This window comes from Triturus cristatus, chromosome 6 (genome assembly GCF_964204655.1).
Source record: "Triturus cristatus chromosome 6, aTriCri1.1, whole genome shotgun sequence".
NCBI lineage: Eukaryota > Metazoa > Chordata > Amphibia > Caudata > Salamandridae > Triturus > Triturus cristatus.
The window spans coordinates 1,518,701,903-1,518,773,991 of record NC_140589.1 but is presented as its reverse complement, the minus strand read 5'-3'; the positions used below and the strand labels follow the sequence as shown (position 1 = coordinate 1,518,773,991).

The window sequence follows — 72,089 nt, the reverse complement described above, 5'->3', positions numbered from 1 at the left end:
CCGAACGCGTTTGGTGAAGATGCCATGCTGGAAAGGCATTTCTGTGTTGCTGCAGTCTACTAACAAAAGGCTAAATTCACGACATATGAGGCGTTTTCGCCTTTCGGGCACCTTCTTTTGGAATTTGTATCGGCCTGCCCTGGCCGAGAAGACGCCCCACTGCAGAGAGAGCAGATCCTGCGCCCATATATCCCAGGGCACGATGGAACGCCATGGCTGTATTGGTATGACACAAGTTGAGCAGCAGCTGAGTCTCGCCTCTGGCAGCAATCATAAAAGATTAAAAAAAAAAATAAGCACAAAAGGGAACTAACAACAGCACCCACTACGGACATTACAACTTACCTTTCGGGCACCTTCTTTTAGATTATATACATATATATATATATATTATCTACTGGCGGTCGCCAGTAGATAGTTATAGTTAGGACCTATTTTCCATAGGAAATCCGCAACATTCTATGCCCAATAAGTCTGGCGCCGGTTGATGAATCCTCGCGAAATTTTCCAAACTTTTGGCCAGGTCAGCTCCGCTCCTACCCTGAAAGTTTTGCGGTGATCCGTCAAGCGGGGGCCGAGAAAAAAGGGGGGTCCCAAAACGCGTTTTCACCATGCAATTTTCCATAGGATCTGTTGTCGCAGCTACTGCCGGAACCGCTGAACGGATTAACACCAAATTTGGCAAAGAGGTAGTCCTCAGTTCAGACTCGTGCCTTTTGCATAAATGGTGTGAATCCGTTCAGTAGTTCCTGAGAAAATTAGAGTTAAAAGTACATATATATCTATGGCCGGGGAGGATCCGCGCACCCTACCCGCACCGTAAGCGCACCCTCCTCGAACCGAACGCGCACCCTCCCGATCGCGCGCTGAATGCTAATTGGCTTTCGAGTGTCTGTCTACATTCGAAACCAAGAACTGTTGGCGGCCATTTTCTGCTTCGGTAGAAGCGAGGCTGAAGAAGCAAGGGGAATAAGTGTGTAAAACATATAAAGGGGGCAAAGTGGAAATTCTCTGACCCTCTAGAGGTACTGGGGCCCCCCTTTTTAAAAAAAAAAAGGCGAAATGCGCGCACGGTGCCCGCATCCTATCGCGTTGGGTGCACGGATTCTCTCGCGTTGGGTGCGCGGATCCAAGGGAAAAAAATTTGAAAAAAGACAAGAAATCATTGGTTGTATGACAACTTTCTACACTGAAAGGTGGGGTATATATTTCAGTTTTTTAAAGGCATGATTGTTATTGGTTAACAAAAACTGATTGTAAGGAGCATTATATATGATAAGCTGATATGTTGAAAAGTCAAGCACACTTGCTGTCTTGTTTAGCAACATTGTGTGCTGAACTTGTGACCTGTGTACTCAGTGCAGTGTTCCATGACCTGTTTCTATGGTAACAGGCAGAAGGAAGATTGGGGGAAGGGTTTAAATGTTTAACCAATAGAAATGTGTGTTTGCTTTTGAATTTATGTGTGAAGGATTGTGATTTGATGTTTACATGTATATGTTTGGAAAATGAAAGGGAAACTTTTCCATTCTTTGTTTTTGCTGAGAGGTGCACAGTGCAGAGATTCTGTAAAAGAAAATCTGGTCTGCGACTGATAATATTCTTAATCTACAAAACAACTTGAAAGGTGACTTATTTAATTGTGAGGGGATGTATGTAGACTATTTTGATTTTAATCAGACTAATGTATTTCTCCTGCTAAAGTGTAGGGAGTACTTTTTTTCTCTACAATATTATTGACAGTGTGTGTGTGCATGTGGAAACCATTCTGTGATAAGCATTTGTGTTTTTCATGTGTTTGCAGACAGATAACTGAGCTGTTTTTATATTTTGGTGGAATTAGAAACCAGTCATTGTTTATGAATTTGTGAAATGAGTTATGTTTCTATACTAAAATGTAGTACTCCTTCTAGATGAAGAAATGCGTTTTGGTAAGCTGCTAGGGATAGTGTTGCTTGTCTAGAATCACACTGTGAGTCTGTGTGCATTTGGGAACCACCGTGAGAGAACCATTTGGTAACATTGTGTGTTTTCTGGTAGATAACTCTTTTAAAACCTGTCATGTTGTCAAGTTTTAGTAGCATTAGAAGCCAGTCTTTGCTTATGCGTTGATTAAATGAGTCATGCTTTGACACTAATGTGCTGTACTTAAATATGTAGATTGTGTGCAGTACCCTTACCTCTTCTAGACTAGTGAACGAGTTTTGGTGAACTCCTAGGATAGTGTTGCTTGTCTAAAACCACACTGTGAGTCTGTGTGCATTTGGGTAAGGATTGTGATAGAAGCATTTGGTAACATCGTGTATTTTCTGACAGATAACTGTTTTAAAACTGGTCATGTTGTCAAGTTTTAGTAGCTTTAGAAGCTATTCTTTGCTTATGCATTGATAAAATGAGTCAGGGTTTGACACTAAAGTGCAGTACCATGTACTATTCTCTTCACTGTGCCAGAACTGAAAATTTAAAAGTTTTACCCAGGCACCGTCCTAGCAGTAGTCTGATGATTTAGTCAGTTTCCAAGTACTCATGTTGTGAACCATACATTACCACATAGACTGCTTCAAATGTCTATGCAGTATGCATGCAGTCTTCTAACATACTATACACTTGTCTTTCACATCTCCAATTCCCTAGTCAGTATCCATACAGTTCAGCAAACATCCTGTCACTCCCTTTGCACTCCTCTAGTGACCCATTCAGTAACAAGTACTAATCCATTCACTGTGTCAAAAGCCAACCACTTATAAATTCACGCAGGCACTCTCTTTGCTGTACTCTAATCATTCCGTCAGTTCCCAAGTACTCATGCAGTGAGCCAGGCCTTAGCACATAGACTGTTTCAAATGCCTATTCACTATGCATGCAGGCCTCTAACCACATATACAGTTGTCTTTCACGCCTTCAATTCCCCAGTCAGTATTCATACACTTCTAGCAAACACCCTGTTACTCACCCAGTGTGTCTCCTTATCGTAGTGTAATTATTCAGTCAGTTAGCATGTAGTCTTTTAGTGAGGTAGGCTTTAGGGCATGAACTGCTTCGAAGTAGTATGCACTATGCATGTAGTGTTTTAACCATCGTCACACTTGTGGTTCAGGGTTATAGTTTCTTAGTCAGTTTTTATATAAAATGTGTTTGTAAAGTAATGGAATAGTATAAATTTGAAAGTTATTAAAATACATTTATTTGTGATTCTTTTATACAGATACAGAATAGGAGTGTTTCTCATCCGTTTGCACTCTTCTCATGCAAGATTGTTTGGATGAAGGGTCCTTCGGTGTTTCATCATACTTGCCGTGCCGTATAAGTATTTCTTGTTAGGATCCCCTCGCAACAGAACTCTTTTGCAAATCTTGCACGTGACCAAGGTGGCATTGATCTTTGTTTGCACCTCGGGAAAAGTAAAAAATTTCCACAGCACTGAAGAAAAACGTTGTGGGCGTGGTGCCTCCTCCAAAAATTCATCCTTAGATTCGGTGAATATTTTAAAGCGACAACAATTACAGTTTTTGTAAGCTAAACTTATAAAAATTTGTTAGCCGTAAACATTTTATATATCTGTGATTTGTATCTTGCGGTATTTTGACGAGAATAGCATGTTGGTTTTTTTTTAACAATCTTTCTGATTGTTTTTTTTTTGCCCGCTGTTAAGTGATGAGTACGATTGAAATCACAATGTTTTGTGAAATTCAATATATTCTGAGAACAGCAAAAAAGGCAAACAAATTACTTTGTGGAAATTATGCTGTGTTGTAAAAAATTTATTATTATATGTTATAATTAATTTTTCCTTTTCTTTCACAGATCCAAATTTAAAAATAAGCAATTTATATGAATTTAGATTGCAATGAAAATCTGAATAAAATGTATACCATTTTTTATTCCTATTACTGTGAAGGTAAGTTTAACTAAGTCTCAATATGCAGAATGAGGAGGTCTGCAAGAAGCTACAAAGTTGAAACACGTTTCTAAAAACACTCTGTTTATACTTATGTAGTTTTGAAATATGACCATAATCAGATATCATGTGACCTGCAAAAAAAGAGATTTGAGGGGTTCATAATATTTCCCATTGTAGCTGTTGAAGGATCGCAATCATTTCAATCATTCTTCTTTGAATATCTTTGCAGACAAAACTCTGTGCTTCCCTTCTATCATTCGCAAGGAAATTTAAAACTGGAAACATGTCACTTTTTGTAACATAGTTATTGCGCAAGACACTCTTTCATCTTTACAAAGAGAGGAAAAGGCACTCTGTGCACTTTTTATACTCCATGTAAATACAACCTCATTATGCACACCAGTTTGCGTTGAAAGGGTGTTCTATAAGTGTTGTTGTGCATGATTGCACTGAATACTCATAGAACAAGACACATGTCTAGATTTGTCAGAAATTATGAAATTTCGATATGTTTGTGACTGCTGCACCATTCTAAAATTGGTGTAGGAAAGCACAACAAGGAGAATTGTTTTAATTTCTCCACATTTTATTCAATGCATGCTACAATGCTCAGCATACATTGAAGGAGAAAATGCCTTTACTGATTGTTTTTGTGCAGGAAGGTGTGTCTTCCTGCACAAAAACAAACAGCACATGACACAGATATCCTTGCACTATGGTGCAAGGGTGCCTGTGTCACCACATGGCTGCAGTTTAAGCAGCCATGCAGAGAGAAGCATAGATTTGCAACATATTTATGTACATATGTTGCATCCCTGTGCTTCGGAAGTACTACAGCACACTGCAGTTAAAGAGGTTACTGTGTGATGCTGCAGCACTTCCTCATAGTTCTGCACTTATACATTCACCATACGCTACTAATGCATTCATTCAGTCAATTACGTACTACACATACATTCATCTAAACTTTCACACACTAACAAAGAAATGTAGCTCTTTTTTTAAACCAGGAAAGTTAGTTCTTACAAGAACTTTTTTTTCTTCTTTCTTCTTTTACATTTTTTGGGGGGTTTTCTGAACAATTTGTCATTTTTTTTGGTTTTTCTGCAAAAAAAAACAGGAGGAACCAAACAATGAACTTCAGGGAACAATAAAAAAAATTAAAAAAAAAAACTAGCAAATTTGACTTTCTTGATCAGATCGATCGACTGCTCACCGTAGCACAAAGTTGCATTGCACTTAGTGCAGAGCACTTTTAAATATTGAAATTGAGGACGGATGTCCAAATTTTGGGCTGATGGATGCACTCTTGAAGTGCTCGGCTGCGATGAGGTGGAAGGCGCAGGAGCAGGAGTGTTTCTCATCCGTTTGCACTCTTGAAGTGCAAGATTGTTTGGATGAAGAGTCCTTATGTGCTTCATCCTACTAGCCGTGCCTCACGAGTATTTCTTGTTAGGATCCTCTCGCGACAGCACTCTTTTGCAAATCTTGCATGTGACCAAGGTGGCATTGGTCTTATTCTGCCCCTCGGGAAAAGCAAAAAATGTCCACACCACTGAAGAAAAACGTTCTTTGCGTGGTGCCTCCTCCAAAAAATCATCCTCAGATGTATGAGGAGATGCAGGTGATGCCTGCTGCCCTGAAGCCATTTTTAGTTTAAAAAAGTTAGAGCTAAGTGTAAACTTAGTCTAAAAAATCTTCTTCTCTGCAAAGAGACGCTCCTCCAAAGAAGGTCAAAGAAGAATGATTGAATTGGGTGGGGTCTTTCAATAGTTAGAACAGGAAGTGTAATGAACCAATTAAATCTCTGTTTTTGCAGGTCACATGGGATCCGCGCGCCCTGACTTAAGCAGCACGCACCCAGCGCGCATCCGCGAAATTGAACAAAAACAAAATTATAGGATTAGATGTAAAAATATATTTGTTTTAAGACTAGTTTAGAGTTTGTCTTCAATTAATATTCACATGGAATACATATATGTATGTTTTTTTAAATGTTAAATATTTCGCGGGACCCGCGCACCTACCGCGTCAAGATGCAGATGATGCATCACGGAAGCGCGTAAACGTCGCGTTACGTACATCGAACGTGATCGAGAACGGTGCGCATAGGGTGCGTGGATCCAAAAACATTGAAAAAAAATATGTAAAATAAAGTTTTGAACATATAGTTAAAGAAATATTTTTAAAAATATAAAAAAATATGTTTGAAAAACCCAATAAAAACAAATATTTTTTATTTTTTAAAAGAATTAATTAAATAAATACATTTAAAAAATGGTGATAAAAAGAATTTCAAAAAAACATAATTAATGAAAATGATACACTGAAATTGAAAAATATAGGAATCCAATGAAAATCATTAAACATGATATCTTTAGAGATAAGTTATAAATAGGAATTAGCATTTAAAAAACCTTTGAAATTCACTGAAAAAACCATAGGTTTCATGCACGTTATAGTTAGGAATTGGCATTTAAAAAACCTTTGAAATTCACTGAAAAAACCAAAGGTTTCAGGGGCGTTATAGTTAGGAATTGGCATTTAAAAAACCTTAGAAATTCACACAAAAAACCATAGGTTTCAGGGACGTTATAGTTAGCTGGACATTTCCCTCGTACAAAACCCTAGAAATTCCCCTGTTATAGTTAGTTCAGCTAATTATAACTCGCGCCCCCGCAATGCACTTCTGATGACGTCACATATTACATCACTCATGACATGGTCAGTGACATCACTGATGACATCACTGATGACATCTCAAATGACATCACTGATGACATCATCCAGTGAATGTGTGTTTTTCTGAAAAGTTTAAATACGTTTTATTCATTTATAGTGTTTTATTTGTTTATGTTCAAGAAGCAGTACGGCAACTGTCAGATGTCAAATGTTACACACGAATATCTAAAGTAGAGTATGTGGACAGCATCAAACAATATCATGAGCTCATTAAAAAATGGGCGGACAAAAATATGCTTAATGGCTATGAATTAAAATTCTTTGCATGCCCACATCTGGTGACATCTACATTTTACCATCTGCCCAAAATTCATAAAGATGCTTTATCTCCACTGGGCCGCCTGATTGTATCTTCAACGGGCAGCCTAACAGAATCAATGGCACAATATATTGACTACTTTTTTGCAGAGTTTGTAAGGATGTTACCATCATACAGCCGAGATACAACTGATTTTATTAGAAATATTTCAGATATTTGTTGGAAACCAGACATGCTGATGATTGTGCTTGATGTTACAAGTCTGTATACCTGTATTGAACACGATGATGGCCTACAGGCAATACGATATTTTCTAAAGGGAAGATCTTTGAAGTGTGCTGAACAGAATGAAATGTTGATAGAATTTTTGCGGTTCTGCCTAATTAATAAAAATGTTCTGTTTGACAAGCAGCATTATCGTCAGGTACAGGGCACGGCCATGGGCACCTGCTTCACCCCCAGCTATGCGAACTTGTTCATAGGCTGGTGGGAGAAGCAGGTGGCCTGGGCTGACAGGTACAATCATTGGGTGTCATGTATTATAGGATGGTCCAGATACATAGATGATTTATTCATACTATGGAAGGGCTCTCAAAACGAAGCAGATTTGTATATATCAGAACTCAATAATAATTCATTGAAATTACACTTTAGTGGGCATATCAGTACCACAGAGGTGGCCTTTTTATATCTAAATTCCATATTAGAAGCCCACAATAGCCACCCGAAGTAATTGAAAAACAGTATACCGTATGGAGAATAACTGCGCCTGAAAAGGAATTGTACACAAGATAATGATTTTAAAATAAAGGCAGCAGCAGCAATAGAAAGATTTCAGGTACGAGGTTATTCCCTAGACCTTCTGGTTAAAACTCTGTCCAAAGTGGATACAATTCCGAGGCATTACCTTTTAAAGGACAAAGTGAAATCTAATAAGCAAGAGGGTGAAACCTTTAGATTCATTATCACCTTCTCCAACGATGTGGGTACTTTAAGGAAAATACTGTGTCGCAACCGGCATATCTTGCAATCAGACATGATAATAGGAAAAAGCCTGCCTAACTACCCTCAAGTCACATTTAGACGTAGTAGATCCCTGAAAGACACGCTAGTACATAGTCATTATGAATCAATTCATTACAATCCAAGACAAAGAACATTAACAGGCTTTTTTCCATGTGCAAGATGCAAGGCCTGCAGGATAAGTACAAAGACCTTAACATATAAGAAACCCGGCGTAGCAAAACCCAGAATGATCAACAAATTCATGATCCGTAATACACCGTTCAATGTATATTGCTTGGTATGTCCTTGTAATATGCAATATATTGGAAGCACCATACATCCAACGAAACGCAGGATTCTTGAACATACCAGGGCAATAGAGAACAAAGATTTTACTTATCTCGTGTCTAGACATTTTTTTAAATTCCATAAGAGTGATAGGAATTTATTGAAATTCTATTGTCTTGATCACATTCCCCCAAGTGAATGAGGGGGGAACCGGGAACTTAAGCTACGCAGGTTAGAATCAAGGTTGATAATTAATCTTCAAACCACCATGCCCCATGGTTTAAATACAAAAGAAGAACTTGCAATTCATTTAGGATACGTTACTTTTTCTTCTTTTTCAAAGATATGCATTCATTTCATTATTGGGATTCATTGAGAGTCTAATTGTACACAGTTATGTGAATTTCTATCAAGAATATGTGCTGGGTTCAGCCCATACATGGCTTAATGATTTTAGTCGGATGTGCAGTAATTATTGCAGAATTTAATTTGATGCCATCATTAGTTGTTGACTGTCGTTTGCTCATTTGAGAGCCTGATGATATATCAAGATAGTGCAAATTAATATATGATTTAATTATGAATTTAATGAGTTCACATTTATAACAGTTGATGAATTGTCATTAATCATGCACTTATATGAGATCTTTGTAAAAATGGAGCGACAGTCGTTAGTGAGAATACAAAATATAATGTATTATGGAATTTAATTTATTAATAATTAATGAATTTAAGCAAATTGAAACAAGATGAATTATGAGTTAAATGTATATACTTTCTTTCTCCATAATATGCTTAAAGACTTTGCTGTGGAAATGGCAAATCACTTTTTCCGTTTCTATCTCAGAGTGGACGGCACTGTGCTAATCCTATGCTTAAAGACTTTGATAGAAAAGCAGACATTTGAGCTGAGCAAATGTAGAGTGTTGCTGGTGGTGACAGTGCTCTATATAGGAGCTGCTTTACACCTAAGCGTTATAACTACCCAGAGTTCTCTGCTTCTTTTTTTTGCATAATGTATGCATCACTCTATGCTTAAAAGGGTTTTGTTTTGATATATGTATACATAATATATTTCACCTATTTGTGTTCGTCAGTAGGTAGTTATATTTAGGACCAAGTTTCCATGGAAAAGCATTTTTTGACTTGCTTATAACTTTGGTGCAGATTGATGGGTCACAACGATATTTTCCCTCAACAATACCCCACTTTGTCTAGTTGTGCATGAAAAGTTTCAGTGTTATGCATCAAGTGGGGGCTGAGAAAAAAGGGGGAGTCAGAATAAGTGCGTTTCCAATGTTAATTCCAGTAGAGATTTTAGACACGACTTCTACCCAAACTGTTGGACCGAATTACACCAAATTTGGAAAAAAGCTAGCTCTTAATTGAGAAAGAGCCTATTTTGTTATTTGTTGTAAATCCATTCAGTAATTTTTGAGATATTATTGGAGAAAAAAATATAAATATCTAGAGACATGGATCCTTTGCAAATACATCACAGCGCTTTGTGAATCCCCGCACCAATAGCAATACCACTGATGGGTTAGAAAATACCAAAGAATGATTTTCTTTCCGCATGAAAGGGTTTGCAAATCTAACGCAATGCTCAGCACAGTCCCTGTGTACTATTGCAGCATATTCTCAAATTCTATAAAAAAACACACAGATATTCTGTCATACACACTCACATACACACTCATACACCAACTCACAGACACACTCTGCCACTCTTACACCGACTTATGACCCACTCAGACACTCATTCACAATACTATTCAGGCACTTTCACACCTTCTCACAGACCTACTCAGACCTTATCACACCTACTCATAGACCTACTCAGACACTGCCACACCATCTCAGACACTCACATACCCAATCATAGACCCACTCAGACACTGTCACACCCACTCACAGACCCACTCAGATACGCCTGCACCCACTCACATACCCACTCAGACATTCTTACATCCACACACAGACCCTCTCAGATCCTCTCACACTTGCTCACAGACCCACTCAGACACTTATACACACGCTCACTGGCCTAATGAGACAGTCTCACACCCACTCACTAACCCTCTCAGACACTCACACACCCAGTTAGACATTCACAAACACTCATAACCCCACTCAAACTCTCACCCACTCAAACACACACCCACTCAGAGATTTACACATCTACTCACAGACCTACTCAGACACTCACCCACCCACTCAGAGACCCACTCAGATACACACTCATTCATTCACACACCAACTCACATATCCACTCACAGATGTACTCAGACATTCTTGCACCCACTCACATGCCCACTGAGATAGTTTCAAATCCATACACAGACCGACTCACCCACTTACAAACCCATTCACAGACCCACTCAGACACTCAAGCACCTACTCACAGACCCATGCAACCACTCACACACCCATTCACAGACCTATGCAGGCATCGGCACGCAGACTCATAGACCCATGCAGGCACTCATGGAGACACTCATATACCATGCAGGTATTCATACACCTACTCCCAGACCCATGCATCCACTTACAGTCCCACACAGACACTCACACACTCATAAACACATCCAGTTAGACAATAACATACCCACTCACACACCTACTCAGACATGGTCACACCCACTCACAGACCTACACAGACACTCACACTTACTCACATACCCATTCTGGCACTCACACCCACTCACAGCCCCACTCACACACTCAAACATTCACCCAATAAGACACTTATGCACCCACTCACAGACCTACTCAGACACTCATGCACCACTCACATGACCACTAAAACACTTACAAATCTATACACAGGCCCACTCACACACTTACAAACCCACTCAAAGACCTGCTCAGACAATCACACACCTACTCCCAGTTCCACACACACACTCAAATACCCACTCAGACACTCTCACACCCATTCACAGACCCATACAGCCACTCACGGACCTATGCAGTAATTGACACACCCACACAAAGACCCATCCTGGCACTCATGTAGATATTCATATATACATGCAGGTATTGACACACCTACTCACAGGCCCATGCATCCACTTACACACCTACCTGTAGGCCCACACAGGCACTCCCACATCCACTTCGAGAGCTATGCAGGCATACTCACAGAGCCACATAGAAACTCAAACACCAACTTACGCACCTACAAAACTACTCACACACCCATTCACAGACCTAGACAGACACAAACACCCACTAACACACCCACTCAGACATGCACACACACCCTTAGAGATTCACTTACACACCCACTCAAACACCCACACTGACAATCACACAGCCACTCACAAACCCACTCGAGAATTCATGCCCCCACTCACAGATCCACTCATATGCTCACTCACACACACACTCAAACCCTGATGCAGCCACTCACTTATACACCTACTGGTAGACCCACTCAAACTCTCTCACAGAGCCACTGAGACACTCATGTACCCACTCATGTGCCCACTCACACACCTATTCACACCCTTATAGAGACACTCACAGATCCACACAGACACTCACAGACCCACTCACATACAGGCACTCGGGCACCTACTCCCAGACTCACTCAGACACTCTCACACTCACTCTCAAATCACCTACACACCGTTCACAGACCCACGTAGACACTGATGTACCATTTCACAGCCCCACACGGACACTCATACACCTGCTCACTGACCCACACAGACACTCATACACCCACTCACAGACCCACACAGACACTAAGACACCTACTCACAGAACCACTCAGACACTCACATACTCACTCACAGACCCATACAGCCACTCATAGACCTTTATAGCCCCAGACGCACCAACTCATTGACCCACATATCCACTCACTCAACAATACAGCCACTCACACACCCACTCCCTGACTCACAAATCGACTCACACCCATTCAACACCCTCAAAACCATTCAGTCACCAACTCACAGACCCATACAGTCGCTCACACACCTGCTCACAAACTCACAAATTTACTCACACCCTCAAAACATCTCAAACATATACTCGCAGATCCATACAGCCACTCAGACACCCACTCACAGACCCACTCAAACACTTTACCACTCACTTTCAGATCACTCACACACCACTCACATAAAATTTAAAAGACGTTCAAAATTCACTGAAAATACCAAAGATTACAGGGGCTTTACAGTTTGGAAATAACATTAAAAAAAATAGAAATGCACTGAAAAAACAAGGGTTACAGGGATTTTGTAGTTAGGCTCAGATTTCATATGCGCAAAACTGAAGAAATTCAGCAGTTATAGTTACCTGATCTAACTATAATGAACAACCTGACAATGCACTGCTTATGGCCTCACATATTAAATCACTGATGACATGGTCAGTGACATCTCTCATGACATCATTTATAACATCTAAAATGACATTACTGGTGATATCACTGATGACATCATCCACAGAACCACTTACACATCTACTCACACACCCACACAACCAGTTATTCACCTACTCATACACCCATACAGCCACTCACACACCCACTCACTCATCTATAGAGACACTCACATACGCATTCGCTCAATTATACAGCCACTCTCAGAGCCACTCAATTACCCATGCACTTACTGGCATAGCCGCTCACTCACCCAGTCACTCAAACAGTCACTCATTCACCCATACAACTACTCACACACCCACCTATTTAACCATACAGCTGCACATACACTCACTCACCCATACAACCCTCCCACAGAGCCACTCATTTACCCATACACCCACTCACACACCCACACAACCATTTACATACCCATTCATAGAAGTACTCAAACGTATACCCACTCACCCATACAGCCACTTTCACAGAGTCACTCACTCACCTATACACCCACTCACATACCCACACAACCACTTACATACCCTTTCATGCATCCATAGAAGTACTCACACATCTACTCACTCACCCATACAGCCACTCTCACAGAGCCACTCACCCACCCATAAAGCCGCTCGCACAGCCACTCAGTCACCTAAGGGTCTGTGAATGGGTGTGTGAGTACCTTCATGGGTCTGTGAGCGCCTGTGCTGGTCTATGAATTGTTCTACCAGTGCCTGTATGGGTATATGAGGGGATGTGCCAGTGGCTGTGTGGTTCTGTGAGTGTGTGTGTGAGTGCCTGTGTAAGTCTGTGAATGGGTGTGTGAGTGGCTGTATGGGTCCGTGAGTACATGGATGTGAGTGCCTACATGGGTCTATGCAAGTGTGTGTCAGTGGCTGTGTGTGTCTGTCAGTAGGTGTGCTAATGCCTGAGTGAGTCTGTGATTTGCTGTTTGAGTGCCCGCATGGGTCTGTGAGTGGGTATATGAGTGGCTGCATGGGTCTATGAGTAGGTGTGTGACTGCCTATGTGAGTCTCTGAGTGGGCATCAACATGCCAGTATAGAACTATGATTGGGTGTATGAGTGCCTCTGTGGGTCTGTGAGAAGGTGTGTGAGTGCCTACTTGGGTATGTGAGTGGGTCTGTGAGAGCATGCATGGGTCTATGAGTAGGCGTGTCAATGCCTGCATAGGTCTATGAGTGGGTATGTGAGTGCCTTTGTGGGTCTATGAGTGGGACTGAGAGTGCATGCATGGCTCTGTGAATCGGTGTGTGAATGCCTGTGTAAATCTGTGAGTGGGTGCGTGATTGCCTGTGCGGGTCTGTAAATGGGTGTGAAGGTACCTATGCCGGTGTCTGAGTGGGTCTGAAAGTGTGGTTTTTTTCAAAGTGTGTCAAGATTTGTAGATCTGTCTTGGATTTACACATGAGCTGTGCTGATCCTCACGGGGGCCCGCCGATTTCTGGAGAGGAAAACAAGTTATATAACTTCATTTCATACCCTCTAATACTCCTCTAACACATCTATGGGGTCTAGGTACCTCTACCCTAACCCCTTTAATCATTTAGCAGACACATTTTAAGATCCCAGGACCATTCCCTGATACCTAAAATGGTGGCCGCAACCTCCAGGTCAGCCAATCATGGCGTAGCTGGTGGCGCAGGGGATCAACAGAGGGTCTGTGCCCCTAGATATATAATTTTGTTTTTCCTTTAATAATTCCGCAACTACTGGACAGGTGTACACCAAATCACAAAAAAATGACTCTTTTTGGACCAAGAGCTACCTCTCTGCTAAATGTGGTGTCATTCTGTCCAGCAGTTCTGGCTGAAGTCATGTTTAATATCCCCAGGGGATATTGGATGGGAAACGGACATTTTTTTAACCCCCCGCAACCCAGTCAGAGCAAGAGCTATGGTCCAAGACTGTACCAAAGTGCCACAAAGGAAATCTCTTTAGGAAAAGATAGCCATGAAATCTGCTCTTTAAATTGTTTACAATCACATTACACATTATTTAGTTACACTTCTACTGAAAATATGAAACATTTCTGATTAGCTTGCTGAATGCTGTATTTAGAAAATGACTGATTATACTGTTGTTAAAAATTAAGGGGCCGATTAGGAAAGCCCGCCCGCAACCCTAGCGGTGCTGGGACCGGCCGCCAGAGGTGCGGCGGTCCCGCACCTGCAATTAGGATGCCACTGCCACCCTGGCATCCTCCATTCCCAGCATCGTGGCGGGCGGTGCTCACAGCACTGCCCGCCGCAATGCTGGGAATGCACTGTGTGCATTGCCATGCACAAGGTGACAGGCACCGCGCGGTGCCTGCCACCTTGTCCGTGACAATGCCATGTGCATCCCCCATTACCCTGGGGGCCCACAACAGGCCCCCTTATGCAAAATCTGCATGCCTTTCTGTGGCGGCAACGCCCCCACGGAAAGGTTGCTTCCCTCTGCCTTCCTAATATGGATGGCAGTGTCTAGCAGACACTGCCACCATATCAGGCCCCTTTTCCGCCCAGTCACCTGTGTGACCGGCAGAAAACCGGCACACGGTCTTTCCATCCGCCGGGGTCCCCGCCACCATACTAATATGGTGGGGGAAATGGGTGGCAGGCGGGTGTGTTGTAGGGCGGATCGCCACCGCCATGTGGGCGGTGGCGATCCGCCCTACATCCTAATCTACCCCCATAGTGTTGTGCGAGGTGTACAATGAAGGTCAAGCTGTATCCAGTGTCCTCTCTCCTCTGATCTCCCCCCCCTCTTCTCTTCCAGATGTAATCTATTACTTTTCCTGCCTTGTCTTCTATTATTTCTCTTCCATCACGTGGCCTTAGATACCCAACCCACTTTGCCTTCCCTTTTACTGCCCTACTCATCCTTTTTCCTTTTCCCATCTCTTCTTTGCTCTCATCACTTTACACAGCCCTCCTCAATTTATCCCTTCCTTTTATTTCATTTATATTCTCTGCTTTTCCCTTCCCTTCCTTTTCCTTTTATATCTTAAGCCAATCTATATGTCTCCTCTCCTTCCCTCTCCTCAACTATATCAATGAAGCCAATGAACAGAAGAATTACTAGACATAGAAAGGAGCAGTTTGGTGAAAATCGTGCAGAAACATCACGTGTTCTGAAAAAAAATGTGTTCATTCTCATCCTGAATGGAGTGAAAAACTTAAACTAGTGAGGTCATTCAAAGCTAAGTCTGACAAAACCAAAATATAAACAGGACAAAGTTTTGCACCATGTTTGGGGGAAAGTGAGAACGTACTTCCAGCACTTTAGCTTTTTTTAATTAGGAAATCTATTATCAGAAACACAGTTCAGATGAATAAATCCAAGGTCTGTGTGACTATTCGTGTCAAATTTGGTATTGGAGAAGGGCGATTTAGGTTCTAGGATAGGGGTTTATTGTTTTACAGTTTGTATTTTGAAGTAGAAAAAAATGCTTCTAACCAAAGATGGTACCAGCATTTTTCTGCAAGTCTTAATAGCCTTTTGCTTACTGCGATTTATTATTATTCCAAAAAACATTCTACTTTATGATTTTGTTCATCTATTTCCAAGGAGCTGTTTGAAGGCTTTGCCTGCTTCCCAGAAAAGAATCTAGATTGGTTGTTTTCCAGATTTCACTTGGGTGTTTTGGTTCATTTATCAACTTTTTTATGAAGAATCTGTCAGACACAGAAGGATGTCAGGTCTAACATGTATCCAGCCCCAGCTGAAAGCAGGGAATAAGAATACCCACTTGCATTGGAGTTCACATCATTTGGGCGGACAAACCTGGAAGGACCAAGAGCATTGTTGTGGTCAGCCCCAAGGTGATGTTTAGAAAGTTGGCATTATCTTGTCCCAACCATTTGTGCCTTCTGTCAGTGTCCTAGGTTACATTACTGGGAATGGCTTTTCTGTTTGTGTATTGCTTCCAGACAGTAATACAAAGGTGGCTTAGGTGCGGACAGGATGGGCTATCCTTGCAGGATGACTGGGTAGGGGCTAAACTGAGCTCCACTTCCATTTCAAAGAACCTTGCCCCCTACACACACAAAGGCAAAAGAATCTGACACCAGACCTGCACTGTCTTTTGTCACCCCAGACAGATTGAAGCCTTGTCAGGAGAAGGGGAAGAACTTTCCAGAACACAATGTGGTAGAAGAACAGAGAGCGCCCATAAGCACAAAGGTTGGCACCAATTATAAATATTGTAATTGTAATTGCATTTAGATAGAGCTTACTACCCCATACGAGGTGTTGAATCACTTTTTGGTGAGTAGCACCAGACTCGGGAACACAAAAAGGATTAGTGGTGAATTAGTATAGGTAAATATGAAACTATTTTGAGCGGTGGACATGTGAGTCTATTATTTGGGTTGAAAAAGATAGTGGAGGGATAGAAGAAGGAGGGGCATCAAAAACGCTTTTTGAGGAGTAGCACGCTACTCCGGAACCCAAATGGGATTAGTGGTGCATTAGCATAGGGAAATTAGAAATTAAATTGAGCGGTGGACATGTGAGTCTGTTAGTTGGATTGAAGAGGAAAGTGGAGGAATATAAGAGGGAAGAGTCTAGAAAGATTTCATTTGGAGATTCTAGCAGCAGGAGTAGGTTTGGGATGAGTAGTGAAGGGAAGAGTCAGAGGGAAGGGTTTAGAAAGTCTTTTTTGAGATCTGAAAAGTAAAATAGGCTTGAGATGCAAGGGAGGGATAGAGGAGGGAAGAGTCTAGCAAGGGTTATTTTGGGAATCATAGTTAGTGAAGGGTAGGGACATGTATGGAAATGGTTATTTTGGGGATCATAGTAGTAGAATGGGGTTTGGGATGAGTCAGAGAGTTCGAGTAGAGGATATATTGAAAAAGTTATGGGGTAAGATATAGGGTAGTGCATTAGAAATGCTGAATTAGGAGTAACGTAATAAGTATAAAGATACTTAGGTACATGTAAGGTATGTGTGTATAAATAATGTAATATAACTGGATTTAAGTTGCATGAAATAAACTCAGACTTTCAAGTGTTGCTGTACTGTAAGCTAATTTGTTTGTATTTTTTGACTTGCCTATAACTTAGGTGTTGTTTGACCAGTCTTAATGAAAGTTTCCCAAAAAAGTGTAAAAGTAGGTTCTGTGTGTCTTGGAAAGTTTTGGGGTGATCCGTGCAGTAGGGGCCGAGAAATAGGGGCACGAGTAATGGGTTCATTTGTAATGTTAATTCCCGTAGGAATGTGTTGTCCAACCTACATCTTGAACCGCTGGACGGTATTATACCATATTTGGCCAAAAGGTAGATGTTGTTACAAAGATTTTGCTTTTTGTTATTTGGTGCAAATCTGTCCAGTAGTTTTTGAGAAATGTAAGCTGAAAATTATAGATATATCTCTTGCCGCATATATTTTGCGGTGCTTTCGCTATTAATCCCGGATGCGCGCTCCATCAGAAATGCTGTGATTGGCTGGACGCAACCTGAACAGAAAGTTCATGCTGCCATTTTATCATTTAGAAATGGTTCCTGGGGCTGAAAATTTGTGTGAAAGCTAACATAAGGGGTCAAGGAGGAAATACTCTGACCCCATGTTTGAGAAATGGGTGTGTTAGTGAAACAAGTTATGTGTCCAAAATGGATATTCGCGATGATGCAGCAATCACCGGAGCATTTGTGAATATATATAAAATATATGTATTTGTACACACTCGCTGGTAACTGTCACACACTCATGTACACATTCACCAACTCACTCAGACACTTATACACCCATTCACATACCTACCCACACACTTGTACATCCAGTCACATACCCACTCAGATACTCATGCACCCACTCACATATCCATTCAGGTACTTATGCACCCACTTACAAACTCACTTGGAAAGTGGCGCACCCATGTACAGACCCACTCAAAGACTCTTGCACTTACTTAGGAACCTAGTTATAGACTCATGTATACAGTCTCAAACCTACTGAGAGACTCTTATACCTACTCACAGACCTACCTGGGTACTCATGCACCCACTCACAAACCCACTCAGATACTCATGCACCCACTTACAGACTCGCTCGGAGAGTCACACACCCATGTACAGACCCACTCAGAAGTTCATGTACTTACTTAGAGACCCACTTATAGACTCATGCATACTGTCTCATACCAATTTAGAGACTCCTACACCTACTCAAAGACCTACCTGGGCCCTCATGCACCCACCCACAGACCCACTCAGATACTCATGCACCCACTTAAAGACTCACTCAGAGTCATGCATCCATTTACAGACCCACTCAGAGACTCATGCACCCACTTACAGACCCACTCACATATGTTCTCACAGACCCCTGAGACACTCATACACCCACATACAGATCCACTCAAACACTCATACACCCACTCATACACCCATACAGTCACTCCCACACTCAGTCACAGACCCTCTCAGAGACTTATGGACTCAGTGAGTCACTCATACACTCAGAAACTCACACACCCACTCACAAACCCAGTCAGATATACACACACCCACTCACTCACCCAGTCAGTCAAGGCTCATGCATCCACTCACAGACCCACTCAGACACTCACCCTCCTAGTCACAGACTCACTCAGACACTCATGTATGTACCTATTCACTCATCCACTCAGAGACTTATGCTCCCACACACAGACCCATTGAGACACTCATATACCCACTCACAGATCCACTCAGACACTCACACATGCACTCATGGACCCACTCAGACACTCACACACCCATACTGTCACTCACAGAGCCACTCATAGACCCACTCAGAGACTTATGCAACCAGTCAGTTATATACTCAGAGACTCACGTACGCACTCTTAGTCACACTCACAGACCCATGCACCAACTGACAGTACCACTCAGACACTCACGCTGCCAGTCATAGACCAACTGAGAGACTCATGCTCTAAATCACAGATCCACTCATGCACTCATACACCCACTCACTCACCCACTCAGACACCCACTTAAACACTCATGTACCCTTTCACAGATCCAGTCAGTCAATACCTACTTACAAATGCACAAAAGCACTCATGCGCCGACTCACAGATCGAGAGAGAGACTTACGCAACCAATCACAAACCCATTGTGACACTGATGCACCCACTCATTGATGTGCTGAGGCAGTCACTCATCTAGTTACAGAAGTATTGATAGACTGATGCACTGTCTCACAGGCTCTCTCAAATACTTACACAGTGAATGAAAGACTTAGTGACACAGTGATGCATGCAGCCATAGAGTACAATGAAAAGGTTATCCTTGTATTATAGAGATATTAAGGGAGTTGCACATGCTATTATGCAGTCATTTGGATCGTAATGTGTTTAGTGTGCTGGTTATAATCCATTTTGCAGTTATAAGTTTTAAATGTGGTGATGGCTATTGAATGCCTGCATTTGCTTTGTTATTTCTCTACTTATTCACAGTGACCATAGCTACCAATATCATCGCGTCACCACGAAAACGGAAATTTGGTTTAAATGGTTAAATGGTTATTTTTATACAAACTCCCTACAAAAATATGTCTAAAATACAGTAAAATGTGTGTATATATGTGTTTTGCACCACCTGAAAAAGGCACAATCGTCGCGGTTACCGGGGTCATTGCGACTTTCGGTGTAATCATGAAAACCGGAAGTAGGGTTTAAACAGTTTCTTAAAAATCTTCCTAGAAAAATATTTTATACAAATATGTTTTTAAAGCAGTGATGTGGTTAGTAATGTGTGTATTGTAATAGTTAGATGAATTTTTTAAGTTACTATTTTTAATGTGGTGGTGGTCGTTGAATGTCTGCTTTTGTATTGCGATTGCGATTTCGCGACGTGATCGCGATCATCTCAACATTGTCGCAGATTTCAAAGATTACAAAAAAAAATATTTGACAAGATAATGACCAAAATGTTGGCCTCTAGGGTGACTCTGACAAGAGCCTTTATGTTCAGAGCATTGATAAGAGAGCTACAGATAACACTGTATGCAGCGATTTAGGTTGCCTTGAAACACCCTGTTCCCTTCATCTGTAAAGTGAACTCCATCACTTCTATATATTCCATGCATATCAAAATGCAGATTGTTGCTATAGATAGAACCCATATTATGGTCTCTGAGGAAAGTAGAAACAGTTTTATTAACATGTTTCCTGGCTTTGTCAATCTGTGTACAGAATTGGTATGACCACTTCCATTTCTGTCTTTGGCATATATTAGAGTAAGAAAAAATTCAAGCAGCAAAGTTGCTTGAATAGACTGTGTGCACTACTGAAATAAGTTTTCATATATTTATAACAGTTTCAACTGAAGATAACACAATGTTTCACTGTGTTCATGCAAAAACAATGTAGTCAAGAAAAGTGTAGAATATTTTCATTGTTTCTCAGAGAATACACATGTCTAGAAAATAAATGATTACAATCAAATTACATCATATGTTCTAGTACAATTTGTACATAGTACAATAAACATAAGTGAGAGAAACAGTCTTAAAGTGAATGCCAATCAATTGTTGTTGGAAAGTGGGTTATTGGTAGGGGCAAATGTAGTTTTGCCACTGGCAATAAGGCCACTAACACGTGGTAGGACTCAGCATAGGTCTTAGAAAATTATTCCTATGCTAAACCCTTGGTAACTTGGCTGCGAGCAGACAGGCTTAACTTCAAATACAGGTATGTAAAGCATTTAAAAACACCATTTCAGGAAATAATCAAGACACAACACATAATAAAAATTCAACACCAATTTATAAACATAGGAAATATTTTTATCTTTAAAATGACACCAAAACGAAAAAAATCCAATGTAGGGAACCGGAGATATGAATTTTCAAAGATATAATAAAATATAGCACTTAGAAGATTATAGCACCATATTGTGATACCTGCTCGCCATAGACCCGACCAAAGTCAAAGTTTCAGGTCGGGCGCGATGAAGCCCTGAGCGGCTACAGCTCCCGGCAGGTCCCGGTCTCAGTTTCTACCTTCACACTTAGAAACTTTTCTGGAGCTTTCCTTCCCGAGGGTCCTCAAAGCTCCCAGCCAGTCCAGATCTGGTGAGGGTACACCGGCTTGACTTGCGACGAGGTCCCAGTCAACTTCCCTGGAGCGGACTTTGAAAATATTTCAAGATTGCTTCAGCGGGGCAGCCCAGGAATCCAGGCCGACACGTGATGGAAGGCAGGCGGCTTGGCTCTCGCGGTTGGTCCCGGTCACCTTTTCTACGAGCGGACTTAGAAACTTTTCTGGATTTTTTTCTCGCGGGGTCTCTCGATGCTCCTCATGTAGCCGGATCCAGTGAGGGTTCGCCGGCTTCAGATTTTCTCTAGTCCCGGTCAATCTCTGGAATTTGGACCCATGGAGCTTTTAGCAGGACGAACCTAGATGGCTTGGCCGGCTCGCGGTTGAAGGCAGGTGGCCTGGCTGACCAGGTTGAGTCGGTCCCTTTATGGAGCTTTTTTCAAAGTTGCTCCAAAAAGTTGAGGATGTCAGTTTCCACAAATAAACTGGTACAAAACCCTTACAAATCCACTGATGTTTCTCCAATGTGTAAATGTATATGGTGATGTTCCAGTTGAGCTCTTTAACCTGTAGATTTCAGGGAGTCCACTCTTTAGTTCTTTTTCAGCAAAATAATCCACAGGGCTGTAGTTTCAGATGGTGCAGTTTTCAGAGGGCAGGCCTTAGAAATCTTTGCACAGCAAAACTTCTTAGCAGGACACTTCTTGCTTCAGTAAGTTTCAAGCAGCAGCTCTGGAGGGCTCTGCCCCTCTCAGATACTTATTCCAAGTTCTCTGGGTCATGCAGGAGGTCACTTCTGACTAATGGGAGCAGGGTAACTCCTCAAAGTTATGACCACATCCTGTAGAGTGTGGCATTATTTTGTCCCAGAGTGCAACAAATCTGCCAAATCCATAATGGCTGATTTTCCAGCATGGAGGTAAGAGCTGGCTAAACACACCCCTAGGATGGCTAATTTACTTGGACTCTCCCCCTGCATCTGCTCATACCTTTGTTAATCCTACCATCTGCCTAAGGTGGGAAGTTCAGAGCTGTAAATGACAATGGTCTCTACTCTCCCCTTTGAAGAGCATCGTTTACGACTCCTCCTCCTGGCCTGGCATTCCTATGGAACAGCACACTCCCCTGCCAGCAGAGCTGGTTAACCCCAGGGGTCTTTATCACCTCTTCAAGGCAGCCAGGCTAATCCACTTAGCTTTGACCAATCGGGGCAGACCACTGGAAGGCTGAATTTGGACTTACAAACACGAAATTCTTATAACTTCTTGTATGTACACTTTAGGAGAAATTCAACAATATGATATTGTTGGATTCCTTAATACCATTCTGGGAAGCCTTTGAATGGCATTTCTATCCCTCTCCTATCCATAGTTATTAATCAATTAATTCCTACCATGTTAACCTATGTAACAGGGGATTTGCAATGGAAATAATGACTTGGCCATTTTCCAGCACCAGGACTTACAAAACCATATTTTATAAGTACTTATCTTATATCTACAGGAACCCCACCCCATGTGCAACTAGGGGAGACTTTAGGGTTTCTGAATCTGTAGAAATATTGAAGATTCTCCCACTACAGTGCTCCTAGCATCAAAGTCGAATTTGAGCAGCACTTTACCACAATGTGGGGAGTGAAATGTGAAATTTCACTTTACCCAGGCATATAAAAACTCATTTTTATAAGGGTGTACCTTATAAATGCCTGAACCCCCACCCCTGGGATGCCTAGGGGAGACCATGGGGGTCCCTAGTATGCCAAAACATTGTAGGTTATCCATTTTTAAGTGCCGCAAACCCCAAAGTCAAGTTTGGGCACAATTTACTTTTTAAAAGCAGTCCTGGCACCCAGTGCTGCTTTTAAACTGACCTCAGGCTTCAGCAGTGCACACATGCAAGTGCAAAAAGAGTTGCTGGCCTTTAAACTGCCATGCCCCAGGGTACTAGGGACTTCTAAATAGGTTCAACCCCCCTGCCCTATTATATACTAGGGGCTTATAGGGTAGGTCATGCCAATCACAAGGGTACCCCACCATACCATTGTGTACCCTAGTGCATGTAGGTGTTTTAACTGTATTCTAATGTGTTTCTTTCAGCATAGCACTGGCCCTGGGCCTGGTTAGGCAGAGCCCAGAGTAAGTCAGAGTCGTCAGTTACCACCAGCATCAGTCAGCAAAAGGATGACTTTGCAACAATTGTGCAATGCCCTATGCATTTCGGGACCCATCGTCCCTTCTTCAGGAGCAACTGTGAAATAAACAGAAATGACCAATCGTTGTTATTGTTAATAATTAACCATAATTGCAGCTACCATATTTAATGACACCCCCTATCTGGAGAGTCTAAAAATTCATAATAAAAAATAGAGTCATGCAGGAAGCCTTACATGCATACCGTAACTACAGAGAAACCAGTTGCCACTGCAGCTGGTCACTGCTACTAACCATGTGCAACCTTCTGTGGAGCCCCGCAGGAAGGATATCAATGTCACAAGGATATTAAACATTGTGTGCAAGAGATGATAACGTAATGCAAAATCCGGAAAGAGAGAATGATAGAACATTGCTCTGAATCAAACATGCTGAATGTGCATACAGCAAGTGAATTCCATGACAGGTGTAAACGCAGTTAAGTACTTACTGCCAAGCGAAGATAGCGTTGTGTAGTTTGAAGTGAACGGTAAGATTGTATCTTCCTAAAAACACCACAACATATGAATGAAAATAGAGTGTGACGGGAAATATAGTGCGTTAAGAATAGTTTAGACAGGAAAATACGTGTGGCAATAACTGCTATGCTTGGCGAGAACTGAAATATGGGCAAAAGACAAACACGCACATCAGCGCCTTAACAGTACCAAAAAAAACCAAGGAAATCGATATTACACAAGAAGCGGCTTACCGGATCTCGTGAAAACACTTGGTCAAAAAACAACAGGTACACAAGCTTCAGAAGAAGCTAAATTGAAGTCTTCAAAATATATGTGAAACGGTAACCGCGCCCTCCTAGTGATGGTCACGTGATGATAACTCCGCCCGAGTACAAACCACTCTCTCCCCCTTAGCAGATATAGCGGCCATATTAACAAGGTGAAAGAAGTACCAATAGTATACGAGATAATAACAAACCATAAACACTATATGATAGAAAAGCTGAGTGTGACTGAAAAAAAGACTAAAAACTGATCCCAAGCGAACTCAGAAGGTAACGGTGGGAACAGCCACCTAGTTTGACATAATTCACTTATACCTTGCAAGACCGATAGGAAAAGTGAGCATGGTGTACATACGCGCAAACAACAAAAACAAACAATGCCATATCCTGATCACAAAGAAATGTATAAATACATTTGGAAAAAATCACAAGATATGCCTGAAAGTGATCTCATAAGCCTGGGGTGTCATTAAATTGTATCATGCAATGTATGAAAAATTGTCCTGTAGCACAAACAGTTTACCAAAGGCGCTTGAGTCCTACAATAAGCGACATGTCACATGTACATTATATTAAAAAAACACATTATCCACAGTTTAATAGTCGTCCTATTATATTAACATGATCTCTTTAACATGAATGTTTGATTGGTGCAAGGAACAACATGTCGCATTAACGGTATAACAGCTATGTTGAATTCTCCTCTACCAATTGATTGCAGTATTGTAAAACTAAGTGTAGACAAATCAAGAGTGTGCTAAAATAGGTGTGTTCTTTCCTTTTCTATGTAGTGCAAAAAATGATGAAAAGGTGAGTAAGATACAACTAAACAAATAACTGCATGGGGCTCTATTATTTAAAACAACTTAGGTCTAACTTGTCATTGAGACCCATTGGCATCGTTGTATTAAATTTCTTGATACAAAAAAACAATTATTGAGACAAGATTTTACTTGGGTTGCACTTTTTCCAGAATTAGGAATCATACTTGGTCTATATTTTGATATTGTTCCAACCAGTGGACTACCAGGTTGGAATTGTGTTCTTGGTCTGGATCATGCTTTTGTGTTCTCCAATTCTGATTTTGATTTTTCATTAGGTTTTCCCTATATAAAGAAATCCGCTGGGGCATTTTATGTAATAGATCACGTTGGTGGTGGTGCAATATGTTTAAGGGTAACTTTTCCTCCAGTTCTCGGGTGTGCAATGAAATTCTTCTGCATTGTATTAGAGTACACCAAGACAGTGTGAGGGAAAAGCGACATCAGTTCTGCAAAGGTATCTTTCATTAGAATTTCCAGCCCTACCGCAGTCAATGTGCCTTGGTCATTGCCACCACAGTGCAGAATAATTGTGTGAGGAGCTCGGCAATCCACAATGGATTTAACCAAAGTCAGCAACTGATGAAACTTTAACCCTCTCTGGCCAAACCAAGTTATCTCCACATTTTGCAAACACAAGTCCCTGTAAAAACCTCTGTTTTATTGCAGCCTCTATAAATCAGTAGACATAGCTGTGGCCCACGATCCACATTCTAAGTATTTTGATGTGAAGGAGGAGGAGCAGTCAGGAGAAGGCTGGAGCTGAATGGGGTAGTTCTCCAAATGAAAAGCAGTTAAAATGGAGGTGTTTTAAAAAAATATATATATAATTAATTGGATGCTGTCAGCATTAACGTGAATAAAATTAGGTAGTGTGTTGGATGCCTTAGCAAGAAGTCCTATTATTGACTGTTGTTTAAAAAAAGAAATGTAGTACAGACATGGATATGCTTTTGAATCTTTGGAGTGAACCACACCTGCTGTATCTCATTTGGAAGTAGCATGTTCCTTCTAGAATATGCTGTAAAAGGATGTATGACGTTACAACGCATGCTATTACAACGCATACCTTTACAACGCATTTTTTACAACGCTAGTACTATTACAACGCATTACTTTACAACGAATTCTGTTACAACGCCAAACCTATTACAATACTGAAAAGTGCTGTTACAACGAAGTATATTACAACGCATACCATTACAACGCGATTTTTTTTTTAAAATTAAAAGTACAATAAAATCTGGCACGGGATGCAGGGAAATTAGGGGTTTTAGGGTGGGGAAGTGTATTAAAACGTGGAGAAGAACTGTACGTAAATCGACCAAAATGCAGTAACAAATTAATACTCGGGTATTAAAATTAATACTCGAGTATTAAAATCAATGCTCAAAATTCCCCATAAAAATCCGTTTTAAGACATTTGTAAGTTTTTAAATAATAATGAAAAAATAAATTACAGTACATACACATTTTTAACATGAAAAGATCGCAAACTAAGTAAACTAACGAAAACATAACACACATACACACAGGCGCCATTTTAACCATCTCACTTATAAAACTTGTCCTACCACAGTTTCTATGTAAACAATACCAAAAGACATGTTCCAAAATGGATGCCAAAACGGGGCAAATGAATGAAAAAAATATTTCTTTAAAAGCATTTTTAAAATATCATTTTCCACAGTAAAACAAAGCATTAAAAAAAACACAACGAACGCAGTTTTTAAAAAAATTAATAGTGACACACAGTAAAACTTATAAATACAAGTGAGACACCATTTTGCACTCAGTTGATTATCAACTAGCAGAGAGAGCAGACGTAATAAGGTGACCCTCTGTCACCTGCACTGCGACCTCCTCAGAGAGAGCACGGAATTCACAACAGAGCAAGTACTAGTAAGTTATTAATATATATGTAAACGATAGTTTTTAGAAAAATATATTTTCTTAAACCACAAAAAATATTTTTTCACTTAATAATAAAAACTTAAGAAATGAACTGTTTCCAATATATTATCAATAAAATAAAACTCAAAATTAAAACAAGTAATTTATTTTCCTCAACCAGAAAATCGGAAGATTTTTACATTGCACAGCAGCTGAACCTATTTGGACATCCCCACCACGTAAACGACTGACAAACTCAATTGTTTAGGTAAATGTTATTTTTGTGGCATGGTTTTACTTGTAAAATTTATTTATTAAAATTTCATAAAGTCATGTATGCCAATGGTGTTTTTTTTTAATACTCAATCACACCGCATAAAAATCAAAATTGTCTTTTTATAACCAACGTTGACAAAGGAACAATTTTTTTTTTTTTTTATCTCCAACAGTGAACATCTTTTCACAACAACCTTTTAACCTCCAGCAAACATCAGTATAAAGGCACGATAACAAAATACCTACTAGAAAAGGTATGTTTTCTTTCCCATTTTATTATAACGATACATTAGAAATCCTTTCTTTTGCAATTATTCCTCCTGTATCGTACCTAATTTAAAAACTAATGGATAGTTTTGAGAAACAATATTCAATTTCTTCTGTAGGAAAGAGCACCATCAGTGATATTTTTGTGTAGGGTAGGGGTACATATCTATATTTCTACTACAGTAATGTGTTTTAATTAGGACAGTATCATGTAGTACTAGTTATATTGTATGTCTGTTTAATTTTAAAAAAACTCAAGTACTACATTTCTACCCACCGTTAATTATCTTTTTTTCGCCTTTTTTCCAGAACAGAAAAGATTTTTTTTCTCACAACTAAAAATTTGAGCCAACAAAGAAAAACATCCTCTACCACCTCATCCACAAAAGCAAATTCTCAAAAACAAGGTATTTTTTTACAGCACGGATTCTTTACCTTCAAAATATTTGACTAACTATCACATAGCTAAATTTCAAAGAAATAATCAATGTAATTATGATTACATTTTCAAATTTTAGATTTATATTTCATGTCTAAAGAATGTATTTTTCATTACGGAAATAGTTATGTGCAGCAACTTATATCACATGTGCAATTTTTGTGGAATAATTTTACTAAACACATTTCTCAACATCGTTCTGTTTTCAAAGTTTATTCATTTTTCACTTTTCCAGACATTTATTTATCCATTCCCCAACAAATCACCTCAAAAGTGTCTACACAAACCGACTCAGCAATACCACTGAACAGGAGTCTGCCAGAAAACCAATTCGGAAAAAAAGGTAATTTAGACAAACATTGTAAGTTGCAACAACTTTTAAAATGTACCATGCTGTAGAGGTAACAATTTACTTTTCCAAAATCTGGAAGGTGCAGCAGTTGGGTAAGTGTTGGATAGTGTAGGGGTATTAATTTACTATTCTAACTCCAGGGGGTGCAACAGTAGCGTAAGTGTTGGATAGTGTAGGGGTATTAATTTACTATTCTAACTCCAGGAAGGTGCAGCAGTAGGGTAAGTGTTGGATAGTGTAGGTGTATTAATTTACTATTCTAACTCCAGGAAGGTGCATCAGTAGGGAAAGTGTTGGATAGTGTAGGGGTAACAATTTACTATTCTAACTCCAGGAAGGTGCATCAGTAGGGAAAGTGTGGGATAGTGTAGGGGTATCAATTTACTATTCTAACTCCAGGAAGGTGCTGCAGTAGGGAAAGTGTTGGATAGTGTAGGGGTATTAATTTACTATTCTAACTCCAGGATGGTGCAGCAGTAGGGTAAGTGTTGGATAGTGTAGGGGTATCAATTTACTATTCTAACTCCAGGAAGGTGCATCAGTAGGGAAAGTGTGGGATAGTGTAGGGGTATTAATTTACTATTCTAACTCCAGGAAGGTGCATCAGTAGGGAAAGTGTTGGATACTGTAGGGGTATCAATTTACTATTCTAACTCCAGGATGGTGCAGCAGTAGGGTAAGTGTTGGATAGTGTAGGGGTATTAATTTACTATTCTAACTCCAGGAAGGTGCATCAGTAGGGAAAGTGTGGGATAGTGTAGGGGTATCAATTTACTATTCTAACTCCAGGAAGGTGCTGCAGTAGGGAAAGTGTTGGATAGTGTAGGGGTATCAATTTACTATTCTAACTCCAGGAAGGTGCAGCAGTAGGGTAAGTGTTGGATAGTGTAGGTGTATTAATTTACTATTCTAACTCCATGAAGGTGCTGCAGTAGGGAAAGTGTGGGATAGTGTAGGGGTATTAATTTAATATTCTAACTCCATGAAGGAGCTGCAGTGGTGAAAGTGTTGGATAGTGTAGGGGTATTAATTTACTATTCTAACTCCAGGAAGGTGCATCAGTAGGGAAAGTGTTGGATAGTGTAGGGGTATCAATTTACTATTCTAACTCCAGGAAGGTGCAGCAGTAGGGTAAGTGTTGGATAGTGTAGGGATAACAATGTGCTATTCTTACTCCATGAAGATGCATCAGTAGGCAAAATAAAGGATTGAGTACATGTTATGTTTTGTATACAAATATTAATAAATATCAAGCTAAATGTTTTATCTTTTCTCCTTTTTTCAGATAATGTCTAGCCTTGGAGCAGCCAACTTCGTTAAATCCAGGAAGGGCAAAAATCTGTTAAACCATGGTGGATACATATATAGTAAGGAAAGAATAAGTTTAACTAGAAATCATTGGAGGTGCGTGCAATACTACACTACCCATTGCAGTGGCAGAGCGGTTACTGTTGATAATTTGGTTGTGAAAACCACAGAACATAACCACTCTGCCTCTGCAATGGATGTAGAAATCAGAGAGACAATTAATGAGATGAAAGCTATTGCAAGCACCTCCAATGATTCTACAGGATCCATTTTAAGGGAGGTTGCACAGCATGTCCCTAGTCATGTTGCTAGCAACATGCCTATAATACCCAATTTGAGAAGAATTATTCAGAGACAAAAGCAGGCAAGTAATATTCAATTGTCTACACCACATACATTCTCTGACATTAGAATTCCTCATGATCTTTCTATTTCTTTTTCTGATGAACCTTTCCTTCTGCATGACAACGAAAACCCTCAGAAACGTATTTTAATTTTTAGTACCCCCCGTAACCTTGCTAAGTTAGAAAGTAGTGAAATTTGGATGATGGATGGGACGTTTAAAAGTACACCCCATCCTTTCACTCAAATTTACACTATACATGCTAAGATTAACAATAGTGTAATTCCCTTAGTGTATAGTTTGCTACCTGATAAGACTTCTGCAACATACACTGAACTTTTATCAGTGATTAAAAGCAAAACATCTGCAAGTCCTCGAAAAATAATAATCGATTTCGAATTGAGCATGATCAATGTGATCACCAAAACGTACACGGATACCCAAATTCAGGGATGTTTTTTCCATTTTTCGCAGGCATTTTGGCGTAAACTACAAAAAACATCCCTAGTTGCAGAATATTCTCGGGATAGCAAATTACAGTTTGAACTAAAAAAATTAACTGCACTTTGTTTTGTTCCTCCCGAAAGTGTGGACGAGTACTACACTGCAATTATAGAATCTGTTTATTATACGAGTAATGAGGAAAAATTGGCACCCATTCTAAATTATTTTGAGGACACATGGATTGGACACCTAAGCAGATCGGGTCGCAGGAGGAAGCCACGATTCCATGTGGAGTGGTGGAACTGCTACACGAGTTGTTTAGAGGGAGAGGCCAAAACAAACAATGCCATTGAGGGGTGGCATAACTCCTTCAATCATACAATTGGAAAACCACATCCGAACTTCTACTCATTTTTGGAAACTTTGAAGAAGGAGCAAAGTTTCCAAGAAATGAGATTAGCACAAACACTCGCAGGTAGTCTAAACCCACGAGTAACAGTCAAAACAAGGGAAATGTCTGAGAGACTATTGGCAATTCTACAACAGTTTTCGTTGTGTGTGGCTATAGACTACCTCGAAAATCTTTCTAACATTCTTTCTTTTTAAAACAATGAATTTGCTTACTTTCCTGCTTTGCTAAAAATTATAGTAATTACAATGATTCAATTGGCATACAAAGATTTTTTTTTAAAAAATTTTTTCAAATTAATAAGTCGGGTTTTTTCCATTTTTTCAAACAAATCTTCATTTCATCAAAACTAAACCAATGTTGAAAAATTTTACTGTTCCATAGTATTCGAAACATTTAACATTATCGGTACGCAATTTTTCAAATTATCGAAAAAATCCAATTTAAATTCCGTCAAAACCAATCACCAAAACTCAATCCGAACTATAAAATAGAAATTAAACCATATTCCTTAATACACATTGCAGCTGAATTGTCATTTGTATTTCAAAATAAGATTTACAAAATATTAAAGTACGCACAATTTTTTTACCAAGAAATGAAGATCGACAGTACATCTTTATCTTCGGAAACAAAGAAATCAACTGTCTAAACCGTAACTTTTTATTTAGAAAGAGTTACATACTTTTTTAAAATAACTAACTTACTTTCAGCGACCCGACATAGGCATGTATTAATGACATTAATGTGGACATGTTTAACAACTTTTAAAACATCTATTAGTTTTCCAGCAACCTCCCCTTATTCTTTCCTTACTATATATGTATCCCTTAAAAAGGTTTAATCTATAATATCAACAGAAAATATTTCCTACCTGGACGCAGATCAGCTTCCTGCTGCTTCCTCCTCCGATGCTCTGCAAAATGGCGTATTACGTCGACGCACACGTCCTTACGTCATCGCGTGCTTCTCTATTTATGGCGGACTACTTTTTTACATTCAAATGTAATTAAATGTTAATATATGTAAATAAAATATTTATATTTTGTTTAAAAAATAAAACTTACTTTGAAAAATTAATTTTAAAATATGTTTAATTTTTTCATGTTTTTTAAAGCAAATAAAATAGTGAAATAAATATTTGTTTCCTATCTTTATTTTTAATTAAGTTTTTAAATCTCCAATATTGTAATTTAATAACTGTAAAATTACTTAATATGTTCCTTACCTTGGCTCTATTGCCTTTTCCTTTCAAAACTTCCTCTTACTTCACTTTCTGTACCTTCTTTTCTTGTTCCGCGGGCTGTATATGCTAAGGCTGCCAAAATAAATAAAGGACAAACACGCTCATAGACTTCAATGGAAAACCGTGGGAAATAAATTCAAAAAGTAAGTTATAATTGTTATTTCTGATTTCTAAATTTTAAAAATTGTTAAATTGGTATAATTATTACTGTAAATATTTTTTAATGTTGATATTATTATTTTAAATATATTATTAATTTATTTATATAATAAATTAATCAAAAATACACTTCCATTTATTTATAAAAGGACACTTTCTTTTAAACATATAAATACTCTTGTCTTTTCATATGTGATAAAAATACTCTAGTATTTAAAAATAGGTACTCAATCATTTTTCTATATATTTAAATATTATATACTCTTTAATGTTTAAGAAAATTTATTTTTAAGTAGATAAATACTCAACATTTAAAATAAGTTTTTATTAAGTATCTATTTTTTATATTTTAAAATACTAAACTAAATGTTCAAGTATTAAATTTTAAAAAATCAAGTATTAATCATTTCTACATAATAAAATACACATGCATTAATATTTTGATTATCTACTCACTTTTTTGAAACTACTATAGAAACTAAAAATACTAAACTATTATTTTATCACCAAACAAACCAAACTTTTCTACCAGGCACAATACTCAAGTATTATTATTTTTATAAACTACTCACTTTTTTCAAATAAATATTGCTTTTTTTAAAAAAATTTTAATACTCAAGTATTTATTTTACTGCTAACCAACCAAACTTTTCTACCAGAAAAAATACACAAGTAATAATTTTTTTATTAACTACTGCCCTTTTTTTAATTAGAATTGCTATATTAAAAAAAAAAAAAAAAATCAAGTATTAATTTTAATGCTACCCAACTAATAAAATTTAGATAAATATTTTGCAAAAAAAAATGCGTTGTAATAGTATATGCGTTGTAAAAGTACTTGCGTTGTAAACACATGCATTGTAAATACATGCGTTGTAAAAGCATTACCACCAAATGCGTTGTAAAGGTATTTGCGTTGTAAAGGTACTTACCATATAATGGAACGCGTTGTAAAAGCATGCGTTGTAAAAGTTTTAGCGTTGTAAAAAATGCGTTGTAATAGCACAGCGTTGTAAAAGTTGCGTTGTAAAGGTAGTTCCCCGCTGTAAAATCGTGACCAACTTGTTCCACTGGGTTGCTAGGTGTACTGAGCTAAGAGTGTATGGGGGAAGGGTTTTAAAGAGACAGAATATTTTTTTTAAGTTGAGGAGTCATGACACAATTTAAGTAATGGTAAACTTTAATTTCGAACTCGGGACTATGTAATAAACTGTTGTTCTGTATTTATATTTAAAAAAACTGAAGCTAAATATCAGTTTTTCATGATTATTCTGGGATGATCGTGAAAACATTGTGAACACACTTAGACAGGAACCTCATTTTGAAACAGAGGGAAAGGGTTAACAGATGCTAACCATTCATAAGTGGAGATACAGTAATCTAAAATGAAAGACATAATTTCATTTGCTTCCTTTCGCAAGATCATAGAATGGAAAGTTGAAGAGGTTGCCATTTTATAGTTGCTTTCTAAGAGAGTGGTGTTACATTCTTATGCTTAGTTTTTGAAAATCTTAACGGTGTCAAAACTATCCAGAAAGAGCTAAAACAACGATATAGTCTTCAATCTCAATTCACTGGTATGTATAGAACCTTTTAATTATTTAAAAAGTGTACATTAGAAATGAAGACGTATATGGGAGTTTGATTCAAAAGAATATCACAGTCATGTGAAACAAAATATATAAGATTAAGTGTATTTGGCAGCGGGTATGTGTTAGTACTGTAGAAAATTACCATGAGCAATGCATTTAAAAATGGCAATGTTTTAAATGTCTAAACATTATGTGCAGCATAAATACATCTATATTATTTGTATTCTGGGAGTTGTGGATGTTTTACTCACAATATTAAACAGGAGTAGTGTAGTTAGAAATATAAAATAAGAAAATGTGCTGCAACTGTATTAGGGGTGGGCGGAAATTGCGAAATTCACTTTCGCAAAGTATCGTGAAAATGTTATGAATCTCCTCAAACACGAGGAAATATCGCGAAGATGCAGAAGTTTTTTTCCCGCCCGTTCGTGGTATTTTCTGCGTGGTCGTGGCTCGCCAACTTACCCATGCGGTTGCTCGCGGGCGCGGCCATCTTGTTTTCACTTGTCTCACGTCGCATAATCGCGAGAAGAAAGACGTGATCGCGCAACGCATGACGTTACTGCGGGCGCGAACTGTCGCGAGACAGCGCAAATGGCTACCAACAATCCAACATCTCGTGGAGAACGCGACCGGATCGGGAAAACTTGTCGGCAAACGTGGGGATTCAGGTAAGGCGATCGCGCACACACGAGAATGTATTATTTTACAGCACGAGCAAGAAACAAATTATCGCTAAGCTGCGGAATGCGGAAATTTTGACATTTTCGCGCTTTCCGCGGTACGCGAAAATGCCAAATTATCGCAATTTCCGTGAACGGAACGAAATTTTGGCCCAGGCCTCAACTGTATACATATTATAAAGTAGTAATACTTGTTAGGTATGTATTAGGAAGTGTTTGTCAATGGGGGCTGGTTTACATATACTTAGATGATGGGATTTGGTTTTGTGGTTGCAGATAGTTATATGTGTGATGCGACTCTTGAGTTTACTTAAAGATGCAGAGAACTTTCTATTTTTGGAAAGATAGCCTGAAGGTGTATATCTATTATGAAATCACTTATATGTTTACATGGTGGTCTATGTTCTTTAAGGCTGTTGAAAATGTCATGTATATTGTGAGGGCAGTGTATTTCATTAAACCTGCTTAGTTTAACATTGAGTAGGATTAATAGTGCAGAAGGTCTCTTGAGAGTTCTTGTGCTAGCTTCACTTCGCATCTAACTTTTCTTTATAAATGCTGAATGTAAGTTTTAAAAACACAAGAAATATTTGCGAAATGATGTAAGTATGCCATTAAGAAAAGGTTTTGTGCTTTGAAAAAATGAGAATTGTTGTTTTCAGTTTTAGAAACTTACTGATGCATGTGCACACTGAGTAACAGAGCAATGTATGCTCTCAGAGAGCCATGTATGCAATTATATTTCAAGTGTGATATCTAGACTTATTCACTCACCCGGGCGCTACACATGCACTCTTCCAATCACACAGGCACAAATTACGTACTCATTGAACTACTCAGGCAACACCCATGCATTCATCCAATCACCCAGATAGTAGCAATATAGTCATGTGAATACACAGGCACTAACTATGCAGATATGGAACCACCGATGTAGTTCCTACATACTCAGAGAATCTTGCAGGCACTACCTATATTCTGAGGGAATCACTAAGGCGCTCTCCATGCACTCATCCAATCATCCATGGAGTATTGCTGTACTCAACCAGAAACACATGTATTTACAAGTTTTAGTGAGGAATATGTACTCTGTTAGAACCATCTGATGAATTATATATGTAACCTGACACACACTGTTTGCATGTACTCAGAAGAATTATTGAGCTATATGCTATGATACAGATTAATGTGCAGATTTTGATATTCAGTGTTTCTCAAAATGTAAATCTGGCACATCTAAGTAGAAAAGTATTGAAACACATGGGGGCCGATTCCGATCCTGTATTTTTTTTTTCCCGTACGACTCGTATCTGTAAATTTTTCCATACAAATCGTACAAGTCCCGTCCGATCCGTGAAGTACGATTCGTACGGAAAAAATACATACAGATCGGCCCGATCCGTACAAATCGGATCTGGAAAAGTTGTACGGGACGGACCTGGACACTTTTGCGTACAAATCGTAAAAATGCAGTCCGACCTTACTAGTACGATCCGGACTGGCTTTCCAATTTACGATTTGTACGGAAAACGTCCCGTACACTGGGAATGCCATTACCCGCTACGAAGCGAACTTTGTACGACTCGTATCCCGGGAAAAGTTGTTCCCGGGGTGCGAGTCGTACAGGGGTATGAGTCATACAGGCATACACCCCCGTGCGTTGTGTATGTACTGTGCGTACCCCCAGTGCGCATGTACTGTGCGTACCCCCAGTGCGCATGTACTGTGCGTACCCCCAGTGCGCATGTACTGTGCGTACCCCCAACATCGCGTACCCCAACATCGCATTTGTGATGATGTGGAGTTTCATTTCTTTGGTCCTGAGCAGGATTCTAGGGAAAATGATAGATAAATGGGCATGTTCTTATTATTATTTTAGTTGAAAAGTGTATTATCAAATGATTTCCCTTAATTTCCCAGTGACATGATTTTCTGTTTTGTTTCTAGATTCTTTTTTCAGTTCTAGTGGTTTTAGAAAGTTTTTTTATGGTAACAAAAATGACAACTGGGACAGGGGGTATTCGAAAAATGTGCACTGAAAAATGTGCAAAAAAATATAAAAGGGGGGAAATTAGCATGTATGATTTTGTGCAGCATTGTGAAACACAGCGCTCATCAGCACTTATAACAACACTACAGTCCATGCAATATGTGGCCATTTTTGAAAACTCTGGAGCCATATCTGTTGCAGTAGTCTGCGCCTCTGAAAGAACTTTCTGGCTGGGAATTGTTGGTGTTGCCATTGATGAAGAGAGTCCTCCATCTTCCCTCTGCTTGATCACCAGTTGAAGATGTTTTCTATGATAGGTTTTAAGATGATATACAATGGACTTTGTCCCACATGAATATCTGTTGTTTGTTCCTCTAGAGAGGTTGTTTTTCACAGATTGTGCATAGCACTAGTTTTGCAGCCGTTTTTCATTCCCCATGAGTTTTGATAAAAATGGGTTGTTTGATGGGTGTTATGTTCAATTTGTGAGTTTTTAAAACTGCTGTTTTTCACAAATGTGTTGTTAAAGGAAAGTTAAACCAATATGTTACTAAACAGCTAGACTCAAACTTTGTGTAAAATATGTCTATATATCTGTTATACACTTTGTCATTTGTATTCATGACTACTGATGTCATTGCGACCTCCGGTGTTGCTGTGAAGAAGGAAAATGCATTTTTACTGTCGTTATTTCCACAAATGAAAACAAATAGGAAAGTTAAAATCGTATCCTACTAAACAGCTACACTGAAGCATTATGTAAAATATGTCAATATACGTGTTTTACACTTTGTCAAAAATACCTGGTATTTGCAGTGTGTCCTTGGCAATTGCACTCATAGAATCACACAGGCACTATCTATGCAATCATACAATAACCCAGGCACTGCTCATGCACTTACCTAATTACCCACATATTAGACATTCACTCACAGACCCATACAGCCACTCACACACCCAGTCACAAACCTATAAACCACACTTTCAAAGTTTACAGGTTACAGGTTAGAGTTAGGAAAAAAAGCTAAAAATATCTTCAAAATTGACTGAAACAAACAAAGGTTACAGGGACATTATAGTTAGGAATTAGTATTTAAAAACCGTAGAAATTCACTGAAAAAAACAAAGGTTACAGGGATGTTATAGTTAGAATGACAATTCACTTGTACAAAACCAAAGAAATTCAGCAGTTATAGTTAGCTGATCTAACTATAACTTGAGCCCCCGCAATGCACTGCTTATGACCTCACATAATACATCACTCATGACATGGTCAGAGACATCGCTCATGACATGACTGATGACATCTCAAATGAGAGTAAGATGTGAACATGACATAATGTAATACTGTTTGCCTGCAAAGTGCTTAATCCATGTAAAGCCTTCTTCTAAATACTCTACTGGAACAAAGTGCAAAGAAGATCCCAAGTGCAGCAAGCTAAAACAATAGAAGGAGACAGGAAGTGAGACCAGGAGGTGAAGTGACAGACGCACAGCTATCAGGTGATAATGTATGTACAACAATGTGAGACTGTGAGTGTGTGTTCTGAACTTCTGGGAAGTTCTGCAAATGGGAAGTTCTGCAAATGGACAAATGTGGGCATCCAGAAACTGAGGGAGGTGGGAGGGAGTGGGAGGTGGCAGCACACCGTGGCTCAGATTATGAGTGGGTTGAGGCTCCACAGGTATGGTGTAGGAGAGTAGGATCTTCTTCTTATAGTTACCCCCACTTTTTGCTGATGTTTCACTGTTTTCGACTTAGACTGGCTGGGATCCTGCTATCCAGGAACCCTGCCTAGCTGCTTTCTCCTCTAAATTGATTGAATGTACTTTGGGTACACTCCAGATTGGATACTGGGGTACCCTTATCAGTCCCTAGTATATGGTACACTGTGTACCCAGGGCATAGGTACCCAAGAGGCCTCTCAGGGGCTGCAGCATGTATTATGCCACCCCTGGGAGGCCATTCAAAATGACACCACAGGTCTGCTACAGCAGCCTGTGTAAGGTGGCGCATGCACCCCTTACTTAGATATAGGTTCAATATATCTACTCCATATCACTGCCCATATAAACCTATCAGTCACCTCTATGGCAGGCATTATCGATCCTAAAGGCAGGGTGCTGGGTTTTATGCGAGAGGGTGCACCTGCATGAGCAGAGCCCCTCTGCAGCCTTCAGAACCTCTATTCTGGGGTTGTTTGTGATGCAGCTAACCATATACTCTTAAGTGCATTATAACCTGGCAGTAAATGCTAACTTTAAAATGGCTGCATGGAAACATGTCGTGTTTAGTGTCAAACACCTTGGAATCATACCTCCACACCAGTAACTGGTGTGGGAGGTATGATTCCACCCTCCTAGAGGGATAAATATGACAACACCCGTACACTCGGTACCAGCTTAACAGAACCCAGCATCACAAAATGGATGCTGCCAGCCACAGACACAAGTCTGCCCTCCTGCTGCTGGACAAAACTCCGGCAGGGGAAGGCTGGACAATAGGTTTCCTGTCACAGGGAGGTGTGACCACCTCCAGGACAGGCTTTAGTGTATTGGGGCTGGGTGGGTGCACTCTGAGAGTGCTTTGATGTCTGCACTGGGGGCACATTTGGTGTCCCTGTGCATAGTCCAGCTCAAACCGGCTGCAGGAGCCATTTGCTCCTGCTCTGGCGCAAAACTGGACAAAGGACATGGGTGTAGCCACCCCTCTGTTCTGACCCTCTCATAGGTGGGTCCCCAGAGTTTGTCCCACCCCTTCCTTGGGTATAAAGTAGGAACCCGTGAATACAGGACTTTAGATCTCCCTGGACGAAACCCTGCTACAGAAACTAAGTACTTCGACTATCTACACTATGCTGGATGACTGAAGAATCCCCCTTGGATTAATGGAGTTACTCCCCTGCAAGGCAGAAACCTTAAACGCATCTGACCGGTTTGCATCTCCCGGACTCCTGAGGACTCCGAAGATTTCTGCAACACAGTAGGTGGGTTCCCAAGTGTCCCCGAGGTCAACTAGTGCTCTCAGCAATCCTGACCCACAGCCCTCGTGGGGACTGTGCTTCCCGTAGCCCTGTGCACCGTGTCTATTTGCAGCAGCATATCCTTTTAGGCGATCCCTGAGGCTGTGCTTTGGGCTACTTGTAGTCCTGACCCCGAGCAGCAATTCCACTGAAGATTTCCGGCCTACACTCCACAAGTGTTCCGTGGGCTGGTATTTTGTGATTCAGGTCGAGATCCCTTCGCAATCCCTGGTCCGTTGGCCTGTGGGTCCCTGTGAAGGCAACTTTAACTTTCAGTGGACTTTCCTGGTTGCTCTAGATGTGCCCTAGCTTGGAGAGTACCCAGGACCTTGCTAGTCCTCACCGAAGCATCTTTCCTCTGACCACGTGGGTTGTAGTTGCCAAGGCTTGTTGGTGTTCAATCCGGACACTGACCCCCCAGCACTCTACCTCCTTTGTGGGTTAGCTCACCTCCGGACTTTGGTCGGTGTCGACGTCTCCCGGTCCCCCTTGGCTGCAGAGTCAAGCTTCACCTCTTCTCATCTGAAACACCCGACACCGGTGGGCATTCGTCTACTGTGCCCCTGTGAAGAGACCCAGACTCTGCCCCCTCTGCTTTCAGGTTCTTCTCAGCTCCGAACCAGGCTTGGATCACACCAGACACTTCTCATCTTCCCGGCAGCAGCACTTCTTCGCATCACGCCATTGAAATCAACAAGCGTTTCCGACACCACTTGACCCCTATGCACCCGGCTCTGGGATAGGTAACACGGGTACCTCGATACTCTCAAGGGTGCTGGCCTTAGAACCTTCTATGTTCCAAAGGGTTTGCTTGAAGTCCTCTCCTAAGTGTCCTTAATCATAAAAATTCCAACCGCAACTTTCCCATAGAGTTGTACGGAGCTCGCGTCTGTGTTCTCACACTGCACCCGTTCTCCATGGGTCCCCTGTGTCACTACCTTGGGTGGTTCGTTGGGGTCCTAGCAATTCTACGTGCTCTAGGCACTGAGTCTAGTCAAGTCGTGGTTGTTACACCACTTTCTTAGTATATGCTTTGGTCTCCCCTTAGAGACCACTGTGTATTGTGCTATTTACTGTCGTTCTATTGCTTTAATGTTGTGTGCCTTGTTCTCTAATCTCATAAAGAGGTTAGTAGAGAGTGTTCAGTAATAAATACATATATTTTATATATTTCTTGTTTGGTTCTCCTTTCATTTGGTCATTCAGGAGATTATAATCTGGTAAATCAAGCTGCTTTACATTCCTTCGAGACTTAGCCGGAAGGCTGCTCTCCATAGCTACCACTAGGATAGCTTTCAATAAAGGTTGTCTTTAACCTAATAATCAATAATCAATAAGGGTCGTTTGGACTGGTGCAAGGTGCCCACTTTAACTAGTGGACAGCATATACCAGGCCAACTTCTCACATACGGGATATGATGTGCCCTGTTCCTGAGTTTCAATCTATGCTGGTAGATCCGGGGAAGATCATTTGATCTCTAAATAAATTGCTACACTAAGATATTGTGACTAAATTATTGGTCATACTAACATTGCATTATAAGATAGCCAGCTGCAGCAAATGTCTCTTTATGTCCAGTTTTAGGATATAATAATCTGAAATAACTTGTTTAACGCACCTCTTGGAAATACTTTTATGAAATCTTTAACAGGTTCGAATAATCATAAAGTAGCTCAGAGGTTCAGCATGCCTATGGCAAAGCACCCCCTTTACCATCTATGTCACACATTTCCAGTCTGTGTAGGTTCACTCAGTGTAAGATAGCTCAGTGAGTAAATGCTTTGTTGCAGAGACCCTTCTGCGATCTGCAGGTTACAAATTACAATCCACTCAGCTAGGCACTTTCTGCAAAAAGGTGCTTGCAGCTCGAAGGCATGAGTTTTTTGCTAATCCTTCAAAAACGTAAGGTTGGCAATTGGACATTGGGTAGTAAGAAACACATATTATTAAATATTATTAAGTAGCAAAACAAGTTTGTAACTCCTGAACACGTTTTAGTGGGCATTGTTATCACACATCTATTTTCCTAAAAAGGTTTCTGAATAAACTAATGCAAATTTTAGAATCAATTCAAAGCTGGCTTAAGTATGAAAAGACAATGTGCACCAAAACCAATATTTTTCAGTTATCTCCGAAGTATGTACCCAGAAAGAAACTAGTTACAGATCAACTTCGACAGATGAAAGCCAGTGTGGGCTGCTGGGTGTGCAGGGCAGCATACCAATGTGATAAAAGGATGAGCCAGTACCTGGGCAGGGACTGGCACATGTGTGGTCATTTCAAAGTCACACAAGGGCATGGGGGTGTTAGCCAGCTTCCTGAGCGACGTTGACCTTCGGGGTCACATTTACATTTACGTAATTGGACTGGAACATAAAATATGACCAATATAAAACGTCCATCAAAACAGATAGCTAAAATGTGTCCCACTTATGCCAACTGGAGTGGCTTTGAACTCATAAAGATGCGCTGTACAGCTGTTTTGCAAGGTATTTTAGAATGAATGCATGCATGTTTGCTTCCTGCATGCAATTCTGGTATGCCAAAAATTTCATCAGTAAACATCCTTCCCCAGGACCATAGAAATGGTCCACAAACAACTAAAACATGACCACCTGTGAGGCCAGCCCACCTGGAACAAAATGCAGTAAGGGAGGGATAAAGGAGGGCTTTGAGGAAGAGAGAGTGTGGGCTTAAGAACAGCCAGATGATGGAAACAGGTCCGCGGGATTGATAGGGTGAGACAGGCAGCTAAACAACCGTAGCACTCTGACTCTTACATGGCCCGTACCTTCTAAGAGAGAGTCTTACTTGTAGCGCCCGCTGCGTCCTCCAGCACTCTTTCGCAATGGTGGCCGGCACAAATCTGGGGTGGTGGGGTGTGGGGTGAACGTAAAAAAGAAAAATACCCTTACCTCCTAGCCGCTCTGTCCCACCTCGCCGCTCTGTCCCACGTGGTCTCTCCTCCATCGGCCAAACAGGAAGCAGCCAAGCTTCCCTGAGCCAATCATAACACTGCAATGCAGTGTTGTGATTGGCTCCCCTAAGCCAATCACAACGCTGCAATGCAGCATTGTGATTGGTCTGCGGGACGTAGTTTGGCGGTCAGTCGGTTACTGGGGGCCTGGGCATGTTCTCCACCCAGGCTGTAATGCAGCCAAACTTCCCTGAGCCAATCATAACACTGCAATGCAGTGTTGTGATTGGCTCCCCTAAGCCAATCACAACGCTGCAATTCAGCATTGTGATTGGTCTGAGGGCCGTAGTTCGGCGTCAGTCGGGGACTGGGGCTAGGGCATGTTCTCCACCCAGGCTGTAATGCAGCCTGAGTGGAGAACATACGAAGTGCGCATGACTGTTTTGGGTGGCCCGAGATGGCCGGCCAAAGCATCATGCACAATTCAGTGTGCTCACCACTCTTCCCCTGCCCTGTTTTGTGAGTAGAGCAGCCCGTACCCCACCTCCATGCTGCTGCAGCTGGAACAAATAAAATCATAATAACATCAAGTTATTATCATTTTATTTTTCCTTTCCCTCACTGCTGCAGAGCAGGGGTGTGACACTCCTCTGCCTTAGTGGAGGAGCCGCCACTGCTCTTTCGGTGCAGCATCTGTTTCAATTTGTATGAAACCGGACCTAAAGGCAAATTTGAAATATTATTACACTAACTATACTGGCTAAAATCTGCAGATGTTCTGGAATCTCTGATGGGTTGATGGGGCTCATGATATAATCCAATATTTCATGTTCTGCCACTGCACCCAAATGTATTAATGCTTGGAATCAGACAATTCCTTTATGTGTCTGTTGGTTATTTATTTGTAGAGCCCCAGAGCCCTAACTTATTATTCTTCATTTTCCAACTTACTCTGTTTCGCCCTGACATAATCAGTCATAGTCTCACCTATTTATTTGCTCCCTCTGCAGTGCTTAGGAAATAAGCATAGAAAAGTAGCATATGCAGACACTGTCAAATACATGTAGAAATGCACCACTGGATCACTAAAAAACTCTACATAAAATTCATAGCCTGTCATCCAGAATAGCTAAATATAGATTCTCATTTGCGGAATGATATAGACTGGTTATGGTCAGAAGACCTCCTTTAGTCCATTAAAAGGGAATCGCTAAAATATATTTTTGTGGTTTTATATAGCACATAGGAGGCACAAAGGGCGATGAAGCACCTCACAAACAGAGAAAAAGGTATAAAATACTGACATAACTTCAAGGAGAATAACACTATGTAAAACAGAGTACAGGTAAAAATCAATTGCCTGATGAAAAAGTGGTTATGTTGTGAGTAACATCTTTCATGCTAATGTAAGTAAAGGACATGTTTACCAAAATTGTACAGGCTATCATTGCACACATAACAGGAAGAGAATTATAGTGGTGATTTATATCACACAGAATTATTGTGCATACATAGGTGCTCCAGCCCAATAAACAGCTCGGCCTTTTCCACAAATTCCTCATATTAAATGTAGTTTCTAATATACTTGAGCACAAGGCAAAGCCATACAGATGTGAGACATATCACTCCCACATGCCCCTAAAAATGTCAATCCATAAATCATCTCTTGTGGACACCACACCACTTCTGGTCTAAGGCTTTTCACACAAGTCTCACTTAAAAACGTTCTCACTGCTTACTGATTGCAAATGCAGTGCTATTAAGTGGTCTTTAAATAGTAAAAGTGTGAGTATAAGCGGTTAAATGCATGCCATGAGATACAGTCTGGCAAGACAAAAATGAGTTTAAGCATAACTGTAAAGTCTCCTTTTCATCTGACACTCCCAATTATTTGATGTTAACAGTATAGACAGCTTTTATATATGTTCAACAAACACATATGTGGTCCCATCTGTATAGATGACATGCAAGATAAGTGATGACTACCTATCTATCTTTCCTCAAGGGTGAAAAATGAAAAAAAACAGAGATCCCACAGATAAACTAGATGCCAGTGGTTAGGTTATTATAAGTTAGTAAATTACAAATATTTTGTGGGAAAAAAAACAGCTGAGAAATCGTTTATGGAATATCATAAAAGACACCTTGATTCTCTGTTTAGAAATAGAACATTCTGCTTGTATATCCTGAAAAGATTGCAAACTTCAATTTCTTATTATGTGTCCATTCCTTGTTACTCAGGAAATGCCAAATGTCCCCTTGCACTGTATAAGCATGCATACCTGGATTTCATATTTATGTCAAAGTGCACTCCATATTTAATAAGTAGTCTTAGCAACCTTGAATTTCAGTCTTGAAATATCCTCGATAACAAAATCTAAGCAATACAACATTAACAGCAATAACAAAACCCATCTGATACATTGCTTGGTACCTCCTTATATCAAAATCAGATATTAAACATCGCATTTTTTGAAGCATAGATTTAAACTTTACTAATGTCCAGCCACTTTTTGCAAATGGTAATTTTAAAATCCTAGTTGCTTTGCAGGGTTTTTGGTAATTTGATATTAATTGTCACATTTTGTGAAAAAGTGATTTGGAGGAGGATGGAACAAAATAAATATAGGAATTTGGGTAGTATGGTCATTTTTAGGTCTCACCTAGCGTTGCAGCGCGAATGTGCTATCATCGCAATGCGAGGCATGCAGTATATACTGTAGAAGCTTCGTGGAAGCTCCGCCAACTCTCTGCCCATTGGCTTTTGTCTTAAATCCTGCCTTCCGATTGGTTTGAGGCTTGTTAGTCCCTCCTCATTCATCATTTGTATCCTTCCACGGCTATTGGCCCCTTTACTCCTGACACTATTTTCTTCCCTGTTTCCCCACTGCCCCCTCCCTCAGTCTGTGACGTCTCACCTACACCCGCCCCCCCACTCCTGTTCGTGTTTTCTTGCCTGCCGGCACTTCCGTTTTCATCTTTATTATTGCTACCTTGAAATATGCGAGTTCAAGATGCGTGCTGTACAAAAACTTCTCATGTTTAATGAACTAGATTTTAATGTTACTCTAAATATAATAAGACTCTAGGCAACATTCGGGGTCTGCATGGCAACTGACGCCTCTTAGTTCACAAATGGCAATGTTGTCGGGCGGTAGGAGCGGCAGTGTTTTAACTCATGCTTAAAACAAGCACTTTTAAGAACTTCCTCTCAATTCAGTGCTATAATCTTGCGTACTGAGGTGACGCGCTAAGAAATGCACTTTTTTGAATTCTGAAGAGACATTATTGCACATTTACATCATGTTTACTGTATGATTAACATGCCGATCATTTTCACGGCTCGCCCACTGGCTCATATATGCTTGGCTCTACTCCAGCTGGATCTACCTGTTAATTAATATATTGGTTCGCACACCTCTAACAAAGAGAGATGAACGGATACATCACAGTGAGCCCAGTAGATGGTAGAGAAATAGGCTGGTGCAGACAAATAGACAAAGTCAGTCTCCATTGCCTCATCTCAGAATCATCACTTTCAATAACCTGGAAATTTGCCGGCAACTCCTGCATGGCCCAACCTCATCCCCCTCACCTATTTTTAGCAGAAGCAGTAGATTCTGAGCTGTGCCCTGCTGTTGCAGAGGAGCACGTCAGGGTCTGTAGAAGCGCTGGGATCCCTAGCCTCTCCGGGCAGGCACCTAAGCCTTCCTGGTGCCTTCACACTCAGGATAAATGAATACATTTTGTTCTGTGCTTTAGTCGCCCCTCTGTGAGCAGTGTCTGGTAGATGAAGCTCTGTGTTAATAAACACATTCAGAGAGGTGGTTGTGTACAAACAAACAACAGCCACAATACCGTACGTTTTGAAATACCTGCTCATCAAGTACCTCATTGGCTGATCATTCCTTGACACTACCAAAATTCAATTTGGACACATTTGCTCAACTTTAAAACACTCCCTTCTATGGGTCATTTAACAATTTGGGACTTTGGGGTTAGGTAACCTACTTTGGATGCTGTGTAAAAGAGTAAATACAAAAATTAATGCAATGAAACTATGCAACCAGTACTGTCTAAAACACTGTGAAAACTGACACGCATTCTGGCATTTTGTTTAGTTAATGTCGATTTTCTCTTAGATGCGAGTAAAGTACTCTTAATATCTTAATGAAATCTGCACACTTTTAACTAATAGCACCGGGCGACCTTTGACAACCAAGCAATGAATACATTTTCATGTACGCCCGATGCCTCCCTGCCCCCGCCCCCTTGGCAAACTTCATTGCCTCCCAGTGTTTGGGGGATAAGCAAGACGCAGGAGAGTGAGTCAAATAGTCTAGAAAATGAAAGAGAAGCCGGGTTTCAGATTCACATGCTCCGTTCCCGATCGCATTGGTTAGTCTGTAAGCACTACTTTTATTAATGAGTTTCGCATTAGTAAAGCACCATGGTGTGCATGTGTGGTGACACTTCACCCATGAGGTATGTGCCAAGCAATTGATGACACAATACACACTTTGCGTCTTTTTCAATATATTTATTACGAAGTGCAGGTCCTTTCCGAGGGATTTTGCACACTACATACATTCACTCCAAAAATAAAACGTGTAGGTAAAAAACATTGCCATTTACAATGTCAATAGCTCTAACTCACAAATGTGAGACCTATTTGCATTGCAAATGCTTGTTACTGTACTGAATCTACCCACCATTGTTACCAGCAATTTCCTCCAAACATGAAATTTACGAGCACATTCCTGCAGTAGAGGTTTTAATTTTTCTGAATTATATCCTCAACCGTGGGGCATAGTTTAACACCTAAATAAGTAGCATCCTTAACAATGGGATGATGTTTTTAGTATTGTTTAGATTTCACAACCATTTGGGTTTTCTCAATATTTCGTTTTTAGCTGGATAGATCCCAAACTGTTTGGCAATACTTTCAAATATTCCCATCGACTGTAGAATTTTAGTAGAATATATTGGCACGTCGTCGGCATATGCAGATATTTTTAACTGTACCTCATAGAAAACCATAGGTTGAAGTAACAAGTTATTAACTATCCTCTTTGTGTAAGGTTCTTATGCAAAATAAAAGTGGCGAGATAATAAATCCCTTTCTAGTCCCTCGAGTCATACCCATACTTGTTATCCCTGCTTTAGTTGACCATTAGCCTGTACATGTTTCATACATTTTCTTGGCATTTGCATTTCCCCAAGTACCGCCCATAGGAACGACCAAGACAACTGATCAAAAGATTTCTCATCATCTAATAAAATCATACCAGCTGATTTATGGATTATATTAGCTGCATCAAACATACTGATGGCTCTCTTGTATCATGCCCTGGGATAAACCCATGCCGCTCTTTAATGACAACATTTCTTATTACTCTAGATAGATCCGCTACCAATTCTTTTGGGAATATTTTCGCATCAGCACTCACCAATGAAATTACCACACTAATTTGGCATTTTATTTTATTCTTTGTAGAAAATGTTTATGCTTACCAAAAACCATGATGAGGATAGTCCCTCGCCCTGTTCAATACCAAAGGCAATCTGGGCAATATTGTGAGAGAGGATATACTCAAATACTTTATACATCTCACTAGGTATGCCATTCTTCCCCCGTGGCTATCCCATATGCTAATGATTTTATAGCATATGTAGGGGCTCATTATGATGTCGGACGGAGACACGGTCCTGGGACTGACTGAAACCCGGTCAGCGGTACCGATGGTCGCATTCCCATATTTCACTATGGGAGCATGCATTGCGGCCATAAACCGGCCTTAATGCATGCTCCCATAGTGAAATTGTGGCTGCCACAGGGGTGCAGAGATCAACAGGGGCACCATAATTGCCCCCTCAGCCTCCAACTGGAGGCCGTGCACCAAAGAGGGCCCTGCTGTGGGCCCCTAAACATGCTTTCCGACATGGTTTCCATGTCGGACAGACCGGCATGGAAACTATGTTGGAAACTGTGATTGTAATCTCAAGGGCAGAAAGACCTGCCCTTGAAATTACTTGCTGGGTTCCGACTGGCAGACAGGCTCTCTGAGCCTGTCGGAAGCCAGGTTGAATGACTTTCCGGTTTCTTTTCCGACTGCCTCCAACATAATGAAGCGGTCGGAAAGGAAACCAAGCGGCTAGTTACAATGTGGCCCTTAGAGCCTTTACAGGCCATATCATAACTAGCACCTGGTTGTCACCATCATGCAAAGCCGTGGCTAGGTCAGACAGTAAATCATTGTGTAATATCGGGTAAGAAATTTCTTGAATATATGTATCTAAAATAGACTGGCGAAAGGGGACACACACACCATGTTTTGATCCTCTTAGTATACTCTAAACCAGAGGTCTTCAAACTTTTTTCGGCTGAGCCCCCCATCCAAAACTTTTTACACGTCGAGCCCCCCCACCATCACCACCACCTGACAAAAAAGTTCTAGAAGCTGGTTCTCTGCATCATTGATGGCCCTTCCCTCCTGCAGAGCCCAGGTCATATAGGGCAAATAATATTAAATAACTTAAGAGTGTTTAGTAAACTGAAGTTTTTTTTAGTACTTGTGCTTATTCTAAAGTTCAAATGAAAAGGCTCCAAGAAAAAATTAGCACAAAAAATTATATTGGTGCTTTATTTTTCACATAAAACACAACATTTAGGGTAGATTAGCAAAAACACTCCTGAAACACAGGTGTGGGGTGTGCCTGTTTTTCTCCACAGAGACAGTCAATGTGTGGATGGATTCTTGCTTCAGCCATCCTTTGGTTGAGCTCCACTTCCAGTTTTGAGCAGTACCTGGAAACGGGAGTACTCACAAAATGTTGTAATATATTTTTTGCAGTTTTATATAGTGCGACATGACACAAAGGTATTGGAGTGCTTACAGGAGCATCTTTTACATTACACAAGCACACATTTATTTTTTGTAAGCAGAGGGAGATGAAGTGGTTTGCCCAGAATCACAGGATTTTGAGCAGACACCAAGAACCTAGTCCCTCAGCTCTACAGTCATCAGCTCTGGCTGTTGCGCCACATCCTTACCCCTAAACAAGATATCAGAAAAAGGGGTTCCACAAAATATGCTTTCTGACACGATTGAAAGATCCATGATTATGTGGAGTATGGCCAGGTGTTGCCATGTCAGTAGGAGGCCAGCCGCAGTTTTCCAAGAAGGCCTTGGGGACATTTACATCATACACATGTGATATAAGTGATTCAAGAGGATATATACATCTTTATTCTCTAGCAGCATCAAGAGTCAATTTGTTGGCATAGTTGGCTTATAAAGAAGATTGCCTTCCAAAGCTTCAGAAATAGCTGCACGAGATTTTTTTTTAATTTGGTCAATGAAAGAAGTGAGGACAGATGGTAGGCATACTTCAGAATCTTTGTTATATCAGGCTTGTGGACTCAGCTTTAGGGATTGGAACATGTCATGCAAACACCAGCGACTTTAATCAAGGTCAAATTCATTTTTCGTGAGTCACTGGTAAATTAAGTGATTTTGCCCAGGATCACATGATGTTGAGCTGATACCAGGACTGGAACTGGGGTGCCCAGAACCAAAGTCAGCACCTATGGCATTAATGCCAAATCCGCTCCTCCTTGAAACCTCCAATGTTCCCACTAGTAGTGGGATGAAGGATAAAGGAGCAAGACTTTAACGTATATTACAAAAAGCTCTTCACTCTTACCTGCCAGAGAAAGGAATCTTCAGGAAGGATACAACCATTGTAAATTCCTTGCAGTGAAACATACTTCTGACGTGGGAAGCATCATGGGGTGCAACTAGACCCGAACTTCGGGGCGGGGGGACTAAGACTCCCAGCCAGGGCTGGCCCTAACACTGATCGCACACCTGAGGGGGCCAGGTGAGTGAAGTGTCACATGAGCTGGGTGAGTAGTGTGCTTGTGTGACTGCAGGGTGAGGTACAGAGTGAACTCGTGTGACTGCAGGGTGAGGTACAGGGTGAACAGCGCTAGAGCATTGTGAGTGCAGAGTGATCACTGAGAGTGCAGAGTGTGTGGTGTGCTGATGTGACCGCAAGTAAGTGGAGGGAGAACAGTGTGAGTTCATGGTGAGTGGCATAAGTGCAATGTGGTCACTGTGAGTGCAGGGTGAGCGGGTGGTATGAGTGCATAGTGATCAGTGTGAGTACATTGTGATCCCTGTGAGTGCAGGGTGAGTGTGAAAGAGAAGGGTGAGAATGAGGAGTGAATTGTCTGAATGCAGGGTGCATTCCCAGACACAGTTGAAGTTACTCAGCATGTTATTTGAGGCTTGGCATAGGGTTTGAGATATAAGTTAAACTATTGCTTTTATGGCATTATTCAGGCTCCAGGGATTGAGGGTGGAGGAAATAAATATCGTGCTTATCCTGCAACAAACTTCCAGTCTTGCGATTAGGGTTGCCAGCTCTTTATATTGATGTCCCAGATGGTACAAAAATAAGCAGGCTCCAATGTTATGGGCATGGATTTTATCATCATGTTAGAACTGACAGTATCTTAATCAGTGGCGGCAGCCATGTCAAATGCCTTAAAAAACATACAGGACCTCCTGTCTGACCGGTTTGGACTTGCACCCTCTGGCTGTGAATCAGAGATGAGATAATCGGAGCAAAAGCATACTCTTGACAAGTTGCAGTTGCGAAGATCCCCTCAGGCCCCCCATCCCCCCATTGTCGTGTGTGTCAGCCCGGGCTGAGACAGCTTCCAGGGCACACACACAGACAGTTTTTGAGCTGCCAGCCGCACTCGAGTACTTCACAGGTCTTCAAAAGACCATTCACGTGTTAACGAGGCTATGCTGTTTTTTTCACCTCTTACCGCCCCTGCATCTCCACTCTGACTATGGCTGAGACACACGATTGGCGCCTGGAGGCAACAATGGAAGATGAAGTGGTGGGGTGGAGTACGTGCCCCCCCTGAGGGGATGCTGCGCCGCCCCCAGGGGGGCGCGCCCCACAGTTTGAAGACCTATGCTCTAAACTGATGGCATATTCTATCAGGCTCCTTAATCAAATTGCCCTATGCATCCTTTATTTTAATATCATACTTGCACTATTTTGGACCATTTTTTCATATGCAAGTAACTGCCCAATTGATTCACCATATTCTAATTCTGGACCCTTATATCGAAAAAACTTGGCGGTCACTCTCTCCCTTAATATCCAACTCACTTCTCTTAGCAACATGGTAAGCTTCTTTGAATAGCCAGAGCATGTTCTTTTTCCAAGCTGCAAATTCTTAGCAGTTTATTTTGCTCCACTCATTTGTCTGGTCAGGCTTTCTGTATCACAAATTGTGTAGTAGATTCCCTTATGTGAGCTTTTAAGGCATGCCACAAAATTAACATTTTAGCTGACCATATATTGGGACAAAATCCTTTATGAATTTGCTCATACATTCCACATATTCTGAAATAGTCGACATCTGGATGAAAGACAGCTGGCTCAAGCTGAACTCCTTGGCTCCTCCCCCTCTGCCTGGGATTACTCTTGGAGGCCTGCAGCGCTCGGAATCCCCCCACACCCATGGACCACGCACAAAACCTCGGCATCATCCTGGACTCCTTGCTCTCAATGAACCACCAAATCAACTCCATTTTGTTCTCCTGCTCCCACATGCTCCGCCTCCTTCATAAGATCGTCAAGTGGATCCCCCCAAGTCCAGAAAAATGGGCACCCATGCGCTCGTCAGCAGCAGACTCGACTACAGCAACGCACTCAACCCCGGCATCACCTAGAAACTCCCCAAAAAACTGCAGACCATCAAGAACGCCTCCGCTAGACTCAACAGGAACATCCAACACCACATCCACATCACTGGCCATCTGAAAGATCTTCATTAACCACCTTTGAACAGAAAAATCTCCTTCAAACTTCTCATGCACACCTACAAAGCCCTCCACAATGCTGGACCTGCATATCTCAACCACCGTCCCTCCTTCTACACTGCCAACAGACATCTCCTCTCCACCCAACTGGCCCCGGTTACCATACCACTGATCCATTTTACCGCGGCTGGAGGAAGATCCTTCTCCTATCGAGGCGAAGACCTGGAGCTCCCTGCCTCTGCATGCACCTCAGGTAATCACCATTGTTGCCGCAATTCAGGAAGGACCTCAAGACCTGGCTCGTTAACTCAACTACAGACCGATCCCTCCCCGACGTAGCGCCTTGAGACCCTCAAGGGTGGGTAGTCACACTTTATAGGAGTACTGATTGATTGATTGATTGAATCATTCAGAAGGTCAGTGGCGGCTCCTCCAATATGGCGGAGAAGCATTGTTCCACTACTTTTAAGCAGTGCAAATAAAGGAAACATATACTGATAATAACTTTGAGTAATTATCATTTTATGTTTCCGTGCTGTTTTGCAGGTGAGTGGGCGGGGCTGCTCTGCTCTCGGGGCAGGGAAGAGGTGGTTTGCCCTCCCCTAAGTGCACATGACTGTTTGGATGGCCCTCTTGGACTGGCCAAACAGTTATGCAAACTTTTCCTGTTCTCCACGCAGGCTGCATTACAGACCAATTGCAATGCTGCATCACAACACTGTATTGCTGCGTTGTGATTGGTCAGGGGAGCCTGGCTGTGTTTCCTGTTCCTGGAGTCCGACGGAGGAGAGAAGGAGCAGGGACACGTGGCCCGGTGGCAAGGTATGCCTCCCCCGCGCCCTTCCCGTCACCCGTGAGCGATGCTGGCCCCACTGCACAAGGTACCTATCGAGTGTCCATCTAATTGGTCGCCATTCACAATATGCCTTGTTTATTACAATCTTGATCATTATCAAATTATCATCATTGTTAGACCTACTTGTATTTGAATACCAGTTTTTATTAAACAAGTTACAACAATTGCATTGATCCATGAATACTGCTCATGAAATCTCAAATAAAAAGTAAAATCAGGGTCCTTAGGGTTAAGTTGTCTATAAACATCCAAAATTCCTTACAAATCCTTTTGACTATATACTAACTTTGACCATCCATGTGGTGCCTTAGTATTAGTAGTTATCAATTTTGGGATCTAAGCTAAAGTTAAAATCCCCCAGTAGAATAATTCCTCCCGTCATCATTGTTATGCTCATAGACACCACACATATTTTTTCTGTACCATTGCCCACTTTGCCCACTTTCCCTGTGTATCAGCCTACGTTTGTACAATTTGAGTCGTAATACCTGCTTTTTTCTAAGAATAGCCACCTCTCTAGCAGATATTGTGCACAATTTCTCTATTCCTAAAAATACGTTTTAGTGACATGCAACTGAGAAAAATAGGATAGTAAATCACATTATGAGCTTGATACTGGTAACTGAGGTGCTTATTGACTAAAGAAACACCCCAGCCATACAATAGATATATCAATTTTTCTCTGATCGTTCTGAGAATGAAAATAAATTAGGGCACAGGGTGAAACCGAGCAACACTGAAACAGGTATAAAAATTGGTCACATGGTATTTTGGTGCTCAAACCTATAACTTCAACGATTTAAAGTGATGAAAAGATTTTAGTATACACGGGACAGGATCCATAAGGTGAACATGCTGGATCATTCCAGATGGGAGGATGTGATATTGACTCAGTGGATGACCTACATATGGTTATGAGCTGCCGGAATCTGAGGAACTATTGGGGCGAAATTGAAAAATCAATTGAGTCAATACTGGGAGCTGATACCCAATGAAAAAATCAATGCATTACGTTGGGTACAGACCGGAATATGCCATGAAAATGTTAAGCATTTGTATATGTTAGTGTCGTTATATCTAGATTATGTTTTGCACGTAATTGGAAGGATTGGGCAGTGGTGGAAAAGACTATGATATTATCATCAATTAGAAATAGAGATCTGGGCATCACTGATACAATGGGAAAAATAATTGAGAAATAATTATGTCTTTCAAGATGTACAAAAATGAAAATTAAAGAATTTACAAGCCTGTGAATGTTTTGTATGTATATCCTGGATATGTATTGTCTCATCTTTTTGAGATTGTTTCTTATTTATGATTGTGTGTACTAATGCTCTCCTGCTCAATCTCTGCATAAAGTATTAGATTTTTTTATTTTCAACTGTGAATCACTTCATGAGGGGCGTGGCCTGACGCAACTGGAGTAAGTGACGTGGACCACAAGCTCCCAGCGGATCCACGCGGATCCAGCACCATACTGCCAGTTATTCGGCCCCCAAAGCCCCTAAAATATAAGAGCACACCTCCCTCATGCCTGCTTTGTTGACTGGGCCCCACTCCTGTCTGCTGTGGCACTCCAGGGGACACTGCCAGAGCCAATGGAATATCTCTACTGAAGTTGTTAAAGTTAGAGAAGTACTGCCCTGCTGCTGAAGGACTGCCTTGCTGTCTGAGAAGGACGATTGGACCTGCATGCCTTCATCCCAGGATACCCAGGGAAACTCCAAGGGTCAGCTGGCTGACTTCCTACAGGGACACAACCAGCTTCAGGGGCTCCCCTGCAACTGTCCAACCAACCTGATGTCCTGGACCTGCAACAAGACCTGCATGAGCCTCCCCGCTAGGCTCTGCCTGGAGTGATTCCTGATCCTCAAGAAGTGCTAACCCCAGGTCCTGGACCCCAGGTTGGCATCAGAGTGTACTTCTGTCTGCCTAACTGTGGGTTCCATCAAATCCAATGCAGTGTAACGCAGCTTCATGCAGGACCCTGCATCTCAGCTCCTTGGATCGTTGGCCTCATCAGAACTGACACAGTGTGACACAACTTTTTGCAAGGCCTCGCATTGTCATCCTCACATCTCCTGATGGGAACCGACACAGGGCAAAGCCTCGCACCAAGACATAAGGTACCTCTCTCATCAGGATTGACCTGTCCCTGTATATGGCCTTTGCTCCATTGCGGTCGTCCTGAACTTGTGACTTTGTCCTGAGCCAGCATGACCAGATAACCACAGTTGCTACTTTGTGCTTTTGGGGCTATTTCTACTAAAAACTTTAAAAGTCAATATCTCTGGTTCTACAGATCGGATTTTTGTCATTTTGGTATCATTTTATTTATTCAAATTTACTCTACGTTTCCTACTTGGTTTGGATTTGATCTTGCGATGTGTGTGTACTTTATTACTGTTTGTGTGATGTATAAATACTTTGCACATTACCTCTAAGTTAAGCTTGACTGTTTTGTGACAAGCTAGCAGATGGTTAAACATGGGTTAATTTAGTGACTTTTGAGGTCCACTGGCAAGGATTGTGGTTGTTGCATGAGTGGGGCTTCCATTCTACTCAACTGATAACCCAGTTTCTTAAAATATTAAAATCTAAATAAATATCACATGGTGGGAAGGCATCACAGTTGAAAAGTGAGGAACTTTTCTGAGATGTCTCTGTTTTGGGTCTGCTACCAGGGTGGAGTTGGAGATGGAAGAAGACTATGGGGTATATTCACAAGAACGTGTGCTAAACATCACCAAAAACTGTTATCACAACTTTACACATTGCAACCTATCACGGGAAAATAATCCCGTGTCAACGTGGAATTCACATCAAGGCGGCCCCATGCGATAGTGTGCCAAAACCGCGGCCAATACCCGCGATACAACCACCTTGATGGAGATAAAAACACAAACCCCAACACCAAAAAACCTGCGATGGGCCAAAGTGCGATAAGAAAACAGTGACAACCAGCGCGAGGGCAGCAATACTCACGCATAATGCGGGAAAAAGCAGAAGACCAGCATACGGAAAATGCCACAGAAAAAAATACATCAACAGCGGAGTACTGCGGATGCACCCTGACCGACCGCAGAGGACAACATGTACACCACAACATCCAAGCACCGTGGAAGAACAGAGCCGACAGGCACACCGCATGAAAGAGACAAGCGGCAGACAAATCAGAGCCGCAGGATCGAGTTGCCCACCGTGCAGCATACGCACATAAGCAGAAGTGCACCTCGACATTGACAACATCCCGGTGCAAACAGCAACCCCTCCACAACAGAACACAGGACACAACTGGTTCCGCAAATATGCACAACATGGCAAATCACATTTGAAACCGCATGAAAATGTAACATGACAATGTACAAGTTCAAGCTGTAACCTGCAAATATGTTTTAATCACATATGCAGTGCAATTGGACATCTTCGATTGTCCCATGATTGCTATGAACGGCCACAATGTGATGTGTTCATGAGAAGTAAGTGTCACTGATGGAGTTCCTACCGGCCATTCCTGCCGCAGCTGCAGTGGGATGTGGGCCACCTGCCCCATCGTCACCATCAACGTCCGGTACCTCTGGAACTGGGATCCATGGGGCATTGGCGTAAACACAGATGTTGTGCAACACACAACATGCAACGATCATCTTGCACACGATGACTGGGCTGTACAGGAGGTTTCCACCTGGGCCATCCAAGCACCTGAAACGTGACTTCAACATGCCAAATGTGTGTTCAACGATGCTCCTGGTGTGTTTGTGGGCCGCATTGTACTGCCTCTGGGTGGGTATGTTCGGGTCTCGGAGGGGAGTCATCAACCAAGGGCAGAGTGCATATCCTTGATCACCTGTGACAGTGCAGGGAGAAAAGAGTCAATACTTGGTTTGGCAGGATGTGATGGCAGGCAGGCCCACTAATACAGTGACGCCTGTGCTGGCTGTGTGTGGGGTGAGTGTAAGCCAGCCCTCAGTGAGTAGCTGGTGCTGGCAACAACTCCAACAGTCATCAGGCACTCAGAAAGGATGTATGTCGTTACAACGCACACTTTTACAACGCATGCACTTACAACGCATTTTTTACAACGCAACATCCACTACAACGCATTCCATTACATCGCATGACACTACAACGCATTTTTAAAAACTACCTTTACAACGCATTCCATTACATCGCATACTACCTTTACAACGCGTACCATTACAACGCATAATATTACATTGCATTTAAGGTAAGTATTGGATAGTATAGGGGTAAAAATTACTACTCTTACTCCAGGGGGTGCAACAGTAGGGTAAGTGTTGGATAGTATAGGTGTAAAAATTACTATTCTTACTCCAGGGGGTGCAACAGTAGGGTAAGTGTTGGATAGTATAGGGGTAAAAATTACTATTCTAACTCCAGGGGGTGCAACAGTAGGGTAAGTGTTGGATAGTATAGGGGTAAAAATTACTATTCTAACTCCAGGGGGTGCAACAGTAGGGTAAGTGTTGGATAGTATAGGGGTAAAAATTACTATTCTAACTCCAGGGGGTGCAACAGTAGGGTAAGTGTTGGATAGTATAGGGGTAAAAATTACTATTCTAACTCCAGGGGGTGCAACAGTAGGGTAAGTGTTGGATAGTGTAGGGGTTTTAATGTAATATTATGCATTGTAATGGTATGCGTTGTAAAGGTAGTATGCGATGTAATGGAATGCGTTGTAAAGGTAGTTTTTAAAAATGCGTTGTAGTGTCATGCGATGTAATGGAATGCGTTGTAGTGGATGTTGCGTTGTAAAAATTGCGTTGTAAGTGTAGTGCGTTGTAATAGTTGCGTTGTAAAGGTTGTTCCCCCTCAGAAATGCAATGTCAGTACAACAAGGGGGAATGACTTGAGTCGCACAGGGCTAGTGGCCCCGGATGCACAGCGGCCGACACAGGACGCTGACCTGCGGGAGACTGGGGTAGGGTCATGAGGGCAGAGCAGGGCCTCGCATGTGTCATAGGTGCCTTTCGAAGGGTGTCACAGGGAGAATGGGAGGCCTACCTCCAGGGCATGATGCAGAGGGCTCACGCCAGCTATGTCCAGCAACATGGTGGATATGAATGCCACAGACCCAGGCCAGACACCAAGTCTGTTCCTGCCCGTTTCTGATGACAACCCCCAGGCCACAGGCTCAGACACCAACGATGTTCTGCCAGAGGATGACAGTCACTCATGGCGCACAGGGTTAGTGGCACCACGTGTCACAGGCTTGCGATATGGAATTATGCCTCACTGATCGAAGGGAGTCTGGTGCTGTGGCCGCTGCCACGGACTTGGGGTCACTTCCATTCAGGACTCAGGACACTGTTCCACATGTGGGACCTACTGGGCCAAAGAGGATGCCGGTGAAGCATGTTAACGAGTAAGGAGTGATGTGGACCAGCGTCGGGGGGGCCAGTGATGGTCTACGGAGGCTGCAGAGATTGTGGGACTGGGGCTTGGAGCTTGCACTGGCACGTGTTGGGCCCTCTTTGACACACAACGGTGTTGGTAGGTGAGCAGTGGGGCCCTGGTGCGCTGGGGCGGGCAGGCCTGGTCTGTGTATCAGCGACCTAGGGTGCAGCAGGCGCATAGGGTCGCAGGCCCTGCTGCTCAAGGCGCCGGCCTCGTAGCAGGCCATGAGGCGCCGCACTGACAGTGAAGTTGGCCTTCCGGGAGTCAACCATGCTCTGCTCAACGGGGTTTTTCACCACACCCCTGCGCAGCCCTGGCATACTCAGGGCCAACCCACTACGCTCACGCACACATGGGGGAAGCAGCATGCAACACTTCCGCTATCTGTCCCCCGGCCTGGGGTGACATGGTTGCGTCCACTGCTCACAACCCTCCAGTCACCAGCAGTTGTGGTCTGCATGGACATATGCATGTCTGTCCTGCACATCCACGCCTCACTTCTCGTTGTGTACATTCCCACTCACGGGTCACTTGCATCTTCGCATATGGCTGCATTCCGCATCTCCACACATACAGCTGTTGTGTGGCTGTGGTGCCATGAAATGTCTGTATTGGGTGCAGGGGTAGCCCAGGATGATCATGGAGTGGTGTCGTGTCTAGTAGGTGGCCGTGTAGTTTGACATGTTGTATGTGGTTTGGTCACGTGTGCATTCCCACAGTTGTGCGTTGTGTGTTGGTGGCTTTGGGGTGTGTGATGTGTTGATTTGGCACTTACCAACGAGCAGTCCCGTTCCATATGTGCCATCCTGGAAGCGCTGGTTGATGATGGACTGCGGACGATGAATGAATCATGCACACTGCCTGGGTAGTTGGCAACGACATTGGTGAAGAGTCCCTGTTGGTCCACTATTGCCTGCACATTGATGGAATGCTGATGCTTTCTGTTGTGGTAGTTGTGTGCAGTATCACAGGGGGCACAAGTGGGACATGTGTGCAGTCGATTAACCCCAACGCCATGGCCGGGAATCCGTCTATGGCGTAGAAGCCTTGCTTTGTCTCCAGCTGTTCCTGCGCAGTGTTGGAGAAGTGAAGGTACTGGGGGATGAAGCTGAGGATGGCATCTAGGACAGGTGTGATAAACTTTGATAGGGCTGGCTGTGAGACCCCCTCCGACTCTGGCAGTTGTTGGTTGGAAGGTACCAGAGGCCAACAGGTGCAGCACCGCCAGCAGCTTTTTCTGCGGAGGGATGTTGGTTCTCCGCTGTGTCGGAATCATCATCCTGTGGGCGATGTGGGTCATGATGCGGAGGATGGTTGCCATTTTGAGCCTGTAGTGGGCAATGACTTCGTCGGGCATTAGGTCTGTGAGAGTGGTGCCTTTTTAGTAGGTCCGCCGTCTTACTCTGCGCTGCCTCTGTGGTGGTCGGGGGACGAATCCGGGTCCTGAGGGGGGTGACGGTCCTGGGGGTGGTGGCAGTGGGTGTTGTGGCCCTGTTGGGGCTCCGAGTTGCATGATGAGTAGCTCCATGGTGTTGTTTGTTCTTCGGGTGTGGCTTCGTGCGGGGCTCCGTTGCCTACTGCATGTAGTCATCTGTCTTTACACCTGCTTGAGGCAGGTGTTAAATACCTGTTTTTGGTTCGCTTCGCAGATCTGGCAGTTTGTTGTGAAAGTGGTGTTGTGGTTTTCTCGTGTGTTTTTGCACAGGAACACCTACTCTGCATCTCATTAGGGTTAGTTGGTGGTGTCCACCGTGGTGAAAAATTTTGGGGCAGTTATCACGGGAATACTGGCAATGTCTGCAGTTTGCACCAGCTTGTGAATGGGGTGTTAGGTCTATCTCCACTTTTTTAAGTGTTAAGGTGGAGATAAGTCTTTGTGAATATGCCCCTATGTTTGTTACTGATGTTGCAGATTTGATGGAAGAAAACTATATTTGTTGCTGGATATAGAGAGAAGTTCCAAGGGGAGAGAACTGGTGTTTACTCTTTATGGACATGTTAAGGAGGATTTGAATGGAATAGGTGTTCAGCTGGGTGATGTATTGGATGGGGAGATGATGAAGAGTAAAGTCATAGTTTTGGAATGAAGAATACTTCAAAATTCTAAAGTGTACTTGCCTCTGTAATGAGTACATACATTAGAATTTCAGAGTGATGTAGTCTTCTAATTTTCTGGTTGTGTACCCCCATTGCATTTTTTATATTTCATACAGTTGGTTGAGTAAATATTTTTCATTTCTAAATGCATATGGGATTTATCACTATTCACATATGTAAACCATATAATATTTGCATTATTGTATTTATAGTTAAGCAACAATTCATATATTTATTCACATGATTTTTAATGCTTTATAGACTTATGTGAAGGTGCAACACAATTATGATTATTATTTAGTTTGACATCATTTCTTGTGAGACATGCCCTTTTCAAAATTGTATTTAAGATGGGTACAGACAATTATAAGGCAGAGAGGAAATATTCAACTTCCTGGGAGACTCCGAGACCAAGCAAGCAGAAGACGGCATCTTGGAGTCAGCCCAGCATTATCTGCGCACTGTGCTGCCATTGCTAGGAGGAGATAGACAACAACCTTCTTCACATTGAACAACACTCCAGGTGTTCATCTAAGATATGCAGGTGAGAGGCTAGTTTAGAAACTCGCACAACGCTTTTGATGCTAAAAGCCGCTAAGCTAGAGGCAAGAATGGAGGGGTTGGAGAATAGTGATAGACCTGTCTTTTCATGCAAGAGAATTGAAACTCTTGTACCACCGATATAATATTGAAATTTCTTTTATGCACTAGGATAGGACGTTAATTTTAATAATGTTATGAATCATATTCTTATTGTGCATCCTTGAGTGTGTCTATTCATGGTGAAAAGAGATTTGGAACCTACTAAAAACAGATAATCCTGTGAAGTCTCACTAGTTTGACTGTTACTCAGAACGCACCACTCTCATGTAATGCTTAGTTGGGTAGTGGGCTACAGTGCACCTGGTTTACTCAGTGGTGTAACGAAAGTTTAAGGGGTCCCCCTGCAATGTACACAGAGGGGCCCTGCTCCGGATTTAATCTGAAGCGCTCAGGCCTGTGTACTGTGCTGAGGGGGCCCCCTGCAGCTCAGGGGGGGGGCCGCACCGCGGGGAAAGCAGGGGCCTTTGTTACGCCCATGGGTTTACTGACTCTAGCCAGAAAGTTGGCATTGAGCGCATACATAAAGAGGGTTTTAAAAATCTAAATTACAGACCTTATTGTGTGTGAAATTGCAAGAATGTATCTGAGCTATAGTTGGCTTGGAGAATGGTGTTCAGAGCAGGTATTGTAAGGGATCTTGAATACATTTTTTAAAGTACTGTTCTTGTCATATTTTATAGTAAATTGTTACATTTTATTCTGAACGTTAATGGGTAAAGTGACAGCATAAATATATACCTAAAGTTTATGACTATGCAAGATAAAATTACACGCAGCAGCTATGCGGACAAACATGTAACAGCAGAAATGTTACTGACATAATATGTACAGAAGTGTTAAGTCAAAGAATAAGTTATATAATATTTGCTACACTGCTTACTTTGAAAAACAGTAGATTAGATAGTAGATAGATCACACATGCCCTAACGCTACAACATATCAGGCATACTCAAGAAAGTCCTTTGTGAAAAAGTCCTTCTCCAAAATCATCTAAGCAGCCTGTCAACTCATTGCCCACCTAATGTTGTACACATGAAACAAAAATTTCAATAGGAGCGCAATGAATTTGGCAGCTCATTGACATGTGCTGCTTCCAGGATACCAGCTTAGAACCTCCAAGTCTCTCATGGTTTTTGTTGCTGTTGATGGTTCCGACAGGCCTTTTGATGTGTTGTATGTTAATTGGGAGAGCAGGCTATAACCAGTGTTGGCAATGTTACCATTTTGATAACGTATATCTATCTGTGCTAAAGGTGAAAACTGTATTTCCTGCTTATTTCCAAAAATGAATATGTTTTATGACTTACATAGATTATTTCATAGGGATGTACCTATGAGTATTTCAATCAACATGCTTCCATGCATGAGGTGTGCTAGATCACTGCAATATAGATAAATTGCTCAGATATGAAACACTTTCAAGAGATTCAAGCAAAAGTGTACAGATGCATCTTCTTATCTGTCATTATTTCTCACTTCACTCTAACTTCTAGAATATGTGACGTTACAACGCGTTCGTTACACCGAGGTACGTTACATCGCAGTTATTACAACGACTTGCGCTTGAGGCGTTGGACTTAGGAATAGTATCATTTACTATTCCAACTCCAGCCTACGTAACAGTAGGGAAGGTGTTGGAATAGTAAATCATACTATTCCTTAGTGTACAGCGCCATCCAGTGAAAGTCGTTGTAACGACTTGCGTTGTAATGACTGCAATGTAAATGTATCGCGGTGTAATGACCGCGTTGTAAAGGTCATTTGCCTAACTTCTAACATCTTCGAACAAGAGATCAATTGGAGTGGTAGGTGGAGTAGGGACATGGCTTGTTATTTTAATGTAGTCTTATAAGGAGTTGCATTTGAAGTTCAAAGATTGCTTAGGTTATTTAGCAACTGCTAATGCTTAAATGTTCTCTAAGGTTTTAAGGGATTTTGAGAAGGGAACTGTCAAAATGGACCATTTCATGGCTGTCTCATGAAAGGAAGGGTACATGTTGGTGAATTGTCTTCAAAGCCTTAATGTAAATTAAATCTTTGAAACTCACTTTCTTGATACTGAGTTATCGGTTCAAGCATGAGGACAATACAGAGTTGGGCATGTTTGTATTGTGTACTACATGTTTTCACCTCTTCCAAACTCAGAACAGAGTGTCTAGGGATGCTGATTACAAATCTCATGATTTCTCATATGGAGTTTTTGGCTAGGGGTAACACAGTCATGTTGTTATTACAGTAGCTTGCATTGTTCTCTCGTCACAATTTGGGAAGCATTGGATCTGAAAACATGCTTTTCATGATGTACTTCTAGTTTTCAGATAGAAAGGTCTGAAACAGACAGAAGAGCTGGAGTGAAGGGTGATCAGTTTGATGGTATTCCTTAAGATTCATTAAGTTGCAGATAATAGCATCATGATTCACTAACATGCCAATGATACACAACTCTGTTTGAAAATCTCCTCTGCTTCAGACAGCAAATGCCAAAAACACTGCTTGCACACTGTCCAGACCTGGCTGTCCAGTGCCTGTCGAAAGGTCAGTCCAACCAAGACAGAATTCCTGTCATTTGAGAAGAACGATAAACAAGATATAGTACAATACTGGCTTAATGACATGAACCTTGACAGCTTCGATCCCCAGCCTTCACCAAATGCCATGTCACTTGGGTTCAACCTGGACACAAATCTCACCCTCAAAAAAAACATTGACAAAAAACCAGATGGCCAAGCACCAGTTTTCTCTTGTAAGGATAAACCATTTCTTTCAAAAAGCAACTTCGGACCTGTTGTTCAAGCTCTCATACTCTTGCATCTTAATGGTGGTAATTACCTACTCCATGGCCTCCCAGATGCAACACTGACATCCCTTAGAGGCATCCTGCATCCATCATACATCCAGGGCCTAAAGAAACTTTGATTGCATCATCACCATTCTGTTGGAACTCCATTTGCTCCCCTTGCTGGCCCAAACCATCTTCAAAAGCAGCTGAGTCATTTACAAAGCTATTATGACCAGCACCCTTGCATAGCTTTGCAAACAAGGTCACCGTCTCTGGTGGATCTCAGCGCACCGGGAGCCACGGTACAATCGGACGGCAGACTAAACAGTATATATACTAAAATAAGACACCATGGCTTTTCTGTCTATACACCCCGGATGTAGAAACAATATACCCATATCAATCGGGACTTCCCCATAGCTGCTCTAATTTAGGAGAGAGTTGAAGACTCACCTCTTTACAGAACACTACATCACAATGCATTAACCATCCTCAATCTAGCTCCATCTCCTCTTACTCATTGACTTTATGCGTGTCTTCAACCATGTATAGCTCTCAATTGCTTTTTGGTGAGGTTTGCTCTATAGACATACATATACATACATATACATACCATTCATTAACGAAAAAAGACATTGGCATGTTTGCTCCTGTACCTCAAACATCAGAGTGTGGAAAGAGATTTGAATGTAGTGAGGGAAACCCCTAGCTTTCTTTCTGATACAAAAAAGATACTACCAAATTTAGGGCCATTCCAGTTAGTCAAACAAAGACTGTAAAATCTGATGGCTGACAGCGCCAAAGGTTCCCACAAGATCTTATTGAATCAAAGCAGGCACACCACCGCCATCATGAATGCCATAAAGAGGATGGAGTACAGCTTACCAAAACCGACTCACTCCCTCTGTCTGGGAAGGTGCAGAACTGGCTTTTGAAGGATCTAGAAAACTGTTGTTATCCAACATGTTAGTTAGCTGCTAAGTAGTAAATCTCCTTTGGGTCTTGAGTTGAGTTGGCTGGAGAGAGATTGGTCTACAGTTATGAGATAGATTGTAATACAGCTTCTCTAGTGATAGGTGCTCCAAGAGCTTCCTCCACCTCTGGACTCAGACGTGGCAAGTCGAGAGTAGCCAAAAGATCCCAAAACATTGCTGGTGGCAAGGATTTCTGCTTCTCGTATATCTTGGCTAAATTCTCTGCCAGGACTTCAAGAATTGCCTGTTGCATGTACACAGTTCCCTGTTATCTCCCTGGAGTTTCAATATGGGCGTAATGGGTGATTCTTTTCTTACAAGCCAGGCCAGAATGGCTCCTGTCTTGTCCACCTCCATGTGCAAATGATGGCGATAGGCCTTGATTGTGAATTTTTCTAGCCTACCACAGCTCTGATGGAATGGGCCTGATGGGCTGCCCTTTGATCCCCCATGACCTGGGTACTCGTCTGAAGTCTGTCCTTCAATATACTCAACTCCTGCTCCTGAATTTTTTTTGTCACATTCTAGTTGTCTTCGTACTCCATAGGTTGTCTTAATACAAACTCCCCGAAGGATGACCAACATGGCCTCCCATTCCACTGCCCGGCTCGAGGCCAGCCCCAAATTTTCTTCGAAATACATTTGTCAGCGTTTCTGTAACCACTCCCACAAAGGGGGGGTCCAATAGCACTTCACCATGTAATCACCAGGAGGGTATTGCGGAACGCTCCGGTGTCCACCGAAAATTTAGTAGGACTGGGGAATGATCCGAGATATATCTAGGGAGTTACGTCATCACGTCCACATCTGAGGTAAGTTATGATGAGAGACAGAAATAGTCCACTCTGCTAAAGGTCCCCGTTGCTGGGGAATGCACTTTTGCCTTGGTTATGATCCCTACACACATTTCTCAATTTCAACCCCTGTCTGAGATCAGTCAAAGTTCCAATCATCCGGGGCTTTGTATTTGCACGTGGGGGTTCCTGGTCCAGGGTTCCATCCACTATGCAGTTCATGTTGCCTGCTACGATGGCCACCACGCCCGCATAGTACATTGCAACTGCCATCAACTCAGGGAAAAATAAGGGACAGACATTATTGGCGGTGTATTGTATTGAGAATACATAGTTCTCTTCTGTCTAGTGTACCATGTAGGATTACATACCTCCCCTCTGGGTCTGTTATGTGTTGTACGTGTTTAAAGGATATCCCTGGGGCCACACAGATAAGTGTCCCCCGTGCAAAGCCTGAATAGGAGGTGGCATAAAGATGTCCTCTCCACCTCTTCTCAATACAGGGCAACACATCCCCCTTTATATGGTTCTCCTGAAGACATGCAATGGCCATCCCATAACGTCTCAAATAGGCCAACACACATCTGCGTTTATCAAACTGCGCCATTCCCCTGACATTCCATGTGATTATTTTTGTGGTGGGGAACCATGGTTCCAAACCCAATCCCCTTGCAGGGGACCCTGCCCTGCCCAGTCCAGCTCCATACACCCTCCCCCAGGAGCCCCATAGTTGTTGTCTTTGTACCATTCTACACAAGAGTGACCGAATTAAATCAAATCTTATCAAAACAAATACATCTGGAACAGTCCCAACCACCCCCCTCCCCGTGGGCAGGTCCCCCAACCCTCACATCTCTCAAACACAGAGACCAAAGAATTGTAGTTGCCACCCCATTCCCCTCCCCAACCCAAAAGTTAATAGAACAAACATCCACAGTTCCATGTTAACACTGTAGAATAAGCCAAATGCTATGTTAGTGGTTGGGCGACTAGTGGGGTGCGAGGTCAAAGCATCTAGCCCCACACACCGCACCTATCCTCTGAGAGGGAACTCCCCACGGACAAACATAGTATGTATAAAAGTGACGTGCCAGATTAGCACACCCAGTGTATTATCTTAACCGAGGGGGGGTACAAAACGTATCCAATAATACATTTGCCTAATAATACATTTGCCTACCCAAAAAAGCTTCTAAAGAAGGCAATTAAGAGAGTGTGGTGGACCCCTTGTGAATCACTACTAGAGAGAAAAGATAAATCCAAAACAGACAGGATTGTCTGTGTGTCAACCTTTGGACCCACATCTAATTGGCTAAAGAAGACAATCAACCAAAATTGGCATTTGGTAAAAAATCTGGATTCAACTCTTAAAGAAGCTCCATTATTTGCTTTTAAAAACAGATAAAAGCATTGCAAACCAGATTGTGCGAGCTGCCATGCCGAAAACCAAAAATCTGACGATCAGAAGTTTCCTCAATCTACCGCCAATACAAGGACACCACAAATGTGGTACATGTGTCTGCTGCGAGTCAACCATTGAAGAAGATCTCTTTTCGTATAATGGAATCTACTGGAAACATGATACGTTTTCAAACTGTAAATCCAAGTATGTAGCGTATGGCATTTTGTGCCCGTGCAATAAGCTATACATTGGAAAGACAAATCAGGAAATCAGGCATAGAATTCAACAACATAAATCAAGAATTCGAAAGAACGTCCAGAATGCACCATTGGTCAATCATTGGTCTTCAAACAACCAAACCGAAAAAGATCTAAGATGGACCATTATTTCGAAAGTAGAACAAGACGCCAGAGGAGGGGATCTGGACTTGAAATTATTGAAACGTGAAGCAATGCTCCTTATCAAATTCAATACATCAGTATACGGTTTAAATGAACTATCAGAAATATACAACCTTTAAGTACCACCAATTCAACATAAAGACACAATATAGGTTAATTCAGAAAATTATAAGCGTTGTGATCGCACGCTGGTGTGTTCATTTAATAGTGGTGGAAATGAAAAGAAAAACTTGAGAAAAGAAAAAAATGAGGCCTAAGGTGTATCATGTCACCAATAGCTAGCGCGACACGCACATGAATTGGGATCCATTCTACTCGTGAATTATAATATGAGACAGCATGTATGGTAAAGCCAGCACCGGATGGCCTTTTGAATAACATTTCGACCATTTAGTCAGAACAATAGATTCCACAAGCGCTGACTAGGGAGGCTCCACACGCATGAGATGCCATTTATAGGTTCGGGCAACAGCCAGCTAACTTGCGAGACAGAGTATGGATTAACATCATTTTCCAGCCTGTTTAAATAATATACTGTTAAATAATTAAAGTGTTTTAGTCAAGCCAATTGCGCTTTTGAAAGCGGAAACATAATACAAGAAACCCGAAACGAACTTCAATTCCCAGAAGCATTGTGGAGTCGTGTCTGACACGCGTTACGCGTTAAGTAAAGGCCGGAAAAGGTTCGCGGTATCGGAAAGAATTATAGCAGTTGATTGCAAGCCCTCCATGGACACGCTGGACGATTTTTCCTCAAAGGTAAGACGAGAGACTACCTGTAACAGAACATTGATAAGCAGGTTGTAGGGTCACACAGCACGCTGCTTTTGAGGAAATTACTTAAAAGAATTCTCCACTCTTGATTGTTTTCTTCATTCCATAGACTAACGAGGCAAGTTGAATTTACTACATCTGAGCCATTCAGGTCCACCGACCTAGATTCATCAAAAGGTACTCAACAACAATTAATATCACTACAAGCGCGCATTGGTGAACTTAACCATGCTAACATGAACACTTACTTATTTGACAGAATTTCCGTGCAACGAACGACTTGTGTCCCCATCACCAGCCGACACCTCAAGTAAGACCGCCCGATTGTTATCTTGGTGTAAGAGCTTGATAATATGAATTAAGATCTTGAGACACAATTTTTGTGGAAATAAGACTGGTTCTTAATTGTATGCTTGTAGGTAGAAGTTGGACGTTTAACACCTTTGGAATGTTTGTGACAGCATTAAGTTGCAGGTAAGCGGTGAAAGCACTTCTAGAGGTTCGAGGCAAGTTTGGTCAGGTCATTGGGTAAATAAAGTTTTGTTTGTTTCTTTCAGTGTATATCGGTCCTGACGAGAGTCCCTGCAAGAAAAGGGACTCGAAACGCGTAGACCTTATTTTCTGAGGCCAATCTATTAGTAAAATTAAAAAACAGAGTCTAATGTTCTTAAAAAATCACTAATACTGTTTATGTTGATGGTCTTTTTGTGTATATGTATTTAATATTATTTGGGTTTGTTCAATGTGTCAAAGTGACATGAATGGGATTGAATGGGTATGAGTGAATAGCTAGTAAGGGATTTGTATGTCAATATTGATTCAACACGTTAGGAGGTGTCTCAAATGTTTAAAATAAAATATATGTTCAAAAGACAATGTGGACATTACTATGAGATGTGCTTTTAGGTTTGTGGAATGTATTTTGTGAGAAAAAATGTAATGTAATTTGAGTAAACCTTTTGATTGAATATGACTGAAAAAGTAGTCACCAGTGATATTGTTTGAGTCAATACACTTCGTGAAAGGCAATGTTCAATAAAAGTGCAGCATTGGCATATTTTTGGTATTTGATGTTACTAGGCTAGGCCTTGCTGCCATTAAGCCAAGACCCGAGATTGTTGTTTCCGGTCTCTCTGATGCGGCAAGGGAGGTTTCCTCACTGGTGCACCCCGGGTAAGTGCTCTTGGCTCCTCACGTTGGAGCCTTCTCTGGAAATCGTTCCTAGGTTCAGCAGCGGGATTCACAGGAAGCCCTCCTTTATGCTGACCTCCTAGCAAATGCTGGATTCTCTGCTACCACCAAACATCAGGCCTCAGCTGCTCCAGGGCCCACCATACTGTCTGAGCTATTGTCCACTGTTTTTTCTTCAATTGCAGACGAGTCTCTCTCGGTTCCTGACTATCTTCCCTTCATTTCGGGTTGTTGCCGCTCCTGAAAATCTCAGGATAATGCCGGATGCAGCGTTTGTCGGTAGAAGTGCTGGCAGACGTGTCTATAAGGCCTTGATGCTAGGCCACACCCTGATAAATTGAGGTCCTTATTCCAAAATGATGCAAGAGTGGATACAGTGTTCCCCTTTGAATGAGTCAATTTTTTATAGAGCAGAGAAAGTGCATGCGATAATGCGGCAATTGCATGAATAAACATTTCTAAATCTGAAGCAATCAATAAAGGAAAATTGTTAGGAAATGAATCAAGTATAGAATTACACAAAATCTCATATTTTGATATATCTGATGGTGGCAAATTACATTTCCGTTGTATTTCATCAAAAGTGAAAAAAGCAATAATATGATAAACATCTTTTAAATATAAAATGCCAGACTTAAGCCAGGATTGCCAAAATGTTGGATGTCTAGTTAGCTTAATTATAGGATTATACCATAATGATAAATTTAAGGTATGTGAAATCTAAGATTGGAAAATCAAATCCAAATCATGAAAGACTAATTTTGTAGATTTTAATATTACAGATCTTTTCAACAAAGCAGTTGAGTTAGCCAAAGTAATTAAAGCAGGCAAAGGATAAGGAGAAATTAGATATTTTTTCTATCAGAAGCCAGGAAGGTAAATTAGAAACCTAGGAGCACTGGAACCATAAGAAATGTTGTTTCAAAATAAATGCTTTATTATAATTAATAACATCTGGTAATCCACAACCTTCATTTATCTTAGCCAATTTAAATTCATTAATTAGAGAGATAGGACAAAAGTTAAATAACTTTGTAGTGTCCTTGTTAGGCTTAGGGAGAACTATAATTAGTGCCTCAGTAAAGGTTCCAGAAGTGAACCCAGTACTAATAAAATGGGAAAATAATTTGAGTAAATGAGGTGATAGAAGATAAGAAAACTCTTTCTAAAATTCAGCAGGAAAACCATCTGGACCAGGGGACTTGTGTAACTTAAGAAATGTATTAGCTGATTGTATTTCATCTAATGTAATTGTTGAGTCTATTTTATTTTTACTTGATGGCGTGATTTTAGGTAAACCACACATATATATAAAAATTATCAACGTTCGATATATCACTGGAAGGAGGCTGATTATATAAAGTGGCATAATAATTCATAAAGTCTTGGACTATTCCTTTCTGAGATAAAACAAGTTGACCATTAGACTTGCGAATTGCAGTAATTAGATTTTTATCTCTCTTAATACGAAGATAATTTGCTAAATGCCTACCAGAATGATTAGAATTGAAATTAAATTTAGCTTTGGAGTTGGAGATTTGTATGACAGCCCTCTTGCTTAATGTTGAATTTAATTCATAATGATTTTTTTTCAGGAGCAGTTTATATTTAATGTCATTAGAAGCGATAAAGAGACGTTCATACATTGCTATCTGCTTATCTAATTCTGTAATTTTGGAATTAAACAATTTAGTGCTATGAGCCATAATCTATATTGTCGCTCCTCAAATGTATGCATTAAATGCATCCCATCTAGTAACAAATGAAGTAAAACCTTCTGGGTTAAAAGAAAAATAATCATCTATAGCAGACAAAAGCTTTGGTGTATGCTTATTATTAAGGATAATATTAGTGTTCAAGTGCCATCTGCCTTGTGAGGGATGTGAGGAGCAAGGACGTAAAACACATGAAATTAGTGCATGGTCAGAAATATCAATACTATGAAAAGAAGGATTAAAAACTGAAGAGATTAGATGATGAGATATTAATGTATAGTCTAAATGAGAGTACGATTCATGAGAATTGGAGAAAAAAAATGTTTCTCTGTGGGGTAATGTAAACGCCAGCAATCAACTAATTTTGTACTTTAAAAAAAGGATTTTAGAGTGATAAGCTTTTGGAGGACGATATTCAGTTTGAGAAATTCTATCGAATAATGAGTAACATATTAGATTAAAATGACCGCCAGTGATAAGCGGTACATTTCCCATTTTCAATATTTCTGATGTGAAAAGGGACCATGA

The 72,089-nt window shown here is 41.3% G+C and overlaps 1 long non-coding RNA gene across 1 annotated transcript; it reads left to right on the top strand.

The window, feature by feature from the left end:
* Positions 1–27,929: 27,929 nt before the first annotated feature.
* LOC146821620 (uncharacterized) lies at positions 27,930–31,345 on the top strand. The gene is made up of 3 exons (XR_014962746.1): positions 27,930–28,204; positions 28,472–28,579; positions 29,874–31,345. It is a non-coding gene; the product is annotated as an uncharacterized LOC146821620 (long non-coding RNA).
* The last annotated feature ends 40,744 nt before the right edge of the window (positions 31,346–72,089 follow it).